This window comes from Papaver somniferum, chromosome 3, assembly GCF_003573695.1.
Source record: "Papaver somniferum cultivar HN1 chromosome 3, ASM357369v1, whole genome shotgun sequence".
In the NCBI taxonomy this organism is placed as follows: domain Eukaryota; kingdom Viridiplantae; phylum Streptophyta; class Magnoliopsida; order Ranunculales; family Papaveraceae; genus Papaver; species Papaver somniferum.
The window spans coordinates 183,707,070-183,779,158 of record NC_039360.1 but is presented as its reverse complement, the minus strand read 5'-3'; the positions used below and the strand labels follow the sequence as shown (position 1 = coordinate 183,779,158).

Below are 72,089 nucleotides of genomic sequence, written 5' to 3'. Positions count from 1 at the left end.
CACATTCTTCTTTTTGGTGTTGAGACGTGCAAATTCCTCAACACCACTATTGTGTTGCTTGGCATGCTTCCTCAGCACATTTTTCCTCTTGGTGTTGAGATGTGCAAATTCCTCAACACCATTATTTTGTTGCTAGGCATGCTTCCTCAACACATTTTCCTCTTGGTGTTGAGACGCGCAAATTCTTCAACACCACTACTGTGTTGCTAGGCATGCTTCCTCAATACATTTTTCCTATTGATGTTGAGACGTGTAAATTCCTCAACACCACTACTGTGTTGCTGGACATGCTTCCTCAACACCACTCTAGGCATGATTCCTCAACACATTTTCCTCTTAGTTTTGAGACGTATAAATTTCTCAATACTCAGTACTGTGTTGCCAGGCATGCTGCCTCAACACACCCTCCTCTTGGTGTTGAGACGTGCAAATTCCTCAACACCACTATTGTGTTGCCAGACATGCTGCTTCAACACATCCTTTCTCTTAGTGTGGAGACATGTAAAATCCTCAACACTCACCACCGTGTTGCCAGGCATGCTGCCTCAACACATCCTTCATCTTAGTGTTGAGACGTGTAAAATCCTCAACACTCACTACTCTGCTGTCAGGCATACTGCCTCAATACACTATAGTGTTGACGGCTCCACCACCTCAACACTCATCTCCGCGGCCAAGCCTCGCCCAAGCCAAGCCAAATAGCTCTGCGCCATCTGCTATGCCAAGCTAGTCGCGCCATCCGCTACTTTGGCTAGCCTCCCATCCGCTACTTCAATTCAACTCCAACCGCATCTTAGTCGATGCCCTAGCCAGCAGCGCCACGAGCCATTCCTTAACCAGTAGCCAAAGATGCCGCACTGGTGCAAACGACCCATAGCCAAGATGAATCTATCCAAAATCCACCTGTACAAGGATCACAGATTTCTCATGCCTTCCACTAAAGGTTAGTTGAGTTTCCTTGGTGATATCTTCACTCTTGCTCTCTCGATTTTACTCTTGTTTGTCATCATCTCATGCTTACCTCGCAAAAATGTCACTGTTACGTGCTAAGCAGGGGACTTAATGTTGATGGTGGTTTTTAGCTTAGGGTTAAAATCGTAAAACCTTGCATCAGATATGACGTCACTCTGCAAGGAAACGGTGCTGCGAGTACTAGCCTCTCCACCGACACATTTATTGAGTCTCTCAATATACTTTTATCCATAACACTCTGTAAATTTTGGCACCTCGCCAATACGAGACTCACTGAGTACTTTCCTGTGCTATGTTCCCCAGCAGAACCCTTAATCGGTATGGCATGACGGATTTATGTTCACTCGCAGCGGAGTAGCATGAACCTCCAAGTACCAAAGTTAAGGCCATTGCACAAAATGCTCAGACAGAAAGCACACTGCATTCTATATATAAAGATTTTGTGTGGCAGCATACAAAATCCAGCTAATTATTGTGATAACTCGCAAAGAACTCATAAACCCAACTAATTTGCAAATTAGGGTTTCGCGCCCCGAAGTATACTGGACCCCGTTGGTCGAAACCATGCTTAAAAAAGCTAGGCAACCAAATCCGCCACAACGCGCTAATAGTGCGCCCGCGCCCTAGCATGTCGGCCCTCTTCCCGTCAACCAATCAGGTCGCTTCAAACCTGCCACGACCTCAAAAAGGTCGCCATGCTAAGTTGGCTTCCCAAAACACGCCAGCTTTTCAAAAACGCGCTAGCTTCCCAAAAAATGCCAGCATGCCACACGCGCATTGCTTACCAGACGTGCATGCCAGACGCGCATGCCAGACGCGCTTACCAGACGGGCATGCTAGACGCTCTTACCAGATGCGCATGCTAGACGCGCTTACCAGACGCATTTACTAAACGCACTTCCCAGACGCCCATGCCAGACGCGCTTCCCAGACGCGCATGCCAGCGCCACTTACAACACCACGACCACTGGCAGACCATCATACCACGGCTACTAGCACGTCGCTATGCCACGGCCACTGGCATGCCACCATGCCACAGCTACTAGCATATCGCTATGCCACGGCCACTGGCATACCACCATGACACGGCTACTAGCACGTCACTATGCCACAACCACTGGCATGCCACCATGCCACATCTATTAGCACATCACTATGCCACGGTCACTGGCATGCCACCATCACATATGTTATTTACCTACGGCAAGCCTCTCAATTTTAACTTGCCACATGTAGCAAAGTGCTACATGTTTTCCATGAAAACTCTCGAGACATCAAAACATGTCACAAACTCGGGGATACTCATCAGGGTATTGGTCTGGCGGTTTACAGCGTGCAATACGCCGGTTACAAGAAAGTGTCATAAAGCGGGGCGGTTAGTAATGTCAAGAAGTAATGGTGAAAACGTATCCTTCATTATGGAAACATCAATTCCAGGCGTTACCCGTTACTTTTTTCTTCCATTACTCAAACGTTCCCGCTTCTACGAGACCAGGGTACGTTTTATTGCGACTTGTATAAATAGGTCTCACCTATTTCCACCAGACAACAAGTTTTTGGTCAGGAGAACAATACACATCCAGAAATCACCTGGTAGCTTTCCATTCAGCTCGCCAGTTCAACTTTCGGATACAAGTCGCAAAACATCCACACTTCCAGAATCAACTATTCTGGCCTCAACACTTTCTTCGCTTCCCTCTCTAAGACCAACCCTTCTCATTCACTTTGTGACCGAAGCAAGCCTGGAACGGCCATTTCTTGGTTTAGGTCAGGATTGTACAGATTTATTTCTCGAATCAAAAGTACTCCCGCGCAGTACATTGTTTTGGGTTTAGATTTGTTTCTCACCCGCACTCACACGAAATTACCGAAATCAGCAGAAACGGTTTTCACCTACAAACACATATCAATATTAAGGGTTCAGCTAGAGAACATAGCATAGTAAAAATACTCGGCAGGCTCGGGCATTAGTGAGTAATGCATCTAGGAGCTTATATACTCATTAGGCTCTATACTAGTGAACAATTCATCTAGGAGCTTGAGTTTCAATATAATATGAAGAGAGACATATGTAGTCATCAGATTTTGATATATTCTCCAAATTCCCTGCGGAATATAGACATATCAATGTCTACTACATCTGATATCGGGTCAGGTAGATAGACTTTTACACTTTTCGCACTATACTAAAAACCACCGTCAACACTAGCGCTTGAATTCTGAATATCTCTTGACATAATCATTTGGATGTTCATTGTTTCTCTGCAACATTCTCCCCAAGTCTGATAAAGTGTTTTTCTCTGACACAAGAAAATATTTCTTGTACAAAGCGGTAACCATTTCACACTAATTGACTATGCTATTTGGTGCAATGTTGTTGTACCAGGTGTAAGCTCTTCCAGTGAGTGATTTTGAGAATTCTTTCAGGAGGAGGACAAGGTTGTATTCATGCTCCCTTAGTGATTCCAAAAAATGAGAGATGTGTTCACGAGCGTTACCAGTACCGTCATAAGGGAGAACTAGGGAGAGGAATATCCTCTTTTGGAAGAGGAATTCTTTGCACGTCGGGAGGATAAGGAGGCTGGTGTTGATGAATGGTAGCTGGATTCTCCCCGCCTCGATTTTGGAGGAATCGTTTCAGGTCCTCACGTGCGATAAAATTGGATTGTTGGTTCCTTTGTGATGGCCGTTCAGGAGCTACTCGAACTTCTTCATCCACAAAGACACGTCATGTTGAAGTACTTGCACTAGGAGTCATGAACGTGTTCCTTGTCTGCTCCATTTAGGGTTGGCGCGGTTCTGGTGGTAATCTTTCTGTTAATGTCTTGAGAAAAGTGAGTACCTCCTTCTGAGTTGTAGCCATGTTCGTCTGAGCTTTGGTAATAACTTCTTGTATCTTTATTAAATCTACAATGGTAATGGGAGGTTGGCTTCCTCTGGCTCCTCCAGTCTACCGACATAACGAAGAAGTGGTAGCATCTCTGGTGACGAGTGGGGGTGTCACGCTTGAAGAAATATTAGGAGTAGCAGCGGCTCTGGTGATAGGAGGTGTCACGCTAGAGGGGATGCTTCCGACACTGCTGGTGTTGGGGCTAGAGGATGTAACACCATGAGATGTATTGACCGTGCTGGCAGGTGGTACATTGGTGTTAGCAGCGGAAACAGCGGCGCCTGGAGTATTATTAGCGCCAGCAGCATCATGATTGGTAACTTACCCAGACCTAAGATCTACCATCTTGAAATTGAGAAACTTGAATGAAAATTGAGAAATTGATTTTGTAACCGAGAAATTAACCTCCCACTGTGGTCGCCAGTTGTTTTAGGGTAAAAACTGACTCTACTGGAAATGATAAATTTGGGTGTGACGCCGAGAAATGAATCTAAGCCCTAAACAAATGCACTGCACGGGAGTACTTTGCATTCGAGAAATCAATCTGCACAATTCTGACCTGAACCAAGAAATGGCCGTTCCAGTCTTGCTTCGGTCACAAAATGAAGGAGAAGGGTTGATCTTAGGGAGGGAAGCGAAGAAGGTGTTGATATCAGAATGGTTAACTCTGAAGGTGTAGTTGTTTTATGACTTGTATCAGAATGTGGAACTTGCTTGTGGAATGTAAGCAATGAGTTCTTGGTGTTTTTTGGATACTTATGTTGATAACACTTGTTTTCGAAAATAGATTAAAAAACCTATTTATACAAGTCATAGTTTGAACGCACCCAGACCTCATCGGAAGTGGAAGTAGTTGAGTGATGGAGAAGTGGGATCGTGCAAAATATTGAAAACCACGTCCCTACTATGAGGGGAAGACTGGTTGGTTTATACCCACTACTTATTTGTTGCCACTAATTGTCCTCCTTTCCTGACACTTTCTTATAATGGACGTGTTACACGCCGTACGTTGTAAACCGTAAGACAAATACCCTGATGAACATCCCCCAATTTGTGACATGTTTAATGTCTCGAGTATTTTATAGAAAATTATGCAGCAAGTTGTTGAGTGGGTCTTGCTTGCAAGACCTAATTATTTTGACCAATCACGCGCAAGCTAGGTGGCGGGCGGTCATTTGTTACAATTCAAGCCATGAGACTTGTGGCCGGCCATCTTGGATCAGCTACCATGAGCTATCCATGTACATAAAAGATGTGGTGGTCGGTCCCTATAGGAGAATGATGGCTGGTAGCCATTTTGACATCCTATTGGTTGGCCCAGATTAAATCTAAACCGGTTAAATTGGCTAGCCAAGTTGGATGGCTGAGATGATTTGCAGCAGTTATTGGTTTCTGCTAGTTTATTTAAGACCCTTGTAGGCAGCGTGACTAGCCTACTTTGACTAACAATTGTGAAAGCTGGCTGCGGGTTAGGAGAATTCTGATTGGTTGAAATAACAGAGGGCCCGTTCCAAAAATGTTGTAGAATTCTCATATAAACTCGGATTTTGATGATCCGCCCTTCCATTCTTATCAGAAAATAATTTCATATCTTCGCAAGAGGGAATATTTAGGTTTGGAGCTCGTTTGGGAGGTGAAAACAGCCCGACGGTAAAACTCAGGAAGAATTCAGGAGGAATTCCGTCAGTTTTCAGCCATGACCTAGCTCGCCTTTTAAGATGTATCTTTTAGCTCGTTAATCCGATTGATGTGATTTTTTAGTATGTTATACTAGAAATCCATACGTAACTTTTGGAATATAGATCATGTCCATATTCTTTAGTAGTTTCTCCCAGATGTTCGGCCAACCTTGGATGACTTTTTGGATGTCGTTCAACCTAGTTAGATCGACCAATAGGGATCAAGCTATTGCGCAACGCAAAAAAAACTTCCAACTTTAATTTAAAAGTGTAGGTTGCGCATTTAGAGTGTTTTGATTGCTCGATGGGAAAGAGGGGCCGACATGTAGTTATAAGGGGCAGGCCAGTCGGCGTTGGACGGCGCCGACTAGGGCACGCCGGACGGTCAAGCAGCGTGGTTGCGCATCCTTGCGCTGCTGCCTTTATTTTCCGTAGCTTCCCTTTATTTCTTGTTTTTTAATTTTGGTAGGGTTTTGCTCCTACTAGTCCATGGCGGATCAATTTCCTAGCTTGCCTAAGTTTAGTTTCGACCAATGGGGTTCAAGATATTGTGCAGGCCGCAAAAGACCTAATTTTTGTATATTAATTAGGTTAGAAAGATTGAATTTTGCGGGCTGACACAAAATCAATCAGTTTCTGGTGAATTTTGTGCATTCATACAAAATCACTAATTATGCTTTAGAGAGCAGCATAACGTGCTTCTGATTGAGTACTTCTATGCACATTTTAATCCTGACACTTCGGAAAATTCATGCTACTCAGTTGCGAGCGAACATTAATTGTCATGTCATGTCAACATCAAGAGTTCGGCTGGGAACATGGCGTAGAATAAATACTCAGTAAGCCATGCGTTAGTAAATAATGCAGGCGGGAGATTAATAAAATTTACAGAATATTTGGGATTGTTGCTGCACGCACCATTCTGGATAAATTTTATATATAAACATACTGAATTTCTCAATACATATGTAATTAAAGAGGCCTAGGAACTCATTACTTTTAAATGGATCAGTTTCTTTGCAGAATGACGGCATATTAAATCAAGGGTCTTACAATTTTATCCCTGAATTAAAAACCACCATCAACAACCATATGCTATTTTAGAGTACTAATCACAGCAAGTCCCATTTAGAAACTACCATATGGGACTTGCTCCACTTTCATTTGTTGTGATGTAGCTTGTTTCATACCATATATATTTTTACTATACAAATAATATGATTATTCAAGTCAAGGTATTATTCTCTGCCAAAATACTCGAGACATCAAACATATCACAAAACTGAGGGATGTTCATCAGGGTATTGGTCTAGCGGTTTATAGCGTGCGGCGTGCAATACGCCCATTATGAGAAAGTGTCAGGAAAGGTGGACATTTGAAAAAAGTAGAGGATTAGTGGATGTAAAACCGACCAGTCTTTCCTTCACAATAGGGACATGGTTCTCACCATTTTTACACGATATTTACCTCTCCACCGCTCAACTACTTTCACTTCTAACGAGATCAGGGTGTTCGATTATTACTTGATATAAATAAATTTGCAATTTATTCAAGCAACAATCAACTAAGTATCCAGAGAACACATAGAATTTGTAGCTTACCATCTTTTGCGGCAAGTTCATTTTTCTGAGATAAGTCATAAACAACCACACCTTACGGAGCCTGTCTCTCTGATCTCAACACCTTCTATGATTTCCTCCCAAAGATCAACCCTTCTCATTCATTTTGTGACCGAAGCAAGACTGGAACCGCCATTTCTTGGTTTAGGCCAGAATTGTACAGACTGATCTCATGAATCAAAAATACTCACGTGCAGTACATTTGTTTAGGGTATAGACTCGTTTCTCATCAACTTACTCACTTTTACTCTTTTCTCCAGAATCAGTTTTTACCCTACTACAAATTGGCGACCACAGTGGGAGATTAATCTCTCGGTTGAAAAATCAATTTCTCAATTTCAAAATGGTGGATATTAGGTCTAGATCGGTAACAAACCCTGATGTTACCGGTGCTGACAATACTCCTGGCGCCACTCTTCCTGTTGCTGACCCCAATGTGTTAGAGCATAGCTCGGTTGAACCCACCAAGCGTTGGTATGTCAAGTTTGGTTGTCATATTTTAGTGAATCAAAACTCATTTTAAGAGTCGCTTGATTATGTACTAGAGTCAACTTCGTATAGGTTAGCTTGAAAGTATTAGGATATGAGACATTACAAGTATTGTGAAGACTTGAAGAAGTGAAGAAGCAAAAAGATACAACGACAACGTCATCCTTGCACTTGAGGTTAGTGATATTTGACTTGAACTGTTTCATTCCCTAACGTATCTTTCAAGTCGTGCATATTGAAAACGAAACTGCGAAGCATGAACACTCTAGATAGACATAGTATTAAGGAATACAATATGAAGTTTATTGCTTAACCATTAAACTTTGTAAATAAGACATCGACTTAATCGTTTAAATGCTATTGTGATTATGTATGGGTATGAGGTGAGGATTTCGTAAGTTCATAAACTTGTTTATGAATCGAAAAGGAAATCATCGGGCGTTATTGGGATTGTTATTCATTGCATATATTGTGAACATCCAATATGTGTGATTTAGTATAGCAGCTCACGACTTGTTTGTGTTCTTGGCAAAACTATTCACAAAGGCCTGACTTATGTATTGTATGACTTTTATTAGTGAAACCGATCTTAAGTAATCACCTGAGATGGTACGATCGAGTTTGTGTTTTGTTGAACCGAATCTGGGTAAAGGGGAACCGATCCTATGAAGAGGTGCAACACATCACAAAGGGGAATCGATCCTTGTATGAGGTGCAACAAGTTTATAGCAGAAAGGGGAACCGATCCTATGGACATGTGCAACACGTTTTTAGGCAAAGGGGAACCGATCCTATGGACATGTGCAACACATACAAGTTAGATACCATATATATGTGGGGAGCCGATCCTAGTACCTAGTCAACCGAATTTTGGAAAGCTAGTGTGACTACGCACAATACTCACATGGAGGTAGAATCGAAACTTGTTTTGGTAGAACCGTTAAACCCATGATTTGTGATTGAGTGTTTCTTAATCAATCGTATAGTTCTTGAAAGTCAGATGAACCAATTCTAAACTTGTTTGGAAGTGTGGCAAATCGGTTTCAAGGTTGTAAGTATGAAAAAGGACTTACAAAGTAAGGATGTCGGCATAATTTGAACACGTACAGTAATGTTTATTTTTTATTGTTCAAAGTTATTCCTTAATAACTAAAGGAAGAAAATCCCAGGATCGAAATATAAATAAGTTAAGAATCTTTTAATTAAGGTTGTTAATTTTATTTTAGGAAAATGAGAATTAGTAATGTGCATTTACTAGTTGAGATTTTCCAAAGAGATTTTCGGTCATTATTTTGGACAGAGCATTTCCAGGAATTATGAAAACCGAATTTAGAATATATTGAATATCTTTGAGAATATTTTCGGTTTTGGAAATTCCTTGGTGTCCAAACTTCGTTATCTATAAATACTCGAACTTTGCATTTCTAGCAAACTAATCCTCCGTGACAGCAAACTTCCTCAGTTGTGTTGTTACTGGTGTAGCTGCCTATTCGGAGAGGAGAGTAACCTAATTAGGCAAAATCTCTTACAGCCGGTCAGTTTAAAGTCTTCTTTGGGATTGAGAAGCTCTACGAGTAATGTTGGTGGGAAACTAGATAATTGCGGTTTATCTTGTGTTTTTGATTGATTTGATTGACCAATGGTGGTTGAACTTTGATTTCACCTAGTTTGTTTATGCTTGAGAATCTTATTTTCTGATATAAGATTCACTCAAACTAGATCGAAGTTTCGACAGGGATCTTTAGACTGTTGTTAGTGCTAAAGACGATCTTGTGATAATTCATTGTTAACAGACTCCGTTCTGTGCGTGATTAATCACAAGAGATTCAAGTTGTTTTGTGGAGGTGTTTATTGAAGATCTAAGAAGATTTGAAGACAAAGAAGATATTGAAGATTTCTGATTTGGGGTTCCTAATCTTTGGTGTGCACAATACTTGTTTCGGTATAAGAGGATCCAACTATAATCGGTTTATCCTTGTGGTAGATTGGATTGATTAGTTGTATAGATCGACATCAATACTATTCTTTGTGATTAAAAGTATCGATTGCAAAATCTTAACAATTAACTTTGGTGATTGAACATAAGATAGATCTAAGAACCCGATGAAGGAGTTTATGTTAAGATAAACAGAAGAGCCTTTGTCCGACTCACATCACTTGGTTGAATAGAGTTGATACCAAACAGATTTGTTGTTCCTTTACTGTTTGGAATACGAACCAAAGAAATTATTCCAAGTACGTGACTTATTCATAAGTTGGCGGTGTGGGAATACAGATGGAACTAGGTGAACTATAGGTTTAGTTACTTGGTCTCAACTATAAGAAGTTAGGTTTAATTTTGTGTAGCGGCTTAATCCTGAGAGTATTCAATTCTGGACAAGGTCCCGGGGTTTTTCTGCATTTGCGGTTTTCTGGTTAACAAAATCTTGCTGTGTCATTTACTTTATATTTACGCATTATAATTGTTTTGTTATAATTATAAGTAAATTACACAAACGTTAATTCCTATTTACTTGATAAGGAATCCGATTGTGTTTGGTTAAGTCCGAACCTTTTTATCAAGTAAACATACTTCGTTGTTGTATTGTCTCGATCTAGTATCCGTAGACGATCACACGAAGTGTGAACCGATTAGTTACATTGTCTCGACTCAGTCCATAGACAATCACTTTCGGAGAAAGGACTTATAGGTAGGAAAATTTTTAGCTTGAGGTATATTTGGGTACCCTCGCCTTTTTCAATTGGTATCAGAGCAGGAAAACACGAAAAGATCTAACAATCTGTGTTTGGTGCGATCCAACCTATAAGAAATTGAATCTATGTTTGATTCAGTTAACGTTATGCAAGAGTTTGAATACTCAAAAGTTGAAGATGTTATACTTCGTTGACTCATGATCCAGGAGTTGCGAAAACATCTGTGTCCATCTCTGATGGAAAGGAAGATGCTGATAAAGAGTTGGTAAAACCCCTTAAGCCTATAAAATCTCTGTCTTCTAAAGTGGTGTTATTAAAGACATAGACAAATCTTCTTAAGTAGGAGATCAGAGATAAATACATTCAACTGAATTGTCTGGCCAAAGAGAATATGGATCTCACTGTCAAACTAGAAGCTCTCGGTAAATCTCTTACTGATAGAGACACATCCTATGACTTTGACAAATGATTCTGTTGTGATTTCTTCTGATACTGAGGAAACTAAAAGTCCTTGCTCGACTTTTACAGACTGTGATAAAACCGGTTTAGTCACATCTGAGACAGATCAAGATAATGGTAGTTTTCCTGACTACATCAAGTCAGAAGAGGATGAAAAACAGCTTCTACACCTACCGATGATCAAACGAAATCTTGTGCAAAGGAAACTTTGAACCGATTCCGTGAAGGTGATCTTAAGGAATACAATTTTAAGTCACTTGAAAGGAAACTTATACTTCTTCAACATACGGTGGTAAAAATATTGAAAGAAGTTTTTTGTCTTAAAAAACTGAAAGACCATTCCTCAGTAGAAAGGCAGATTATACCACTACCCGATAAGACTAACTCAAAAGAATCTGAGGAAAGAGTTGATAATCGCTTTTGGAAGAAGTTTTCTCCTTACCCGTATCGGAACAATCCTTGTTTTGATGAAGAACGACTCCAGAAGAAAGGGAAAGAGAGAATCTCTGCCAAAAGAAACAATCGGGAGTTTCCGATAATTGTTTCAGATAATCACACTGATGTGAATCATAAGGAAGTCCTTAGAATGAGAAAATCTTATGAAAATCTCATTGAAAGAATTAAGAGAGATTTAGACATCTCCGAAAATTCTCACGTCAGTACAGTTTCTCCACATGATCATATCTCTAGAGTTAGAAAAGATCATCATCTTGGGAGAAAATATTTTGGGCAGAAAATCTTTAAGAGAAACATGAACTATGTTTCTGATATTCACTGTAAGCTAGAAAAAGCTTACTCCGATGCAACCTAGTTGTATCAAAATTGTGCATTCTCATCCTCTTTCGTGCTCATGTTCATGGATGGGAAAGGCACAATAAATCTGGAGCACATTTGTTTGTGCAGTTGTTTATCAGAAAAGTTGTGAAACCTTATGGATAGTTGTGAATCCATAGTTGTCTAAAAATGTTCATGTTTATCATGATCTTCCAAAAATTAGGTTATGTTTGGAAGTTTCAAAATTTAATAAAACTTCCAACTTGGGAAGTTCGGACAAAGGAAACAAAATATATTGTTTAATATTTTTGATTTCTCTTGATATCTTTCGGTCCGAAAGTTGTCTCTTTTTAAAGGGAAACTATCTCTTGTCTGTATTCTGATACCCAGATCAATCCTATATATAAAGGGTTAAAGATTGTCAAGGAATCAATACAGAGAGGAAGAAGAAATTCATATCAAAAATCATGTCTGATTATGATTCTGATAGTTCAGTTGGTTCACAAGATGAGTCATGTATGTTGGCTTACAACCTGCAAGATCCAACCAAAACTAAGTGGATTCGTTCTGACAGTATGATTGACCAAGGTTTTGAGGAACTAAGAACCAATCTCATTATAACGGTTCGAAATCAAGATTGGATCAAAGATAATATTGAGGAAACAAAAGCTGATATTGATGATGTGAAGATTCAAGTTGAAAAACTTGAGAAACAGGAAGTGGTTGCAGACAAGTCTCTTGAGACATGCTTTAAAAGTTTGAACACTGAAGAAACCTCAGTGAACAACAAGAGCACCACTAGGGATTAAGTTATATGCTGTAATGCTTAATCCATGAAAATAAACATCAATCTTTGATTTCTTTCAATGATTGTATTAAGTCTATTATGAATAAAACTATTATGAATAAAATTATTTGATTTATAATTTTTCTTGTGATGGTTTTTGATTTACATAGCCTATGCTTGAATGCTTTATTATTGCTACGGATGCTTATGGGATGTTTGATTTCGGTTTTATTACCTTGATATTCGATCTCATAATATTGTGAACCCTTATGGTTTGGGTGACTTTTTGATTTAGCAGGATTAAGTTCTAGCCCATGTTGATAGGCTTTATCAAAGGATCATGAGGGGTTCTGGTAGAAATAATATGTGAAAAAGTCACAATTTGTTGAATTGGTTTGGGTTTAGCATAAAAGCATATGTGTTTCGACGGTTTTTAACTTTTGCTTGCAATTGTTAAAACCGATTTTCAACCTTTCTCTGGTAAAGGTTGGTTGTTGTTATTCTTTTGTTTTGCATAAGGATGACAACATGATGATATTTCGATATCAATTCTCCCTGGAAGAAGATGCAAACATATTGGAGAAGTGGATGCGAAATTTGAGATAACAATCTTGTTAGTTAATTGTTTTCCTGTTTAAGAAAAGCCTGATTTTATTTCATATATATTTTGTTTTTGCTTAACAAAATTTCGGTACAATTGATGTTTTGTTCCATTATGTGTGTATGGATATGTGTGTGATTCAATTGGTTTCGTTAAGAAAAAATATTGTTATCTTGCTTTATTGTGTGATATCAATTGTTTAGGCTTACAAAATTTCGGTGCAATTGCGGTGTTTTAATGCTTATGTTGATTCAATTGCTTCCGGTTGAGGTGAATAATTTTGCAAGTTGATTTATTTGGTTTGCATGAATTATTTATGGCTTAAAGAAAGAAAAGGTTTAAGGGATGGATTGTTTATTCCAATTCGATTCCGGATAAAAGAAGCTAAGTTTATCTTAGTTAAACTTATCAAAGTGGAGGTTTCGCTTATTCAAGTCTAATCGAATGCCTTAACAAGAAATGCTAGTTAACTAACCTAGTACTTGTCTTGTTTAAAATTGAAAGTTCTAAGTTATATGGATAATTAGAACCTGATGAGAAAAATAGAGTTATCTTTATTTTGGTCTTATCGAATGAAGCGGTTGTATTTGTACAATAGGTTTAGCAAAGGGACTAAGTTGCTTAGTTGATTTTTTGTTTTGCTAAACTGATGGGCTGTCATAGGCACAACAAATTAATTAAGATATTTCCCACTAATTAACTGGTAATATAGCGGTAGTAAGAGATCGTTCCCACAGAGAGCTGTGTAATTGATAGATTATTTGATCAGCAAGATAAAGTAAATAACAAAGGGGGTTTTGGTTGTGAGATAATTATAAAGACAATAATAAAAAAAAGATGATTAAGGAATCCTTCGCCGTTACCAAACGATAGCTGGATTAGCATACTTATCTATCGCTCGTAAGAACCATTCATCACCAACCGTAGAATAACAACTAGATCAGTGTTATCCCCAAAACTCCTTCTATCACTGGATACAGAAGTTCTCGCCTACCAGATTCCATCCAACAAACCACCAAGTAGTAGATCACTCAAGGTGTAATCCAATCGAACGCCTTAAGATTTGTGAATTTAGGTTGATCCTAGTAGTTAAACTCTTAGATCAAGGTTTACTTGCTGGTGTTGTCTTCACACACGATTTCTCCACAGAATCCCTTTGTAAGGTCTCGCGATTTCTACTTGTGTAGAGAGTTAATCGACGATTACTTATCTCCTAACTTCCACTAGCAATAGAACAATCAATAGATCAGTATAGCGTGCACTCCAAATAAATCTAAGAATCATTCATAAACCCTAGATATGGTAAAGACAAACGATGATGATAAAACTCTCAATAGATTTGTATTATTAATAAAGCTTCACGCTTAGAACATTGAATTCATCCTTAATCAACAAAGGATTTAGTTTCTCATGATTACACAATTATCCGGTTTCCTCCTAAAGGGGTAAACCCTAAAATATTAATGAAGAACAAAAGTATAATATGAGATTGTGATATGTGAAAGGCCTAATACCTATTTATAGGTTTACATTGCTTGGCCATCAAGTATTTAGTTTGGTTCAAGAACCCGACCCGAGAATACGACATAAAGACTCCCAAACGTGACCTTAGGCTTTCCAAGGTATTAATACACGTTTTCCAATTGCTAAGTTCGCAAACCCAGTCCGTGAACTTCAATTCCAGCAGAAATTGTATGAAACCCATCCGCGAACTTTACTGTCTTCGGTATTCAATAAAAGTTTGTTTTGGCCACAACTTCTTCATCCGAACTCGGAATGACCTCATTCTTTTTGCATTCTTTTTATCTTTCAATTATCTTCAAGATGATGATGAGAAATCCTTAATTTGAATGAGTTAAGATCGGTCTTTGGCCCTTCTCTTGATTTTGAGTGTTTTGCTCCTTTTCGTCGCACTTCTTCCACTTCTCTTGCACTTGGGCGCTTGGATACTTGGGATACTTCTCTTCTTATCTCTTTTCACCACTTTGTAGCTCCTTTTTGGATGATTCACCTATTAGAGGCAAATAAGATAAAACAATAGTAATAATACGAATACATGCAAGAATAATAGCTAAAACAAGTATGGAACGGACACTAAAATCATATGAATTATGCACTTATCATAAACTAAATTGGGAAAATTACTTCGGGCAATTGTTTCCTTGATAACATATCAAAACAAATTACTTTGTAGTTTCGTTTTTGATATTGGTTATCAAAAATGGTGTGTGGAACCCTCGTGCTTAACTCTATAGGTTTGAAAGTCTATTTTGAGATTTGTAAGATTCTTTTCGTGTTGCCCTTTATTTTTTCGTTTCTTTGTCATTTTGTGACAAAAAGGGGGAGAAATATATGGAGTAAACAAGTGATACTGGTATTAATTTTATATTGGTTGGCATCACTAAGGAAAAGAATATTTGTGTTTAAATGTTTATCTAACGAAAGAGTGAAACCACAGACTAAGGGAGAGTAGCATATCATATTAATTGGTATAACAAAGACGCGCGGATTGATGAAATCTACCTATCTCACCTTTAGGGGGAGTATTATCTTTGTTATTATAATGTCAACAAGGACATTTAAGGATTAAATGAATGCAGGTTATTGTGTTGTTGAATTCGGGAATCAAGCGTATGTGTAATGAATTCTTGTAATTTGGTTATCCATATGATTGTAAGAGTTTTGTCACTAAAATTGACAAAGGGGGAGATTGTTAGAGCATAGCTCGGTTAAACCCACCAAGCATTGGTATGTCAAGTTTGGTTGTCATATTTTAGTGAATCAAAACTTATTTTAAGAGTCGCTTGATTATGTACTAGAGTCAACTTCGTATAGGTTAGCTTTAAAGTATTAGGATATGAGACATTACAAGTATTGCGAAGACTTGAAGAAGTGAAGAAGTAAGAAGCTACAACGACAACATCATCATTCCACTTGAGGTTAGTGATATTTGACTTGAACTGTTTCATTCCCTAACGTATCTTTCAAGTCGTGCATATTGAAAACGAAATTGCGAAGCATGAACACTCTAGATAGACATAGTATTAAGGAATACAATATGAAGTTTATTGCTTAACCATTAAACTTTGTAGATAAGACATCGACATAATCGTTTAAATGTTATTGTGATTATGTATGGGTATGAGGTGAGATTGATCACAAGAGATTCAAGTTGTTGTGTGCAGGTGTTTATTGCAGATCTAAGAAGATTTCAAGACAAAGAAGATATTGAAGATTCCTGATTTGGGGTTCATAATCTTTGGTGTGCACAATACTTGTTTCGGTATAAGAGGATCCAACTATAATCGGTTTATCCTTGTGGTAGATTGGATTGATTAGTTGTGTAGATCGGAATCAATATAATTCTTTGTGATTAAAAGTATTAATTGCAAAATCTTAACAATTACCTTTGGTGATTGAACATAAGATAGATCTAAGAACCTGACGAAGAAGTTTATGTTAAGATAAACAGAAGAGCCTTTGTCCGACTCACATCACTTGGTTGAATAGAGTTGATACCAAACGTATTTGTTGTTCCTTTACTGTTTGGAATACGAACCAAAGGAATTATTCCAAGTACGTGACTTATTCATAAGTTGGAGGCGTGGGAATACAGACGGAACTAGGTGAACTATAGGTTTAGTTACTTGGTCTCAACTATACATAGTTAGGTTTAATTTTGTGTAGCGGCTTAATCTTGAGAGTTTTCAATTATGGATAAGGTCCTGGGGTTTTTCTGCATTTGCGGTTTCCTCGTTAACAAAATCTTGTTGTGTCATTTACTTTATATTTCCGCATTATAATTGTTTTGTTATAATTAAAGTAAATTACACAAACGTTAATTCCTATTTACTTGATAAGCAATCTGATTGTGTTTGGTTAAGTCCAAACCTTTTTATCAAGTAAACATACTTTGTTGTTGTATTGTCTCGATCTCGTATCCATAGACGATCACACGAAGTGTGAACCGATTAGTTGCATTGTCTCGACTCAGTCCATAGACAATCACTTTCGGATAAAGGACTTATAGGTAGGAAAAGTTTTAGCTTGAGGTATATTTGGGTACCCTCGCCTTTTCACAATGCATCATCTGTCGCCGTCAACACACCCCATGGTGTTACATCTTCCACCACAAAAACCATTGGCGCTGGTAACACCTCCTATGGTTTAACACCTCCTGCCGCAAGAGCCATAGATGCTTCTGCCATTCATAATGCCTCTTCGAGTATGACACATCCCATTACTAGAGATACTAACATTCCTCCGTCAAGACATGATGCTGGAATAACCCGAGACAACCAGCCTCCTCTTAACATTGCTGATTTGATGGAAAAGCAGGAAGTTCTCGCTAGATTCAGACGGACATGGCTACAACCCAGAAGGAGGTACTCATTTTTCTCAAGACACTGACAAAGCGACTATCACCAGAACAACGTCAACATCAGACGGAGCAGGCAATGAATGCTTTCATGACCCCTGGTGAAAGCACTTCAACAGGGCGTGCCTTCATAGATGAAAAGGCTCTTGTTGTTTCTGAACGTCCGTGGGGAAGGAATCAAAAATCCAGTTTCATCACACGAGAATACCTAGAACGACTCATTCAAAATCGAGGAAAAGAAGGTTCAGCCACCATTCATCAACATCAACCTCCTTATCCTCTTGAAGTGCAAAGAATTCCTCTTCCAAGAGGATATTCCTTTCCTCAATTCTCCATTTATGACGGTACTGGTAATTCTTGTGAACACATCTCTATTTTTTTGGAATCGTTGGGAGAGCATGAATACAACCATGTCCTCTGCCTGAAGGAATTCTTAAAATCACTTACTGGGAGAGCATACACCTGGTACAACAACATTTCACCAAACAGCATAGCCAATTGGTATGAGATGGTTAACGCCTTCGACAAGAAAATTTCTTTGTGTCCGAGCAAATCACTCTATCAGACCTGAGAAGGATGTTTCAACGAAACGATGAACATCCAAATGATTATGTCAAGATATTCAGAATCTAGGCACTAGATTATCATGTTCCAAACGTGAACAACAACTGGTAGAATTATGCATCAATGGGATGGTGCCAGTCTATCGTGCTTTGCTTAAGAACCTGCGCTTTTGTATATTCTCTGAACTCATGAAGCTGATAAGCGCTCAGCTACAAAAACACCTGCCTTGCTAGAAAGAACCAGGCCTTCCAATAATGAAGATGCACGTGAGACTCGAGGAAGTAGACATCTCATTAACAAACAATACAATGTTCAACCCTCTTTAAGTGTGGTGAGCGAAGGAGGAAAGAGGAAAGCTCCGACTACGGAGCAACAACCCAAACGTGCAGCACCAACGCCGGCTCGACAACCTCGAAAGGTTAATCAAGAGGTTGCAGATAAGCCTTCGGCTCGACAACAGGGAGAGGTTGCTTCTCTAGACTTTTCATTTCCAATTGAAGAGGTAATTGAACTCTTAGAAGAACAGATACAAGATGGTGCCATCAAGCTACCTCCTATCAGACGTCCACCAAATGAAAAATAAATGGAAGACCCCAAGTACTGTTGTTTCCATAGGTTCGTCAATCACCCAACCAGTGACTGCAACAGATTAAAGCGCATCTTCAAAGTGAAGGTGGACTTAGGAGAACTTCAACTAAGCACTGAAGGAGTACACAAAGACCCTCTTTCTGTTAAAAGTTGCATGCATTCTGGGGACTCTGTCCACAAAACTGTGCAGTCCATGATGGAGCATGTATGTGAAATTCTCTATTTCTCCAAGGCACAACGTCAAGATATATTCGCAGCCCTCAATCTTGTCGTTTCAGGCAAGCGACTGCTTTCAGTTGGAGAAGCTGCTCCTAAGCACTGCTCACATAAAAGGTGTCGAGTTCGAGAGTGCACTGATTGATGCAACCACCGACTTAACATTGTCACTATATATATAGACTCTGAGAGCTGCAGAAATTTCAAAGCGAGAAGTTGTTCACTACCCAACTGTGATCAAAAACTCAGAAGGAGAGTCCAAGAATGCCTATGGCTACATCAATCTTGAGATAAAGGTAGGAGATGTCCTAACACCACCAAGTTTCATATTGTTAAAGAATACCCAAACTATAATATGGTTGTGGGGCGCTCATGGATACATAATAACAAAGCGAGGATCCTTCCAGCTTGTAAGTATTGTCAATTCACAAAATTCAATTTTTTAACCTACAACGGAGCAAGCACGATATCTTGATCCCTATTAGTCGAGAGTAAAACCTAGGCAAGCTAGGAATATAGCTAGTATGAGCAAAATCCTACCAAAAGTTGGAAAATAGGGAAAACGTGACTAATTGGGGCAGTGGCAAAAGGGGCACGACCGCGCCACTTGGTCTGTCGACTTGCCTTAGTTTGCGCCTCCCGTGGCCGACCGGCCTTGCTCCATATTGATGTCTGCAGTCCCCTCTTTCCTATCGCCTAGTCGCATTGCTTCTATGATACAAGCTCCGCTTTTAATTAAAGATAGAAGTAGGCTGGTCGACGCATTTAATTTCTTAAGAAAATAAATCTTGGCCATCCAAGTCGGTCGCAAATTGATCACGACCACACGACTTGGCCAGCTCCATTAATTAACCTAAACTTATACAAGCTCGTTAAATAGGGTGCTGTTGAGATAACCGAACACCCATCTATTGCCTCGACCAATCACATCGCTCCTAGCCTACCTTCTCTGCTCCAAATCATTGGCCAAAGCAGGCTAGTCGAGCTGCTCGTTTATATAAGAATCAAATCTAGACTGTCCAAGACAGTCGCAGAACGATCACGACCACACGACTTGGCCGGTCGATTTAACAAGCTTGGCTCCCTCCTGGCGTGTCCGAGAAATCTCCATGATGCGCACCTACGGGTCCCCTACTATTCATGCCAATCAGGACGCTCATAGCCTACCTGCTTTGCTCTCAATCATCGCATAAAGTAGGTTAGTCATAAGGATTGTAAGAGTCTTAAATAGATTAAACGATAACCAAAAACTACCGCAAATCATCTCAGCCATCCAACTTGGATAGCTGATTTGACCGTCTTAGATTTAATTTGGGTCAACCAATGATATGCCATGATGGCTACCGATCACCACTCTCTTAATCTTTTGTCGGAAAAGCTTACATGTAAGTTGATAGTGATTGCATGAACCACAAAATATACATGAGGAAACTGATATGGAGGTTATAACACCATGTTACTTCGATAGAATTTGAGTCTAATCAAGTTTCACAAAGCCAAGTCCTCATTTATCTCCTGTTCAACGATAATTTTTAAAACAAGAATCGGGAGATTGACGATTCAGATCCTTTGAGAAATTGGATGCTTCCCTTTTCAGGTTTCAAATTCACAAGAGCTTTTGCTGAGGCATTCTGTGAATCAGCTAGCTTGGCAACAATTTCCTTTTGATTTAATTATCCAATCCTTTTTATGTGGATTTAATCATCTAATCCTTTTTGAAGAATCCTTTCTCTTTCAGATCCTTCTCGGAGATTTGAATTCTTGATATATAAATCGTTATCAAGTCCATCAATTTTCCTTATGATTCGTGGTTTCTCAAGACAAAGATTATTGATAACCTTATTCAAATCGATACATAGATTGTCATTGATGGTTTCTAAAAAACACTCAGAAGCTGTACACGAGTTGCTAATATCAAAGCAACAGATCATCATGTCAGTAGTTATACCAAGGTACACGAACCTGCTCTGATACTAATTGAAAAGGAGAGGGTACCAAATACACCACAAATTTTTTCGTTTGATAGGAGTATGACCCCGTGTAGTACTTTTAAAAATCCAAAGATGAGGAAAATTAAAAAGTACACACACATAAGAATTTTGTCAACGAGGACACTGCAATTGCAGAAAAACCACGGGACAACGTCAATCTTCGAACACCAAGTTGTATTAAGCTGTTAAAGACACTAGACTACTATCAGACTTTAGACTGAAATGTAATAGAAACCGAAATAACCCTCCAATCAATTGAGTTGCAGTCGTGCTCCTTATGTATCTTGAACCTCGCAACGCTCAACATAATTGATTCCGTTAACTGACGTTATTTACAGCCTAAGAATTGCTTCAACCTAAGTGAAAACTTTTGATACCAATCTGCCTCTAACAGATAATACTATTTGATTTCCCTTTAGACCGTTTAGATCAAGGCTTGGAAATATATTTGAAATAGACAAAACTAGCAAACCTCATGAATCTCGAGCACTTATACTCAGTTAGCTGAGAATCCTGGATTACTGACCAACCTCTCAGGAATAATCTTTAACCAATTAATAAAAAAGATTTTTAGATATCTATCTTGTAGAATCACAAAGTCTAGGACGAATAGAACTTTGTGATTTCTATCTATCTCGTTCCTGATCGGAGATTTATGAAAACTATGACGATCAATAAAAATAAGATCAGGATACACGAACTACCAAGGTAAATAAAGTCGGACCTGGTTTCACGATTCCCTAAGTGAAGTCTCTTAGTCGTAAACCTAATTATGTTTCTCAGAGAAAACCTAAGTAACTAGGACACATAAGTGTCAGAGATTGGAATTCCTAGTTCTTCGAGTCTCTTTATTTATAGACTTTCAATACTATAGGTAGCTTTGAATTCAAGTTAAGATAACTTGAGATTTAAGCAAACACTTTTTCAGTTTAGATGAAATTATTATTAAGAATTCATGTAAGCATGTGAGAAGTGTGTCTTAAAATTACACAAAATAATATACATTATGGTCTAGGGTTCTGGAACCATGTACAATTATAGTGCTTAGCAAATATGCCTTATGAAGTTATAAGCATAATCATGTTCATTAACACTCAAGACTTAAATCATGATTCACAAACACAACTTGATGTTGTGATCAAAGTTGTCTTAGAAGTATTTATGAGATTTGTAGCAATGACAAATATATTTGTGAAAATAGTTTATGAGCATCTGCTTAATTCGTACGGGTTAAGTATGTGTAAGGGTACGCATACCCATGGACCACTTCGTGAATTCAAGATATTAGGGTACGCGTACTGGGTTTGCATACCCTTAGCCATTCATGAATTCAGACCCTTAGGGTAAGTGTACTGGGTATGCATACCTCCCCCGATTCATGAATTCATAACTTAGGGTACGTGTACTAGGTATAATTACCTACCCCCATTCCGGAACTCAAATATCTAGGGTACGCGTGATGTGTATGCGTACCTACCCTGTGTCAAGAAGTAGTTCTGAAAACTCTCTTAAAACACTTTGAAATATTCTCAATCACCATAGATATGAATATCACTGCTTGGACAATTTCCAAATTATCAATCTTGAAAAACAAATAGCCGATGAACAACAAATTGTTCTTAACTAACATTACTGAGGATATATGAACATCCGTTGCTTGAATTGTATTTCGATTTGTTTAATAAGACATGATTGACTCGAAATTTCTTCTTAGAAATACGAAATCTACTAAAATTATACGACATAATCTCATAAAGATCGAATGGTAAATGTCGTGAGTATATAAGAATTCACATACCTCTTTGTCGATGAAGTTCTCTAAATGTATTTGTTTGATCTTCAGTCTTCAATGTTCGAGGGTTATTCAGTGATATTGATATTCAACAACCATACTCTAGTCCTAATCCGAGATTTGGCTTTAGAGATTACATATCAAGATATAGTTTTGTGCATCTAACATTGACAAAAATCTTGAGATAGTAAAACTTGCAAGTTCAACCGAGCAGTGCTCTAACAAATATCTATTTTTGCTTGCGGTTTAGCTTAATAGCGAGTTTATGTCTACTTGGGTGCTTATCTTTCTAGCAATTATAAAAAAGTTGGAAGACAACTGTAATGACCCAACCTACATCGATATTGTCTCCATTTAGCCACTGCGGTTATCCGACAACGTAGGGTTTTCAATGGGAAAGGGATAGAGATCAACTCGCATTAGTTTTAGGCCATCATTCAATGGAAACACAAAAAAGTCACTGGGAAAAGGACAAAATGTATATGAATAAGACATTGAGGGTCTTTATGACTAAATCAAAGTGTTAGAACATTGCTCGATTGAACCCTCCAAGCATTGGTATGGTTGGTTGTCATATTTTAGTACCAAAACTCAAAAGTTGCTTGATTAGATTACTGAAAAAGCGGGGGTCTAACAACCACACCCAATATTTCGTTCGGCAATCTGAATAGACAAACTCTAATATACTTTCAAGAGAATCAACTAGATAGTCAGACTCAATCTAGATAAAAGTATATCAAAGAGTTTATATCTCAATTTCTCAATTCAATGTGCAATCAGCAAATAGGAATCTGCGAGCCCGATTGAATAAGAGAAATAACTTGAACAGTACCAAAGACCAATGTTCAAGTGTTAATCAATTTATATCAATAACCAAAGGTTAGATCATCTAATTGATTGATCTTAACGCACAACCTGTGATATTTCTATTATACAACAAAACATAATGCGGAAAAGAAATAACACAGACACCAGAATTTTGTTAATGAGGAAAACTGCAAATGCTAAAAAACCCCGGGACCTAGTCCATCTTTGAACACCACATTGTATTAAGCCGCTACAGACACTAGCCTACTAGCAAGGAACTTCGAACTGGAATGTAGTTGAGCCCTAATCAATCTCACACTGATCAAGGTACAGTTGCGCTCCTTACATCTCTGAACCCCAACAGGATTCTACGCACTTGATTCCCTTAGCGGATCTCACCCACAACCAAGAGTTGCTACGACCCAAATTCGAAGACTTTATAAAAAAATCTGTCTCACACATAAAAGTATATTGGAATAGATAAATCTGTCTTCCACATAAATACCTACGAGTTTTGTTCCGTCTTTTGATAGATCAAGGTGCACAGGAACCAATTGGTAAACCAGACTTATATTCCCGAAGAACAACCTAGTATTATCAATCACCTCAAAATATCTTAATCGTATGGTAGCGAAACAAGATATTGTGGAATCACAAACGATGAGACGAAGATGTTTGTGACTACTTTTTATCTTGCCTATCGGATAATCAGTCTCGAGCAAATCTTAGAGAAGATAGTACTTAATACGATAGAACATGGCAAGATCAGAACACACAACTACAGAGAAAATAGTTGGGTCTGGATTCACAATCCCAATGAAGTCTTCAAGTCGTTAACCTACAGGGTTTCGTGAAAAACCTAAGGTTAAAGGAGAATCGACTTTAGTCGCAACTAGTATCACACAGGAGGTGTGGGGATTAGGTTTCCCAGTTGCTAGAGTTCTCCCTTATATAGTTTTCAAATCAGGGTTTGCAATCTAAGTTACCTTGGTAACAAAGCATTCAATATTCACCGTTAGATGAAAACCTGATTAAACTCGAGCTAATATCTTTCAACCGTTAGATCGAACTTAGCTTGTTATACACAAATGAAATGTACCCTCATTTAGGTTTGAGTAACCGTACCTAAACGTGTACACCATGTTGGCTCAACAGTAGTTAACCGAGGTTAGCTATATGAACACTCTCATATCAACCTTATTCATCTTAACCACAACTAGTTCAAATTACTCAAATGAAACTAGTTACAGAGTTGTTCAATTGATATATTCTCATAGAAGTATACATCAACACAAATGAAGCAAAATCGGTTTGATTCACTCGAATCAATTCATGAATATTATAGCCACAGTTTGCAAAGAATGCATTCCTTAATATGTAAATGTATTAGCTCATGAACAAACCGATTTTAGAACTTTAACCACTCAAGTATGCTTACGGGTACGCATACCTTAGTACACTTCCAAAACCCAGCAGAAATTCTCGGACCTATACTTTACGCAAGTACGCGTATCGGTATGTGTACTTGGTACCCGGAACCGATCATGGATCACATACATGCAAGAATACATACTATGTTCATAATCCAATAGTTCTAAACTCTATTTCAATCATTGAAACTTTCTTAGAGGATGAAAATAGCCGTTTTCAGATACTATTAGCACCAAAGAAATTTTCAAGTTATTGAAATAATCATAACGAAACATTCCAAGTCTACACCAAATGATTGTATCACACAAACCATTTAAGATGTTACTCGGAAATTTTCACATGATCATCTTTTGAATTTCGTCGAGAATATATAATGAACTCGCACTGGTGGAAAATGGGCTATCTGGGACATAATGAAACGACACAAGCTAAATAACGCGATATAACTACATACAGAAAGTGTCGTTGACTAAAGTCAAATTGTCGTTGTGCTAAGACTTTTGTTGACTTAGACAACAATACTTGTTTTGCCCTTGATTAAAGTCAATTTGTCGTTGTGCTAGGTCTTTAGTTGACTTCTAGAACGACGCACGAGTCGAATTGTTTAGCTGGTAGGATCAAATAGCATCTTCCTTATCTATCCCAAAGGAGAGAGAAACCGAATTACATTTTTTTTCTCCGCCTCTCTCTCAGAGACTCTCTTTCTCCTCCCTCACCTTCGCTGGTCTCTCTCTTTTGACTTCTCATTCTCCATCACCTTCACGGATAAAGAAAAATATTTCTCTTCACCACGACTAAACTACCACCACTAGCAGCACCTTATTCTTCTTTCTTTCTCACCGAGAGTTGAATCTCTAACCAATTTCTTTCTCTTCACCTTATTCATCTCACTATCACTGTGAGAAAGAAAAACCTAGCCGTCTCTTACAAACTTAACAACAAATCGAAGAAAACACATCAGTTTGTTGAATCTGTAACGAATTTCTTCGATCTACAAACCTTAATTTGATCCTGTCTAAGATTTAGGTCGGGATTAGGTATTCAGTGTTAGAATTTTTCAAGTTATTTTTTTCAAATATCTATTTTCCCTATTTTCGTCTTTGTTTTTTGATTGAAATTAAAATCCCTTTTGTTTTTTTTTTATTTGCAAAAGAACAGATTGGATGTTTATTGACGGGAGAAGAAGAAGAGGTGGGTTTTAATGGTGGTAGCGATGATTGCATCTTACCATCTATCTCATTTCTTTTGATTTTGCTTAGCTTTTAAAGCCCTGATCTATGTTTACTGGGTTTTGATTTAGGGATGTTTAAGTTTGTAGATCCTCTCTATTCACTGTTGATTTAATCGGGTTTGTATTTTTTTGATCTATACAATACAGAGAAGGCTAATTTGAAGCAACTTAAGGTTTCCCAATGGTGAGAAGAACTAAAATCTTTCATTTGACTGATTTGAATGATTTTTGTCTTTGATACTTATTTGTGTTCTTACTGTTTTTAGTAATTGATAGATGGGTTTGTTTGGTGTACAACAAGCTCTGATGTTTGTGATAATATTTTCTGTTTGCTCACCCAGATAATTATTTTCTGTTTGAGTCAATGGTTTTTGTTGTTGTGTAAAATGATGATATCAGGGAGAAGTGTAAGTGCAGATCTTATTGCCCGTATTGATGTTCATCTGTTTGATAAAATGGCTCATCCACATAAATTATTTTTTCTTAGTTCATATTCATTTGTGTTTAGTAAATTGATTCATCTGTTTAGGTCCGGTATTATAGCAAAGAGTGCTAGGGAGTCTCTAAGTATACGGTTTTATTATTGAGGTATTCTGCTGTAAAGTAATGGTTATTAAATTATTATGTATTGTAATGGCTCTAATAGTTAACTTTAAATGCTCACAGGTGCAAGTTTATATATCGCTTGTTGGTATTGAGATATCCATCTTAATTTGCTTTGAGCAACTTGTTGAAAAAGGGAAAGCACTTCATATTGATACAGAACCCTCTTAATATTTTGGTATAATTTTCATAGAATTATCATTTTTAAGGAATATCTGTATGACTGTTGGTAGTAGGTTATATGCTATCTTGTCTCAGAATGTTTGCCCCGTAAAGTCATGTGTTTTAACTATAAATGATCTCGTTGAAGGTTTCTGGACATATGCCAAACCTGGAGGTGCATGATGTGAGAGTGCCCTTGGTGGAGTCGGTGGTTATTCTAGTAGGGTGTGTAGGAGACTTTGGCGGTTCTATCTATAATGTAGTTATCTGGCAACCATTTCCGCAGAGTACGGGATGTCGATTTGAAGCATGACTTTGCCTTGTCATAAGTACTTTCATAGTATATATGGCTTATGTGCTGCTAGTTGTGCTTCCGATGCTAAGGATCTAGTGCTGCTATTCCTCACAGGTTCTCAGGCAACCTGGAGCTGTGCAATTCCGAATGAAAGTTGCGAACATTAAGGCAAGTAAAAGTTGCAAATCATGTTACCTATTAGTTTCTCGAAGCTTAAGTTTCTCTTTGACGTTGTTCCTTTTTAAACTCCATTTAAGTGCTTAGACATGCAAAAGAACATGCTGGACAGTGCATTTGAACATACATGTCATGTGTCTTCGCCAAAAGGCACAAAATAATTTGAGCATACATTTGTCAAAAGGCGATACTTGTACTTGTTTACTTTGGAGGTCCTGAAGTTGTTTCTGTATCTCTGTTTTTTAAGAACTCCAAATGCTCTATTATCAGATATAGAAGTCGTTAATTTTACTGATTCAATGTTGTTTGATGCAGATGAACATGGATAAGCTCATGAAGATGGCTGGTGCCGTGCTTGCTGGTGGAAAGGGTAGTGTATGAAGGTATATTGTGTTGGCATTTCAGCTCCTTAACCTTTATGCTTAAGTACTAAACATCCGTTAAGCAAACTACATGCTGAAATTATACTTGAACCTAGTATTAGATACTCAACAATTTACTGAAATCAGCACCATACAAAGTTAGAACACTAGATATGATTCATACAAAGTTAGGTTGTAGTACAAGGAAATAAAAACATTCAAGACACTTAAACCTTCATGACTTATCATCAACTTCTATTTCCTCACATTACTTGATGATGGATAAAAACTGATTTGCTTTTAAAGAAAACTTGTGAGGCTAGAAGGGAGTCCTAGTCATGCTTGCCACATGTCAATCCAACCTTTCCATCATGAGTTGGATGACACCTCATGGCTACAAAGGACAGCTCATATGACATGTCGAGCTAAAAGACATGTTATGCTTAGACTCAACCTTATATAGCATTAACCTTAAGCTAGTCTTTAGTGCATGATTAATACCATAAACATGCCTTAATGCGGATTAAGACTAATCCGACTTAACATAGTTTAAACAAGATTAGTTTAACCAAATGGAGATTTGTTGCGCAAAACACATAAATGCTAACATATTGTTCTAATTTTCTTTTTGGTTTTTTCTCTTGTTTTCTATTTTTTCAAAAGTTTTGTCGTTTTTCTTTCAAATTGCTTATGTATGTGTCTTGTGAGAAATTGCGGTTGAAATTATATTTGCTATAGATTCATGCAGACTTGCAAATGGAACTCAACTTCGTGTTTTCTTCACTCTCCTCCGGTTTGCTTGTCTTGTTTTCTTAATACCCATGTGCTCATAAATTCCGTTGTGCTGTTTGTTTTTTTCCCTCTTAATCACAGAAAAAAGAAGGTTGTACTCAAAAATGCTGCCGCAGATGGAAAGAGGCTCTAGAGCACTCTAAAGAGAGTAGGTGTGAATGTGATCCCAGTTATTGAGAAAGTCAACATTTTCAAGGATGATTCATTTATCCAATTTTTGAACCCTAAAGGTAACCATAATGGAAGGTGTCCCAGTGGTATACAGTCAACTTTGTTGCTTTGGTATGATTCCTGGTATTTGCTATAATGTATATCGTTCACTTTTCTGCTCAGTTTAAGGCTCAATCGCTGCAAACACATGGATCATTAATGGATTTCCTCAAACGAAAAGTAATCCTTTGTTATTTTTCTTTACTCATGTATATGCTTTCCTTCTGTTAATTTGGTTGACGTCTATGTCTATTGTTCCCATCTATCTATATTTATGTATATGACAATTCCTTTACTTCACCATGATTGTTGCCATGTTGGCCAATAAGTGCGTCAGTTGTAAGCAAGCCCCACTAACGAATGCGTCATTAGTTATATGATCCTCTGATTTTTCACATTCTTGTTCATCGTTTTATTGGTTATTCAAATGTGAGTTTTTTGTATATATTTTAGTCATTATAGTGCTATTTCGTGCATGAATATTCTGTAATGCCTTTTGAGTAACGAAATATTCGAGCCTCTGATTTGCTGCCAACATTTGATCACCTAATGCTTGTACTTCTTTGTCGCAGAACTGCAAGATATCATCCCTGTTCTATGTTCCTATTTACTTAGGAGTTAAGTTAGGACAGTTTAATGGCATCCTGGGATCTTGTATGAAGAAGTTCGTAATTTGTTTGCAGGGCCTGAGAACTTGGACAACCTAAGAAAGCTTGCAGAGAAATTGAAAAACAAGGTGCAGTAGCGATAACAGTAGCAGCAGCTCAAGAGGATGATGACAACGATGTCCATCCATAGTAATACATCCTTGATTCTTGATGCTTCAACTGATCTGGTAGTAAATGGTGCTTGTATGATAGTGTTTGTCTGATCCATTTAGTATATTCACTTTTTTGTGATTTTTTCACACTTGCTTATACTTCGGTGATGTTAAAGCCTTTTGTTTGTTGTAGGTGCATCATTTTAGAACCGTTGGCACAGTTCATCATCCGGCAGGATCTCGTTTTGTTGGTTTGTAGTTGTCTTTATGAGCCTTAGAACTTAGATATGACTTGTATGAATTCAGGACTTGATTATTTATGATGACTTGTATGACTTCAAGGCCTGATTATTTATTTTCATTTGTGATTTTGAAGTTTAATAAACTAATTGTAAACTGAATTCAGTTATGGATTGTGTAACCTGTACAATGGTATTTATTTAATTGGCCATTTGAGATAAATACAAGTTTTATTTCAGGGTAAATGAGTATAAGTCAATCTCATTTAATCTCAGTCAGAAATACTGCTGTCAGCAAGATCTGATTTGGGATTCAACTGAATTTCTATTTTTTTATAATATAAAATTAAATCAACGTGTCTTACCTAGCGACAACAGGAAAGCATCGTAATTCTGAGGTAATTCTGAGGCAAACTGAAAGTGTCGTTCCAGAAAAAGACACTGAATCTCCGACACTTTCAGCTGCATTTCAATAGTGTCTTATGACCTTCTAATACGACACTTCCGAACTATCTTAAAACAACTTCTTTTCACTAGTGTTGGTTGAAGCGAAAGCTTACCAACACATATTTAGAGAAATATGTAAGCGAGTTAAACTCAGTTCGAAATCTCAAATGTGCATAATCGAATACTATATAGTAATAAGACTTTTGTCTCAATATAAGAGATAGAGTATAAATAGACTTTCCAAGTGATAGATGAGTTTTAGTCTCCACGTACCTTTTGTTGATGAAGTTCCACAAGCTCTCCTTAGTAGTTCTTCGTCTTCAATTGATGAACGTCGTGAAGTCTAATGCTCAACTACACAATATATCCTAGTCCGAGACATTACTATAAGTAGACTAGAAATCAAGACTTGCAGTTTTGATCACTAACATAGACAAACAAGCTTGAGATAGCAACGCTTGCGAGCTCGGCCGAGCAGTGCTCTAACAATTACTAGAGTTAACTTTGTTAGGTTAGACTAGGAAGTCTATAAATGTTGAGACATACAAGTGTTACTTTGAAGACCTGAAGAATCCGAAGACGTGTCGACATCAATGAAGACATCATCCTTCTACTTGAGGTTAGTACTATAAAACTTGACTTGTTTTCATTTCTATATCGTTATTTTCAAATCGTTTAGATTGAAAACATAATATGCGAAGTTATAAACATGAAACTCTAGTATTAGAGGCTTGATCGTCTTGTTATGACCAAAGTTTCAAGGAAGAATATACAAGTTGTTTTACAACCTTGATATATTGAACTACGAAGTATAACGTTTATCTTTTGAACTTCGTAATTGCGACATAGATATAATCTCCGTAACTTGTTACTAGATTGTGTAATGAACTTAATATTGATTTCATGTCTAGAAAACTATGTTTGATTACATGAATTCGAGAAAGTAGAATTATAAACTTGTTTCGTAATTGAAAGAAATCAAATGGATTGGTGGTTCGGTTTTCATTAAGGAATAATTAGATTTTGGTACTCAGGTTTTGTCCAACACTAGGCTTTGGTCTAACATTTGTCCAACGTTAGGGCTGGGTACCTGGACCAGACGTTGACCCGCATTGACTAGGTTAAGTCCTAACTTCTGTTTAGTAATTATTAAGAAATTAATATAAAATTTAACTATTAATGTGTTTACTATAAAACCCTTATGCTTTTTTGATATTCACAAAATTCTCAACTTCTTCTTAGCTTCTCAATATAGAGAATCCATGGTGCAACACCAATCTTACCAATTATTTTTGAACTCCTTCAAAAAAAAATCTTATTCCACTTATTCCATCTCTTATCCAACTGTTGGTTATGTGGATCTTCCCCACTCATAAACATCACAAATATCCTTGATTGCATCCATCTCAGACCACCAATAACATCTCTCGATCCGCAATACTCATATTCAAGCTTAACCCATTCACTGATTTCATTCATAAATCTAACCATCAAACCCTTATCAGACTCCTAATTACAATGAGGGTTCTCTTCCTTCTAAAACCATTATGGAACATCAAAACATCGAGACAAAACCTTTGCAAAAATGACGATTTCTTTGAGTAAAATGATGAAGAAAGCTGCATTTCTTCTAATATCACTAGCAAACAGAAGAACTCCTCATAGAAATTACACCTCTGCCATTTTTAGTACCTCGTTGAAGACCAGTACCCTTGGTGCTCATCATCACTTATCTGCTCTAGACGAGACTAAGAAGAGATTCAACTCTTATTGAGTCTGAAATCGATTTTCATGAGGAGAAATTTTATGATGTTTTCCCTTTTCAATCAAAACGTTGATGCAATTGTTAGATGGATAAATTTAATTTCATGATTTTGATATTTGTGCACATTTGTTTTATGAACTGCAATAATGGGTTAGTCATAATTCTGTCATTAATTACAGTAATTGGATTGCGTAATAGGAGATTGATTAGTTACCCCCTTGTCTTCATCATCAATTAAACACCGACTGTTCTTATGCGTATTTCGGTAGTTTCCTGAAGTACCAAGAGAATTTCCTTTCGAGATTGTGGACTTATCATCACTAGCTTCAAATCTCAGTTAAAGAAACCGTTCGATCTTTTTATTCACTGCTTTACTCAATGACTACAGATCTTGTTTCATCGTTCTCTAATCCACCTTCAGCAAATCAATCAACCATTAAATCAACCACCATCTTCGATTCAACCACAATCTTTCAAATCCCATCTAAATCTTACCCCCGAAATCAACACAGACACATCCCCTATTTGTTCGAGTCTTCATCCTTGATCTCCTCCATCAAAACTCATCTTTAATCTCTGTAAACCCTAATTTATTATTTTCTGCCTGTTCACTGATTCAAACCAGTGCTTATTTCTTCTCGAATTAACAATTCATCTTCATGGCAGTGACACCAACAAAGTTCTTGTAATAGTAAAGCACAATTCTTCCTCAATATCGATTTGCAGCTGCAGCAAAGAGTAGGGAGGAGAAGAGGAGAAGAATTGGGAATGGATAATCTCGATTCTCGACCTATTTTTAGGGAATAAACCTACCCGAAGGGTACACTTATAAACTCGTTATTTTTAAAATATTTTTATTTTACAAATTTATTAAAGTCTGGTTATGAACAGTCAACGTAGGTCAACGTCTGGTCCAGGTACCAAGCCCTAATGTTGGACAAATGTTAGACCAAAGCATAGTATTGGACAAATGTTAGACCAAAGCCTAGAACTAAGACATGACCAATTCCTACTTATATTGGGAATCACGATACAACCAATCCCTACTTATATAGGGAATCACGGTACAACCAATCCCTACTTACGTTGGAAACCATGGCAGAAGCGATCCTTACATATACGGTGAACTAAGGTAGAATCGATCCTTACCTGCATTGGGAACTAAGATATAACAGATCCCTATAAGAAAAACTGATTTCTGTTGTCACGTACACTTTAGGGTTTGTGTGGTTTTGGAAATTGGGTTTGCAAAATAGGAAATTTCAAGATGTTGACATAGTGAGTAATTTGAACATGTGTACAAATTTTATATTTTATTGACATTCCTTGATACTCAAGGTGAGATATCAAACCAAAATGTTTGAGAATCTTTTTATTAAGATTTTTGAGTATATATGTTTTATTTTTCCAGCAAGCAAAACATATCTCTGGAAGATATATTAGTTAAGCGCTAGCTGATATTGAGTTGTCTAAGAGGGATTTCGGTATGACAGTTGGATATTGGTTGGAGTTAGACAAATCGAATTGAGTGCTTATTGCATATTTTGAGAATATTTTCTATTATGGAAATTCCGTGGTGTCCAAACTACCTTGATCTATAAATAATTAAGTTTGTTCTTCTTACAAACTCATCCTGAGGCAGGCACTTCAATTTGTAATCACTGCTGCAGCTGACTAATAGTATTACTCGTAATACTATCTTGGAGAGAAAAGTAACCTAATTAGGTGAATCTCTTACGTCCGCTAGTTTAAATACTTCTCTGGGATCAAAAAGCATTCACTATTACCGTTGGTGGGAAATTATAATTTGCATTGTTATTTTAGTTTTCGACTATTAATTTGATTGACTAATGGTTGTTAAACCTTGATTCTAGTTTGATTATTCCTGAGAGCCTTATCTTCTGACATAAGGTCACTCAAACTAGATCAAGGGATTAACAATAGTTCAGATATGTCTTTAGATCTGACGTTGGCTTGTGATCATCCATTGTTAACATACTTCGTTATGTGCGCGATCGACCATAAGTTGGAATCAAGTTTGGTTATGCATGTACAAAAGAAGACGTTGAAAATTTTAAGACAAAAAGATTTCTTATTGGTTTCGTATCTTTGTGATTTAACTTCATGCACAAACTTGATCCGCTGGGATCCGACTAGATCTTGTTTATCTTTGATAAACAATCGATTGATAGTCGTATTAGATCGACAATCTATCATTTGGCGCTATTCTTTAGTGTTCAAATTTGATAGTTTGTATACCTAGATCTGGTTATTTCGATAATCTAGATCTTAGTAGATCTTACCTAACAAAGGAGTTTATTGGATTAAACGGAAGATCCTTTGTTGAACTCAACTATATAATCTCTGATTTACTTCGTGAGATTATAAGAGTGGTTATCGAACAGATTGGTCCTTTACTGTTTCGGAAGACGATCCAAAGGAGTTAAATGCTAGAAGTATTCACAACGGCTGAAGCAACTTAAGATAGTGGAATTTATCTTAGGATTTGCGAGCGTGGTCCATATTGGTTGTAGGCACCGGGATACTGAGGAAACTAGGTAAGTAGGGGTAGTTTACTTGGTCTCAACTATACGAAGTTAGTTGTGTTCTTTGTATAGCGGCTTAATTCTAAAAGTATTCAAAACTGGACTAGGTCCCGGTTTTTTTCTGCATTTGCGGCTTCCTCGTTAACAATGTCTTAACTTTTACTTTCGCAATTATAATTATTGTCTTAGTTATTATTAAAAGTAAATACATTGTACGAAAATACAACACTTGGGTTGATCCCTAAAATTGAGCTCGGTTTCGAACTAATACTATATACCAATGTATACCTTCTGGTTTGCTATCTTCTTGACATTCTTTGTCTATATTAGATCACACAATGTATCAGACTTATAGGTGGATATCGAAAAGATTGTGGTGTACTTGGTACGCTCGTCATTTTACAAAGAATCATGATTTCTCGTTTAATATTATAGTAAATAAATCCAATGGTGTATACAAGCTTTCTAAACTAATAAATGGTTGTCATAATTATGATGATCCGGAATCTTTTATTGGACACTCTGTTGTTTGTGATTTAAAACCACATGAAAGAAAAACGGTAAATTTAATGAAGGTGAGTACATTAACTAACATCCTTAGGAATATTAAGGAGAATGATGAGAATAAATTGTTCGTTTTGAGGAAATTTACGCCGCAAGAGGAAGACCGTAATGGTAGGGTAGAGCAGTTACAGAATAATCTCAAGATTAGCCGAGCAACACAACTATACAATGAGGAAGACCGTAATGGGTGAGAATGTGACTCCTATTTTCTTGGCGTATTCGGAGATGACCAAATTGGCCCAATGATTCTATCAAGTTTTGTTAATAGATTGTACTTACAATTCAAACAAGTACAACATGTCATTGTTTTGCATTGCATTCCACACTTCGGATAAACAATGTTTCACGTTGGCGTAAGGTTTTCTAGATCGGTTGAATGATAATACTTTTATTTGGATGCTAGAAACTTTGAAGGAGATTTAAAGTGGGGATCAAACTCCAAGGATCATAGTAACAGATAAGGATAAAGCACTAATAAACATCATAGAGGTAGTTGTTGTGGAAACTATCACTTAACCGCACCACTTGTTAGGGAAATCCAACTCGAATTTACCCACATGATACTAAATATTTGGATCAACGTAGAATGAAAGATAGATGATGCAAACAAACATAAGAAGCAATAAGTAAATCACACAGGATTTAACGTGGTTCGGAAATATGCCTACATCCACCAAAATGGCTACGACTTCTTCATTATTATGGAACCACTAACACAGAATCACACTTAATGATTGACGAATCAATCAACAACTATGATCCAACATTGTGTTGATCATGAACCCTAAAATAACTCTCATGAACAAAACACTCCAAAATTACCGAATAATGTCTAACCAAACAAGATAATACTTATCTCACATAACGAGATGATCTCCTTCTAAACGATGTCTCTTCCAACATGTCTTTTTCACCATCAACGAACAAGGTGATCTTCTCTTCACTAAACTATGTCTTCCATATCTTCATAACGAACATTTCTTCAATGAACTATTCTCCCTAAAACCATAACGATGTACTCTCTCAACATCAACAGTGTATCTTACAACACCCGAGAATGGTCTCTCTCTTCTCTAAAGTCCACCCCGAGAGGTGGGATGGAATCCCTCAAAACCTTAAAGAACTACATTGTGTATTCTCTAACTCCCTACTAAATTCCATGTCTAAGAATCACCATATACGCCTCCTTATATAGTATTCATAACTTGATTCCCAAGTATTAGTCTCCTTGGAAAGGAAACCTTAACCAACTAGGAGACCTGATGTAATTTAGGTAACTTATCTCCATATAGAAATTGTCCCAAACTAGGAAACCTTGTATTTCCATAAAATAACAATATCTAGTGGGTTCTGGAACTTTCCAGAATCTTCCCTAAAACAACGAAAATTATCAACAATAGTTTTCCTGGATGCGAAGCATTTTGTTTGCACATGGCTCATACAATGCATTATCAGAAGTATTGCAGGGGTCATATCCAAAATCAATCTAAAGCCTCAAAAGGGTACTACTCGTGAGATGGCTGAAGATGGGCGTCTTAGTAAACTAACTCCGGAACAACGAGAGGAGGAGGATAAGAAAAGCACACAAGAGTATGAAGAGGGTGAGTTAAAGTGGAAGACTTTTTAACATCATTGGGATTTGATAGTACATTCAATGTCCCAGGCGGAATGCAAATCTTAGTTTGAGAGTTTTATTGGGATTTGGAAAAAGGATCACGATAAAGTTGTGGTTTATTGATTGAAGAAATTGTTGGACCCGTATAAAGAAAAAATTGTGTATGCGTACACCTACTAACACAGACAATATAAGAATGAAGCGACAAGTATAGCGGAAGGGTCTCATGGAAGTTTGAAAAAACTACTTAATGGGAATCAAAACAATATGGTTACGGTATAAGAAGTTATCCATCAGTACACCAAGAATGATATCATCAAGATAACAAGATAAATGGCATACTCTGATTACCGTTGGTTGCTTAAGGGTTTCGCTTATACGGTGTCGCACTGGGCAATCAATTTTATGATGAAGGAATTCAAATATTATGAGGATAACGAGATTTAGAGAGAGAAGATTGTATGCTCGTGTATGACGATGACGGCCAAGGGATTCTCGTGTCATCACATGATTGCTAGGTATTGATCCGTTTTGTTTGAGATTATTGATCCATTTTGAAAGTAACTTACTTTCACGCCACCCTCAACTGAAGCTCTAACCGAATCCTTTGTAGACACGGATATAGGAAAATAAATAATCAAGAAATACGAGAAGAAAAATAGTTTTGGACGACAAGTCTTGGTGCACTACTTGATTATCACTGCTAACTCCCATATGGTATCGGTTGAAGAACCACCTAAGAGATTGCCTATGGGTAGACCACCTACCCAAATTGATAGGCCACAAAAAAGGAAAGAATTTAAGGTGGCTTCAAAGTGATAAAACGACTCTCCTCTCTATTTGGTATATATACTGCCTGTGCCGCAAACTTGTCCCCTTTGTGCCTAGCGAGAAACTTGCTGTACTTGTATCACAATTTTTTAACATTAATAGCGCGTTTAGATACAAGAAGCAGAAGTGTTGTTACTTTTCCAGAATTAGAAGTCAAAAGGAAAATGTTTTTCATCATAAAAAAGTTAACTTTTCTACTTCTAGAAGTCATTCTGAAATTGTGTAACCAAACTAACTTTTGACTTTTTTGCTTTCAGAAGTCAAAAAACAATTTCTGGATTGGTATCCAAACATGTTATACTGGTCCTTGAAAAAACATACTCTGGTCCGTAATATGGCGTGGTTTCCTATACTTACCGTCCAACTTGGGAATGAAAAGACCTGTTGCAATTTCATTCCATAATATACTCTCATGTCGATGTTCTTCGAGAAGATCCTTAACGATGTAAATTTTTTTAACCCATTCGATCTCTTCTGCAACTTCCTTTTTTTATTCCTTAGTCTGAATTGGTTTTTAATTTCTTTGTTTCTCTTTTATATCTCTTCTTTTTCTTCCGTAGCAGCACTTGACTTAGTAGTTATTAATGATGTCATTTTTTTTTGGAGTTATTTGTTTGCTTCTTTTACGTAGAACTTCTTACGACAGCAGTATATTTGTTAGGTGATGATGATGGAGTAACTCGTTTGTTTCTCTTGAGTATATCTTATTCCATTGCAGCAATTGACTTACAAAATGATGATGGTGGATTTGACATTGTCGAGGGATATTTTCTCAGTGAAGTAGTGAATGATGAGTAAGAATTTATTTGAATGAAGTAGCAAATTGATACGAGGGTTCCCAAATACACCACAATCGTTTAATTTCAACCTATAAGTCCGATACCAAGTGTGATCGTCTATGGACAATAGTCGAGAAAATACGACAACTTGATATTTGATAGACGCATTTATGTGTCTATTTTCATCTCGATTTTCTATATTGTTAGTACCCATTTTTGTATTTATTTGATTATTTTATATTTTTGTAGGTGTTTTTGGAGAAATAAACTTTTGCGGCGAAATTGGCTCGAGAAACGGTATTTTGACTCCCGGGATAAAATTACTGAAGGCACCCGGAGGACTTTTTGAAGGAACCCCAAGACATATGTTATTTGCACTCCTCAAATGGATAAGGGGTAACACCATGGAATTCACTATCCACACCCCATCAGAGGATAAGGGCACTCCATCTTCAACAGTTTAAAAATATGAATTTGGCGGGAAATTTATCAAGTCACGAAAAAAAATTTGGTTCGAATTTTGAAGCTTCTGTAGAGAGATTCAATCACGGATTTCAGTTGCGTTGGGCCTGTTTGGATTAAACAGGGTTTGTATATCTGTTAGATTCGCAAAACCTGGGCTGGAAAATCAATTCTCGACAAATCAGGGGAATACTTTTCTCGGGTTTGTTGAGACATTCAGGCGAGAACTGGGGAGAGATTTTACCGGAGTTATTCATGGATTTGGATTTTTATTATCCTATTTTATCAAAACAGGACTAGTAGATGCATTAGATTCGAAGAAAAAGGAAGATTGCGATAGACTTTCTATAAAACAGGGTCGTGAGAATATCAGGCTTTTGGTTCAGATTTACTCGGAGATTTTATGCAGTTTGTATGGGAATGAACCTGTTTTGGCAAACCAGGGTTGGTAATAGAATTGTTTACATAAAAAAGGAAAAAAAAATTATAGTTCTCGTGAAAACAGGGAGTAGCTTATCTCGGGTTTGGAAAGATACGTGAAGAAGAGGAAAGAATCTCTTATGTGAGATTTGATTCAGTCACAGAGAGAGTTTGGACAGTCTGGGTTGACTAAGAAGCTGCGTAAGAAAGTAAAGAAGAGAATAAAAATAGAATGAAATCTCGTAACTTGGGGGGAAAGGCAGAGAAAGATTGGGAAGAAATTATCGATATTATTTTCCCTAACAAGTATAAATATAGGTGTTTGCTGTCACACCAGGGTATCGAGAGTTTGGGGAAGTTGCTGTGACGCTGCAGAGCCGAAATTCAAGCTGCAGGAGGAGTTGCAACAGCAGCAGGAAGAAGACGAAGCTGAAGTACATAAAGCTTTGCAGGACAGTCGTTCTTAGAGTCTTAAATTTCAAATCCTGTAGCAGTCCATTAGTAACAATTATCTTCAGTTTGCAACAATTTCTGTAACAATAGGTTCTGTAACAATTATATCTGTTACAGATTCGCTGTAATATTATTTTTCTTCAATAAAATACCTATTCAGCCATGAGTTATTATTTTGAGCGTGTTTTCACTATGAAGAACTAAACCCCATCATTGGGACGACGGAGGAAGCCTAATATTATACGTGGGTAATTATATTTATTTCTTATATGACTTTTGCACTAATTAAAATTGAATTATGATTTTGATTAATTAGTTGTCATCTCGTTTGATGGATCATGCTTGCTCAGATGTTTTGATGTCCCATGCTTAGGATTTACAACTAATATTTTGAGAATCTACCTAGGCAAAAATAAGAGTCCATGTCTTTGTTTATTGAGCTATAATTGTTAAAAGAATTAATATTTGAACCTTATGTTATGAGTTTGGTGGAATCCTGAGTCTCAGTACCTCTTGATATTGTGACATCTTCTGTGTATATTTTCTTTATTATTTCTGAAATCGAATCTTAACAAGTCCGAGAAACGAACCTTATTCTTACCACTTCAAAATCATATCAATTTTTGGCGCAGCCGACACGGATTTGTTTTTATGTTAGGTTTTAGATTTTATTTTTTCGGTTTATTTTATTTATTTTGTTAGATTTTACTTTGGGTATTTTTGTTTTTGGTGTGCAGGTTTTGCTTGAAGCTAAAAGTGGAAAGTTGGACTTGCCTAATATAGTACAGAAAATCCAAGATTTTTTTATTTTATTTTTGGACTTGTATATATTGTTTGTTTATTTTTTTAATATTTTATTTATTTAAAAAATAAATCACACAAAACACGAAAGCGCACGTGCACATCATATTGCATCGTCTGACACCGATTAGTAGGAAAACACGTGGTTTAATAAGGTGAACCCTCTGGGCGTTATCATCCGAAACACCGCAAGTTTTAACCTCGTACCTTTGACCAGTCTCTGACTGTAGGTATATATTTGCTAAAGGTAACCCAAGCCTACCCGAAATAGTCAAGCCAAGCATTTGCATTTGCATTTGTACGTGTACATGATATGTCGAACTGGTATTATAATAGTCAATACAATGAATATCCGACTGAGCAACATGGACATTATTCTTATTATGACCATAGTGTGAATAGTGGTTGGGAACGACAACCTTTTCAAGGTTATGGTTCATAGCATGGTGAGCCCAATTACTATTCGCACCCCCACCATGCATATGAGCAAAACAATCCTTTTATTTCTTTAGAAGAGTCTCTCAGGAGGCATACCTTATTTATGAAGGAAACCTTTAATATTCCAGATGAGCCCCTAGAGCAGTCAAAGATGTCTTTAGAAGAGTCTCTCAAGCAATTTAATGAGAATACAAATAGGATTGTGGAAAAACTGGCTCAAGATAGTCTTAATTTCCAATATAGTGTTTCCAATACTGCCCTGAAAATAAGGATAGTCTTTATTCACATAATCAAGATAACGAGGTTAGAATTGGAAACACTACCTTTTTAGACGAGGTTCGACCATTTTCATGTTATTACAATGATGATTATGATGAGGATAGTGTTGAGGAAGAATCTGAAATATGTAGGCTTAGTGATCAGGAATTTGTTACCCCAATTGAGCTTCAAGAAAATATTATTTCTAGTTCAGATCCTAATAATTCTAATGATTATTCACCTATTCAAGAGGACACGGATCTGACTAGAGATAACACATCTTTAGATGATACAATATTTCCTTTTGATTACAAAGCCAATAATGGTTTAGAGGAACGAGTTTATTCTGAGAATATTGTTTTAAAGTCTAGCGATTTAGAAACATTAGTCTTAGACAAAAAAGATAGACTCGTAGAGCGTTTAAATATGTGTGAGGATACATCACCTACAAGAAGCAATTGACTATTTTCAGGATTCTGACGATCTAGAAATTAGGGAAATTGTAGCTAGTCTATCTAGAGACACCCAAAACTCTAAGTTTGGGGGTGATTATCATTCTCCATGTGCCTTACCTTTAGCTCTTACAGAGATCCCTCACTTGGGACTTGACATATGTACCTCTACCACTTTAAAAGATCATCTTCAGACACGTTTTACTGAACCTAATGATGTCCAGGAAGTTCAGTTGTTAGAAACCCATCCTCTGGTTGATGTGGTTTACCCAGGCTATGATACCCAGATTGACTTTATTTTCCCACCAAATATTATTCTTCTAAATGTGGGAACATATGAGTTCCAAATGTATTTGTTATTAAGTTATGAGACTAAACCTAATTATTTTAGGAAAATAGAAACGACACATTTGCTTAAGAATGACCACCACTTTCATTGCGGTCAACTGTTTGAGTCAAATATGATTGACTATGAGAATCCTCAATTATTCAGGTTATTATTATGTGCTTTTAAATTTTTCCAGACCTTAGAACCTGATATTTTGGATCTTACTTATGAGGAGGTGCAACATATGAAAATATTTTATTTAGACCCCTTTATTGAACCTGAACCTGAACCACAACTAGATGTAGTTGTCTTAAACATGAAACTAGGCAAGGGTGTGCTATGTTTATTCTTGGTTTTGCAGCTTCCTTTTGTCCGTGATAATACTTTTTAATGCAAATGACCCACAGTTGTTCCGGATATTGCTATATGATTTGAGGTGATTAATTCTTTCACATGTATGGTTGAAGACGTTAAACTTAGCACTTCTTTGGAGGTAACCCATGCTCATGCAACACGATAATATCTTTCCTTAACTCTTTTGCTTCAAATGGTAACAATTTCTCCTTGTTCATGTTTTTAATTTTATCTTTAGAACATTGAGGACAATGTTAGATTTAAGTTTGGGGGTATGAGAGAAGCTTTTTAGTTGTAATAAATAAACTCCAGAGCCTAGAAATTTATGCTTATTAAGGATGACACTAACCAATCTGAGTGGATGGAAGCATATTGGTTGTAGGAGTTGCGGAACCAATCTGAATGGATGGAAACATCTATACAGAGTCTATTCATAAAAGCACAGAGTTCAGGTTTTATAAATAACATGATAGTTTCACTATATCTCAGAATCATCTTATTACTTCTGTTTTTATTTTTTGCTTTTATGTTGATGTCTGCTGGGTTGAAATAGACTGATTGAGTTACTTTAAAAAAAATATTGAAAAAAAAATTGAGACCAGAACATCAGACCAACCGGAATAATTCAATAAAGTCGATCATTGGTTCCCTTGTATATGCCAGCTGAGTTGATCTAGAAGTAGGATTATCGACCATTGGTTCCCTTGTATATGCCAGCTGTGTTGATATTAGTCCAGACCAGTATCTCAATCCATTAGGTCATAGGATTCATCTTGGCATTGATGTCCATTCACAACCATCTATTTCCATTTTCATCTTCTTAATCTATTCACATGATTTGTTTGATTCCGGATATTAATGTCCATAGTGCGGCTATCTGAGTAGAGCTTTGTCACTTATATATGAATTTTAGTATGCTTGAGTGCAAACTCGTGTACAACAATTGGAATTTCGCATCAGGGTACTTCCTCCTGTAGTCAATGAGAGTATGCCAACCAAGGAGGTTGTTTAGTGCTATTCCAAGGTTCTGCCTAGATAGTTAGGGTCTGGAGTAAAGGTTTTGTGGGTATATCTCTAGTAAACCCTCCAGAGACTATAACTCGGCCACTAGGGCCACCTAGGGGTTTAAAGGCTTGCTGCACATGCTAAGTGCAATCGCGATGCCTGCGATAATGAGTTAGGATTTTATTTTCAAGATTTGATTTGCTCGGGACTAGAAAATAATAAGTTTGGGGGTATTTGATAGACGCATTTATGTGTCTATTTTCATCTCGATTTTCTACATTGTTAGTACCCATTTTTGTATTTATTTGATTATTTTATATTTTTGTAGGTGTTTTTAGAGAAATAAACTTTTGCCGAAATTGGCTCGAGAAGCGGTATTTGGGCTCCCGGGATAAAATTACTGAAGATACCCGGAGGAGTTGTTGAAGGCACCCAAAGACATGTCTTATTTGCACTCCTCAAATGGATAAGGGGTAACCCCATGGAATTCACTATCCGCACCCCATCATAGGATAAGGGCACCCTGTCTTCAACAGTTTAAAAATATGAATTTGGAGGGAAATTTATAAAGTCACGTACAAAATTTTGGTTCGAATTTTGAAGCTTCTGTAGAGAGATTCAATCACATATTTCAGTTGCGTTGGGCCTGTTTGGATTAAACAGGGTTTGTATGTCTGTTAGATTCGCAAAAACTTGGCTGGAAAATCAATTCTCGACAAAACAGGGGAATACTTTTCTCGGGTTTGTTGAGACATTCAGGCGAGAACTGTGGAGAGATTTAACCGGATTTATGCATGGATTTGGATTTTTTTATTATCCTGTTTTATCGAAACAGGACTAGTATATGCATTAAATTCAAAGAAAAAGGAAGATTGCGATAGACTTTCTATAAAACAGGGCAGTGAATATCGGGCTTTTGGTTCAGATTTACTCGGAGATTTTATGCAATTTGTATAGGAATGAATCTGTTTCGGCAAACCAGAGTTGGTAATAGAATTGTTTACGTAAAAAAGGAAAGAAAGTTATAGTTCTGGTGAAAACAGGGAGTAGCTTATCTCGGGTTTGGAAAGATACGTGAAGAAGAGGAAAGAATCTCTTTTGTGAGATTTGATTCAGTCACAGAGAGAGTTTGGACAGCCTGGGTTGACTAAGAAGTCGCGTAAGAAAGCAAAGAAGAGAATAAAAATAGAATGAAATCGCGTAACTTGGGTGGAAAGGCAGAGAAATATTGGGAAGAAATTATCGATATTATTTTCCCTAACAAGTATAAATATAGGTGTTTGCTGTCACACCAGGGTATCGAGAGTTTGGGGAAGTTGCTGTGACGCTGCAGAGCCGAAATTCAAGCTGCAGGAGGAGTTGCAACAGCAGCAGGAAGAAGACGAAGCTGAAGTACATAAAGCTTTGCAGGACAGTCGTTCTTAGAGTCTTAAATTTCAAATCCTGTAACAGTCCATTAGTAACAATTATCTTCAGTTTGCAACAATTTCTGTAACAATAGGTTCTGTAACAATTATATCTGTTACAGATTCGCTGTAATATAATTTTTCTTCAATAAAACACTTATTCAGCCATGAGTTATTATTTTGAGCGTGTTTTCACTAAACCCCATCACTGGGACGACGCAGGAAGCCTAATATCATACGTGGGTAATTATATTTAATTTTTATATGACTTTTGCACTAATTAAAATTGAATTATGATTTTGATTAATTAGTTGTCATCTCATTTGTGGGTCATGCCTGCTTAGATGTTTTGATGTCCCATGCTTAGGATTTATAACTAATATTTTGAGAATCTACCTTGGAAAAAATAAGAGTCCATGTCTTTGTTTATTGAGCTATAATTGTTAAAAGAATTAATATTTGAACCTTATGTTATGAGTTTGGTGGAATCCCGAGTCTCAGTGCCTCTCGATATTGTGACATCTTCTGTATATATTTTCTTTATTATTTCTGAATTCGAATCTTAACAAGTCCGAAAAACGAACCTTATTCTTACCACTTCAAAATTATATCAATATTCACTTGACAATAGTTATGGTACAAGACTGATTGATCTGGATTAACGTACAAGTGTAATTTACTTTATTATAATAATACAATTATAATGTGGAAGTAAAGTAAATGACACAACAAGATTTTTTTAACGAGGAAACCGCAAATGCAGAAAAACCCTGGGACCTAGTCCAGTTCTGAGTACTCTCAGAATTAAGTTGTTATACAAAGAACAAAATCCAACTTCGTATAGTTGAGACCAAGTAAACTACCCCTAATTACTTAGTTCCCTCAGTATTCATACGTCTTCGACCTTTTGGTCATTGATGCGTGTCGTAACCTCAACAAATTAGTGAATATATTTCCACTTAATTAACAAGTAATATAGTGTACTCAAGTTCGTTCCCACGAGGAGCAAGAGAGTGTCGCAAAAAAAGGGGGGGGGGGAGGTTTGGTTTTAGTTTTTATAAAGCAAAATAAATAAACAAAGCAATTGAAAGATAAAGGGCAATCAATAAGAGAAATACAATCAAGGAATCGTTATTCGTTGCAAAACAATGATTCAAGTTATGTTTCATCTACTTGTTATTAGTTACAAATTATTACCAACCATAGGTTAACATGTTCGCTTAGCTAACCCCAAAATTCCTTGCTTCACTGAATAACAGGCTCGCTTAGTTATCAGATTCCATTCTGAAGAACCACCTTGAGGTTCGATTACAAGATGTAATTCAATTGAACGCATTAAAATTTATGAATTTAGGTTTGATACTAGTAGTTAAACACGGTTCGCTTGGTCCACTTTCTAGCATTGTTTTCACACACAATTGCTCTACAGAATCCCTCTGCAAGGTATCATGTGTTTATACTTGTGTAAAGAGTCAAGAAACGATTATTTATCCCCTAATGTTTACTAGCTTTATATTGAATTAACAAACTGATTTAGCGTGCACTCTAAACAACCTATTAAATAATCATAAACATTATTATTAGTGAAAATATCGATAATCATGTGAAAACTTCAAAGTATAACTAAAAAAATAACTTAAATCATGTCAAGAACTAGGAATTCATCCTCAATCATAAGTAAATTAACCACATATAATTTGGAGTTCTCACAAATACTTAAAAGAAGAAAAGATGTGAAAGAAAGCAAAAACCAAAGTGTTGTGTGTGTAGAGGTGTCGAGAAAGGTTGTATAGAACTTTTCTATTTATAGGCTTCAATTTGCTTGCAATATTCTTAGGAATAAGATCCATTTCCCATAATAATTCAATTTCCAAGTCCAAGTCTTTATCAAATCCTTCCATCGTCTCTTTCCAAAATCAAGCCCAATTCTTCATCCAATTCCAATTCTACGCCTTTGAGATACTCGTTACAAAATTCTGTGTAAAATTTGGGTCACCGGAAAAATCCTGGGATCATCGGAATCCGACCATAAAGGTACCTAAAATCACTGTCGGTCTCTGAGATTCTTCTCCGTCAATAGAATGTTCCGTTATGATACCGTCATAGTTAACAGTCAAACTGGTAGTCAAAGGGTCAAGAGATAGGAAGTCGGCCGAGTCAGTCAAATATCTGACTGGTCTGAATTTCCTTACTCAACTGAGTCACATGGATGGATCGGTCATCGGTTGGTCACCTGAATCGTGATTTCGACATCGGGAACAGAACGTCCGCGGAGGGTTGTCTGTATTATGGCTAGTTCTCGGCCAAGTTCCGACCTTCAAAGTTCTGGGTTTGATTTCCCAGGGTTATCACGCCTGGATCATAATGCAAATATCGTTCCTAGCTAGCCGCCTCCGGAAGGTCCATGCTTTATGACTTACCCCGCCACGGGTGCAAGTTTTCGTCATGTTCGTTAAATATGCCAGAAATCTGTTGGGAGATGCCAAGTATTACTTCACAAGGTGAGCCAACCACGATCTCCATTGTTTCCCAAGCTATGGAACGTGATTATCCGTACTACAATGTGGCTGCCAGTACCGGAGAGTTGAAGAGACAACTTAAAGATAGGTATTGGATGAACCGACAAATGGAGGATATACACTTGGGTGTGTGTCGTAAATGGCAGGCGAACACAATGTTTGGATTGAGTCCAACTGTAAATGCTGATTCACGGTCTTCCGATTCTACCATGAGCAACATATCGTGGCACGAGAGTGATACAGTGGTGGGAGAAACACAAGTACGACACAATAATTCACCACAAGTATGGCACAGTACTTCACCACTGTGCCTGTATCTCAACCTCAAGTAATTCAGCCAGATCCTAGGCACATTTCATCATCATTCTCGCCCTTCAACCCAAATGATGCTTGCTACACTGTTACACCACCACCACAACAACAAACATCTTATATGTTTGGAGGACCGAGTGCTTTCCAATCGCCTAGAGTTTTTCAACCAGTTTTTTCCCCTTATGGAAATTTTGGCAAATGGGGACATCCCAGCCTCGGAGAATGGCCGACTCCAGGCCCCGAAGATAACGATGAGCGAGTTAACGATGAGCGATGTTAGGGAGACTATAATTTTTAATTTTGCTACATTTGTAATTCTAGTTTTAATCAATTAAAAATACGACAGTTTGTTTAAATAAATTATATACTTTTAAAATTAAGCGTTTTACATTAGCTTCACTGAATTACATATGTTTAAAATTAAGCGTTTTATATTAGCTTCACTGATGAGAAGTACTGGGTGGAACAACAACTACGAGGAATGGGTTGAAATTGTTCAACACCTTAAGGATTTCGAAACATTTTTCGAAATGAAAATCCATATAGTTCCATCTTCTCCATTCAGCCAAAGATCTTGTTACCATCTCAGCATCAGTTTCACCTCTCAGTCTATGTCGACTGACTTGCATAGTTAAAGTTACAAACTCACTTACTTATTTCTTAATTGTACGAAAACGACTTTCTATGTCACTACAGAACCCGCCGTGAATAACCGCCCATAAATTCACTCATGCGTAGTTTGCTGAAGCAATCTGAGTAAATAAAAAAACATAGTTTTTGCAGATAGATTCATCTTCTTCTTCAGTATATGGAGCTCGCCGAACTAATAAGGGCTGAGATATCTTCTTTCGACAAATTTGTTGAATTTAAGAATTGAAGAATTTTTTAAGCTCAGAGAAGAAGAGTAAAAAAGATTAAAGGTGTAGAATGTGTGAATTTGGAGTTGAAATGAGGAGTATTTATAGAACTCAAAATTCTAGCCGTTGGATGACAAGATTTTTTCAGTCGTTACCAGTTTTGGAGCACACGCTAGAGGATTCGCTACAGACGCTGGTGTGTGAAGGAAAAACTGGCGGTTTTAGATCAGACGCCAGCGTGTTTAGTGCAGCCGCGCGGTTTTTCGTCAAACGCGTGTTTGTCTACTGCCGTAATGAACAAATCTTCAAATTTGTTGGTTTGCCCATCCATTTTTCATGTGTGTTGAGTCCATAGTGGGAGAAAAATGAACGAACTTCATGTTTGTTAAGTCCATAGGAACTGCTCTAACTCTAGCGTGTATTCTTCTGGTGCTTTCCATCTGGGCCCAAGTCTTTTCTTAATTTTTTTTTTTTTAAAAAAAGACCCAAAATTAACCAGGTTCCGAATTAGCATAAACATTCAGGGGTAAAAATAGAAATTGTGACTTGAAAAGCGACCTTGTATGTAAATGTCTGTAAAGACGAAAAGGGCATAATTGGTAAATTTCATTGCTGTTGCATTTGTAGAATTAGAAACTTTTCGTGCATATCCCCGACGCCACGGCGGGAGTGAGAAGAAATTTTTCCAAAATAACCTGAAATTTTGTACAAGGAGGAGAGGAGGAAGAAGAAGAGGGAATTGGAAGAAAAAAAGAGGGTAAATTCTTCTTCTTTTTTCTTTACTACCCCTCTCTCTCTCTTCACCACCAACTTTACATACATTTAATAAAAAAGATATGCTCGAAAACCCTAACGATTCTACTATCCCTGTTTCTGCTTCTGTGAAGCGATATGCTCCTCCTAATCAAAGGTAATTTCAAATCACTTCTTACATTATCACTATTTTTTTTTTTTTTTAAAGTTCTTGATTGGATCCAGTTGGGCTGAGTGGCTGAATTTCGATTTGAATGCAGGAATCATGGACTCAGTAGGCGAAAATCTGGAGGTGAGAATCTCAGTTTCTTAATCTGGTATTAGTAGATATTCTTATCAATTTGTCTTCATTTGTACAAGTAAGAAAAGAGAAAGTTTATTGAGACAAAGAGATGGAAATGGAGTATATATTTTAGTAGAAATGGGTTGTTGAGGTATTTTAGATAAATGTGTTAGTGGTTATTAATTGCTAATTTAAGAGTATGCGAGTAAAATTTGTTCAGACATGAAATTTGGAATTTTGTTTATGCAATAACTACTGGAATTCAAAGCCCGGCCTATAGGCATTGAAATCGGACGTTAGAATTACTTGCGCATCAATACAGTGGACATCTCTGTGATATACCTACTTACTTTTTTCTTTTTTATTGTTTGTCTGCCACTACATTATTCATCTTCTGCTTATTTCACATTGCTTATGTGGAGAGACTATTGTGTTTCCCAATTCAGTAGGAAAATGGTAGTGTTAGGTATTTTCTTCACATCCTTAAGAAAGGTTGATTCAACGCCAATGCTTGGATGTGTTATTTCTCTTCTGTTTTTATAGACAAGATAGTAGCATTTTTAATGATCTGTCAGTCGAAGTAAGTCTGAATATTTAATTGAAGATAGCGTCTTATGTTGTAATCATAGAACTCCAAAACCCTTATTGAACTGCTGCCGCTGCTGTCCACCTAGTTGAGTTCGGCATAACTCTCTCTCTCTCTCTCTCTCTCACACACACACACACACACACATACACACACATATGACATGTTCAGGTCCATTTTCTCCATACTCTTTCTGATGATTGAATCCAGTTTTTTTGGATGAAATTATTGCAAATACTTGGCACTCTATATTCTCATTTAGTAACATGGAATAGAGAGCCTCAAGGCAATGTCTAACTTTGGATTCTGGTGTACATCAAACTTGATTCGCTTTTTATTGTTGTATGATTCTTCGAGTCCTTGGAGTTGCATTCTGGTAGGTTTGCATAAATAATATGGAAATCTTGATTTTCAAATCAATCGGAAGTAATTAGTATGTAACTTTAAGTTCCAAATAGGTGACTTTGGCACATTAGCTGGTAGGAAAATTTGATAAGAGTGATTTCTTTTTGAGTACAAATAGTAATAAAATTAAATTATTGGGTGTATTACGTTGTAGAGTTACAAGTACACTGTAAACGTGGACTCATAAGGTCATTCAGGCCACCTCTTAATGGCTCTTGAATCTTGGTAGTATAGTAGTTGAAATGTATACTATCAGTTTGTTTTTCCTATTGCTTTGCTTTTTCTTCTTGTATTGAAGGATTGCATGAAGAAGAAAAGGAAATGAGGTACACAATGGGTTCATTCCCATTGCCCATTTTGCTCTATAGACAGCTGAACCTCATTAAATTTGCATATTGTATCTTTGGGTATGCTAATGCAGCGATTTGAGAAAGCAGCTTGATGGTCACACTCTCGTCCACAATTAAGCACTAAGGTTAGTTTTATAGGTTCAGCGTATCGGAACCGTTATGTTCATCAGATGTTCGATACACCCCATTATGTTGATACTTCTTCCTTACAAAAAGTCAGGCTTCAAAATCTATCTTGCACTATGAGATGGAAGTTGAAGTGATTCATGATGTCCTTAGAAATCTCAAAATGATTCCCTCGGTTCATGAAGAAGCTTACTAAATGTTACGCAGCTTTGTGGGCAAGTGATGTGTGTGATGGGTGGGTGGGGTGGTAAATTGCTAATTTAAAGAGTCCGGCAGTAAATTAAGTTGAAAGATGAGATTTGTAATCTGTTCATGTGATAATCACTAAAATTTAAAGCTCTGCTTTTACACATTCAAATTGCAGATTAGGTTTACTTGTGCGTTAATATTGAAAACATCTCCAGGATAACCTTGCTTGCCATTTTATTGTTGCTTTTCCAACTACATAATGTATTCGTATTCACTTTCCACTTAGATTTCTGAATTCTAGGAGAAAGTTCCCAAGTCAAAAGAAAGAATGGTAGTAATAAGTATGTAGTTCACATCTTTAGTAAGGTTGATGCAATGCCGAGATACATGGTTGGCGGTATGTAGTTTTCTTTCTCAGTGCTGTTATCTGCTGTATCTGTAGACAAAATAGTAAATTTCTATGCAAGGGTGCGTCTTATGCTATATTCATAGTTTTATTTAAGTGCTGTCCACTGAGTTGAGTTCTGCATATGCCATCTCTCATGTTTATGTAGGTGCATTTTCGCAACATTTTCTGTGACAATTGAATCCAGTCATATACTACAGTCAATCACAGCTATGTAGAGAGGCTCAAATGCAATGTCTAGCTTTGGATTCTGTTAGATTCATATCAAACTTAATTGTCTTTCTACTCTTCAATGCTTTCTGAGTCCATGGAGACTCAGAAAAGCATTCAGGTGGAGTTAATTACATAATATACAAGTCTTGCCTTATAATTCTCATTCATTCTCACTCAAGAGGTAAGCATTATGTATCTTTAAGTACCGAATAGGTGACTTCAGCACATTAGCTGATAGAAAGACTTGGTTAGAGTGATTTCGTGTATAATACAAATAAATAAAAATATGTATGGTATGCTACACTGTAGTCAAGAATTACAAGTAGCCGCTGGCTCAAAAGGTCATTCGAGGGTATTAGTGAAGTGAACTGGCTTAACCTAATTGTGTTAGGCCCCCTTTTAATTGCTCTAGGTAGTATGATAGCTAAAACGTCTATCATCCAATTTTCTTTTTTGGATGAAGCATTGTATGAAAAGAAAAAGGAAATGAGGAACACAAGGGGCTCATTTCCAAGGCATGTTTTGCTCTAAATCAGACAGCTGAATTTTGTTAAATGTGCATATTTTAATATTTTGATATGCTAACGCAGTGATATAACAACATAAATTGATGGATACACGATCATCCATATTAAGCATCAAACTTAGTTTTAAAGGTTTAACAGATGCCAACTGTTATGGCAATATGTTAGCCACACCTCAGTATGTTGATACTCATCCTTACAAACGGTCCAGCTTCAAATTAATATCTGGCTCTAGGAGATAGAAGTTGAAGTGGTTTATGATGTCCTTAGAAATCTTTAATTGATTCCTACAGTTTGAGAGTAGGCTTACCAAATGCCACACATCTTTGTCGGAAAGTGGTGTGTGTCCATGACCTGTGGAGAGATATAACTTAGATAATTTTCTGAATGGGCATTATCGTAATGGTTGATTTGATAAAACAAATACAGCCAATGGATATGACTGGGATGCTTTTTGTTTGTTTGTTTAATGTGTGGTTTAATTTTGAAGGAATTGATGGGGATAAGAATCAAGCTGCTTCAAAGAACATTACGATCACTGATCAGGGGGACGCAGGTAGTAGCAAGTTTTACCCACAAGGAGTACTCATACCTTTAGATGGCTGTTCTAACAGTGAGGCCGCCCAACTTTTAAATACTCGTAAGTGCTTCTTCACCTTATTATGCCCTTTCTATTCATCTTAAATAGACTTTACTTCTTCCGTTGTTGGAAATAATATTTAATAATCTGCATCGCATAAATTTAAGAGGTCGCTTTTGCGAGAAAAGAACTCGGTACTCTCCGTTATACATACATTTTTTTCCTCCTTATTGTCTTGTGCAACGGCTCTGGTAATACAATGTCAAGTTGAAGTTTCCTATGAGGTATTGTGTTATTGATGTTCTTAATGTTGTTTTATGGACATTACTTACTTTGCGTGTGCTCTTTAATGTAGGATGGGAAGCTGCTATGCACGCCTTCAATGATCCGCCACTTGATTTAACTGGTTAGTAACTAAAAATCAAGTTTTCAGTATTTGATCTTTGGATTTGCCTGATTATGACCGTATCTTGTTTAGTTATACTACCACATGTAGATGGCAAGTTTTGTATCTCCTCCACTTTCATTTTATACCTAGGCTTTGTGCAACAAGCAGCTTTTTATTTATTGCTAGGATGTTGTTATCTAGGATGTATGATTTTGGTCCGAGGGAATTGAAAAGGTACCTTTCACTTTTCAGGATCCTTCGAAATACCCTCAAGGTGGGTAAAATAAAATAAGTTTTGGGATCTTGTTCTTGGTTCACACTTCACATATATCATTAGATTAAGTCAAATCAAGAAAACATACCCTTGGGCTGACGTTTTCACTTTTCGCGTGTCAAGAAAGAATTAGGTTAGTTTCATTAAATTTATTTTTTACCTTCAGGGGTATTTTTACAAAGAAGGGATTAATGAAGGGTAAAACAATAGTGCTCTCAATTTTGTTGCATTGTGTTTTTTCAGCTATAACCTATGGTTTCTATAACAACTCCTTTTGTTTTGTGGGTGCTAGAAAGACCGGTGATGTATTCAGGAACTGGTGCATCGACTTGGGGACAGGGACAGGCGAGACCTCCTCAGCAGGTGAAAATGGCACATGAGATTTTCCCTTCATTATTTCATTTCCATGGGTTTCTGTGATTTCTCAACGTTTACTTTCGTCAGCAGATGGACTTCTTGGCAGAGCTTAGACGAGCAATACGTGCAAACGCGAGCGCTTAGGCAGGTGCTCAAGAACTCGGTCGGGACACTCCAAACTATTTGAAGGAGTTTTTAACTTTAAATTTGTCTACCATGATGACCATTTGGGATAGTTTTGAAACTAATGTTGTGTATCAAGATCAGTTCAGATTTTGTATTTTATGTAATCTAATATTCTACATATAGGAGTATGTTCATCTTATGCATGAGTTCTTTTACAAGATATCGGGGTGTAATATTTTGGATGATTGATTGCAGGTCTGGTATGTCTTGCGAACGACATCCTATCGATTAGATCGACATATAAAAATGTAGATCATTTCTTAAGTCGTATCACTAAATTGTGAACTATTGGTCAGATAAATCCTTCATTTTCTTTTGTTTTATAAGCGGGCTGAACAACTTTAGCGATAACTTTTGTTTGCCACGGCAAGTTATCTTCGTTGAGGAGGGATCCGCGAACTGGCTCAGTTTGAACTTTGAAGCTTAATGGTCTAGTTGTTGTTTTTGAAGTTTATACTCAACAGATCAGAAAATAAAATTTTGTAATTAATAAAGATCAGAAAAGATTCTGGAACTTCAAATTTATGTTTCAGTGGAGATGGAAAAACAGTTTGAAGAGCTTAAATATCGAAGCTATCCCATGGGAGTTGGGATCTGGATTGTACCAAGAGATGATGACTTTAATATTTCAAGAATGGGGTTTAAGGTTTCATGTCTTCAATGCCTAAATCATATAGAGATAGTCATCACAAGCTTTCAAAATTGAGTTGTTTTACACGATTATTTGGGGGTTCACAGGTATATGATATATTGATATGATAGCATGCCCAGTGAGGACGATACCCTCACCTATGGGGGTCTGACTGTATAAAAATTCAGATTCTTCTAAAAGGTTTTTCTACCAATTACCATTGCATTGATGTAAATAGTCGAAACAAACCATTCGGATCCGGAGCCAGCCAGTTGGTATCCAGAATGCTGCTGTAACTAACAAGTTTTTGCCAAATACTTTCCATGAGTTCATGATAGGGATGGCCATTTTCCCCACCCAAACCCATTCCCGTGGGTACCCGTCTCTATTGGGTAGGGTTTTACACGTACAAACGGGGTTGGGATTGGGTATGGGTAATACTCGAAATTAGTGAAGCGGGGAGGGGATGGGATTCTAGGTCCCCGCTCCATACCGGCCCCTTACGTTCCCATTTTAGAATTTTATATTTTTATTAATTATTTATATTATATTTAAACTAAGATATTATATTATATTATAAAAGAAAAGGTAAAAATATAAGATATCATTAATTATTTATATTATATTTAAACTAAGAAATTATATTATATTATATTATAAAAGAAAAGGTAAAAGTATAAGATATCATTAATTATTTATATTATATTTAAATTAAGAAATTATATTATATTATATTATAAAAAAAACGTAAAAGTATAAGATATCATTAATTATTTATATTATATTTAAACTAAGAAAATATATTATATTATATTATTTAATTATTGTATTGATTATATTATATTATTTAAGCTTTCTTTATTATATATTATATTACTTTATGTGTATATTACACAGTGCTCCCAAAATGACAACTATATCCACACGAGGTGAATCCGAACAGTCTGAACATCATGTCGAGACAATTCCAAGTTCTCCAATGGATGATGACCATGGTGAAACTGCCGAGACAAACATTACAGGTGATTGTGATAATGCCGAAGGTGAAATTGCTATAGTTTCAGGGAAGAAAAGATCCATAGTGTGGAACCACTTTGAAAAGAAAAAGATAAAAGGGGAAGACAAAGCAGTTTTCAAATATTGTCATAAACCATTAGGAGGAAAAAGCACAAATGGGACTAAGCATCTACACGCACACATGAAAAGATGTCCTCGACGTAAACAGCAAGACATAAGACAGTCAATAATCACTCCGAGTAAAAAAAGTGACGGAAGAAGTCAGCTTAACACGTACAGTTTTGATCAATCGTTCGCTAGGAAGGAACTTGCTTATATGATAATCATACACGAGTATCCGCTTTCCATCGTTGAACATGCCGGATTTAGACGATATTCAAATGCGCTTCAACCGTTGTTTAAGGTGGTATCTCGGAGCACAATTAAAAGGGATATCCTTAAAATCTATGATGAAGAAAAAACTAAAACAATGGAGGTGCTACAAAAACATCAAGGTAAAATTGCGTTGACTACTGATATGTGGACTAGTAAGCAAAAGAAAGGATACATGGTTATTACGGCTCATTTCATCGATGAATCGTGGATCTTGCAAAGCCGAATTATCAGGTACGCGTATTCATTTAATGATTTCAGGCATTGGATATGCACGTCATAAATGAAAAATCACTACCATTAATTTTGTTACTGATTAATTACTAGTTGCTACGTAGTACGGTCTAATCAACCATCTGAATTTTATTTTATATTAGGTTTATGTATGTGCCATGTCCGCACACGGCTGAAGTCCTGTCAGCCGCATTGATGGAGTGTCTGCTAGACTGGAATATCGATGGTAAAGTATCCACTCTTACTGTAGATAATTGTTCCACTAATGATCTTATGATCCAACTTCTCCTAGAAAAATTATCAAGTAACTTACTGTCGGGTGGAGATATTTTTCATATGCGTTGTTGTGCACACATATTAGCTCTTATAGTCAAGAAAGGATTAGAGGGGATCAAAGGAGCAATCGAATTGATTCGTAATAGTGTTGCTTACTGGAAAGCAACACCAAAACGAGTTGAGAAATTTGAAGAGGTCGCCCGTCAACTAAATATTTCGAGTATAAATAAGTTAGTTCTTGATTGTGAGACAAGATGGAACTCAACATACCTGATGCTTAAAACTGCTATTAAGTATCAGAAGGTTTTTGCTCGACTAAAGCAACGTGTGCCACAGTATGATTGTTTGCCAGATGATGAAGATTGGTTGTTGGCAAAGGAAATGTGCGACAAACTTAAGATATTTTATACCTTCACAGAGAAGTTTTCCGGAGTAAAATATCCTACCACCAACCTTTTCTTTCCAAGTTTTTGTGATATTAGATTGTCATTAAATGAGTGGAAAAAATCTAAAGTTGGTGTGATTAAGGAAATGGCATATGAAATGATAGAGAAGTTTGAAGAGTATTGGTTTGTGATCAATGGAGTAATGGCCGTAGCAATTATGTTAGATCCAAGGTTTAAGATGAAATTGATTGAGTTTTATTTTCCACAAATTTATGGTCAAGCTTTTTCAAAAATCGAAATTGATCGAGTACGCGATTTATGCGTTGATTTGGCGACGGAGTATGAACTGAAAGTAAAATTTGCTGAAACATCTGTTAGCCAAAATGATTTGTCTTTCACTTCAGAGATGCATGGTTTTAACGATGATTTGTCTCTAATACTGCTCCTACTAGTACTGTTAAGTCAGAATTAACCAATTACTTAGAAGAATCTTTTACCTAGGATTGGTAATTTTGACATACTAGCATGGTGGAAGACAAATGGGATTAAATATCCAGTCTTGCAGTGTATGGCTAGAGATATTTTAGCGATTCCAGTTTCAACAGTAGCTTCCGGAATCAGCTTTTAGTACCGGAGGTTGATTTGTGAGTGTCCAATGTAATAGACTTCATCCAAAAACGTTGGAAGCTTTGATGTGCGCTCAAGACTGGCTATGGGATATGCTGAATGGTAATGAAATTCTCTTTTTATTGAAATGTTTTTTTTTTTACATTTAATACATCATTATGGTTATATGATACACTTTCTTATTTTGGCTAGGTGGATCAAAATTCGATGGTGAAACATTTTGGGAAGAAACTGAAGCAGACGATGAGGTGATCAACATGGAGGAAGATACTTGATAAGAAATAATTAAGAACTAAAATGAGTGATGCTCGTTTATAAACCAATTTGTTTTTCTTTGCTTGTTTTACGATGAATTTTTATGAGTTTGAAATTTTAAATTATTATTATTATTGGTTGAACTTAGGTATTGATTATTAAATTAACTCATCATATTTGAGCTTAATGTTATGAGTAACCCGTAAAAACCCCGCCCCGTACGGATATTTCCCATACCCGTTCCATCCCAGATCAAGCGGGTAATGGGGAGGGTGTGGATTTTTTTTTTTTTTGAACGGGGCAATGACTGGGATACAAGATCCCCGCCCCATACCCGCCCCATGACCATCCCTAGTTCAAGACTTGTTGATCCTCTTCTTTGTATACAAACTGTTATGTGCTAGCAAGACTACTACAATATGTTGTTGATAAAATTACTAATAAAGTAACTGAGAAGAAGATACTTAGCTCAAAATAATGTTGTTGATGTTGCTGCACAGAGAATGTAGAGGCACGTAGACTACGCTGTCCTAAAGGCAATATCGCCTGCCACTCCTCTGAGATGCTACAGCAGTTGGCGAGTCACCTCCAGGATACAACTACAGTTAGTACCCCTCAATGTAGCATACAATGAGGGTACCCTTAGAGCTTGGCAGAACTTAAAACAGTAGAAGAGATGTTTATAGAAAAACTGAGGGAGAGTAGAAGAGATATTTCTCTGTGGTGTGTATTCTGAGATTACAACTACTCTCTTATATAGTGTTTGTGTAGTTACAAACAAGAAAGAAAACCCATGCGTATGACAGGAAAAACTGGTTATGTTGGGTTAAAGATAGTGCAAGAAAAGTTGTTTTGACAGGCATGGAGCAGTGTGTTGCTGCCAAGCCAAATACGTACATACAAGAGAGCCAGGACAAAACACGTACAGACAAAGAAGCAAAGACAAGCACGTTCAGACAAAGAAGTCAGGAGAAAACTCGTGCAGACAAAGAAGCCAAGACAAGCACGTTCAGACAAAGAAGTCAGGAGAAAACTCGTGCAGACAAAGAAGCCAAGACAAGCACGTTCAGACAAAGAAAAGATTCTTCTACTTGTGTGGAAAACACGTACCAAAAACTTCAGCAAAAAGATAGGATCTAATGAACCCACACCCACACCCACACCCGAACCCGAGCCCGACCGACCGACCGACCGGACGGACGGACGGCGGCGGCGGCGTGCGTGCTTCTGTGCGAAGCACCGCGCGTACGGGAAAGGCAACCTTGCCCTAGTCTAAGCCTCCCCCCCAAGCACAAAAGTCTAATGACCCAAGGGCCATGCCCTTATAGCCAACTCTATGGTATTTATGTCTAAAACTCTTTAGATTTTAGTCAATGTGGGACTATTGTTTTATCTATTCAAAAGAAAAAACAACTAATGGGCAACAGGTCTAGGGATCAAAACATAGTCCATGGAAAAATTGGTAATTTTAAAGCGTTTTTTCTAACAATCCCCCACATGAATGATAAAACATATCGACGAAATACGAGAAAACATAATACATCAATATTAGGCTAAGGTGTCCCAGAGATTGAACCTTAACATAGTGAGAGGTTACCGGAACTGCTTGTTGTTTCGGTGAACACAATGTCTTGAACCGTCAACAGTGAGTGCAATTCAGAAATAACAACCACACTTTGATGTCTCAAAGAAAAAGAAAGCTGCCAAGCTCTTGCCGTTGTGCCCGTTTTGGCCGTGGGCTAAATCCCGGACTTAATGAATGTCTCTAGAGAAAAAGCTCAAATTCTCATAGGAAGCGGCCCCACTTCCAACATCCATATAGGTGAGTCCATTAAGAGTGTCCTGCCACACTCCGCTTTAAGCAAATCCATGGAACTCATTAAGATCCTGACAGATCATCCTAAAACATGCAGGCAGCACTTATCATACGGTTACACCATAGGGAGGGACAAAGATAGTGCTTTCTCTCGACATCACCAAAAATTAGTTATCTCATTGAACCTTGATCTTGGAGCTCCATTCACAAGGTTGAGTGTCCTTCATGGCGATTTATTCTATGAGCTTGAGTCCCATCCCCTTCGATGTGGATCTAACTACCTCTCTAGATAACCCTTTCGTCAAAGGATCTGCAATATTCTCTTTAGACCTTACAAAGTCTATAGAGATGATGCCAGTAGAGAGTAGTTGTTTCACTGTCTTGTGTCTTCTTCGAAGATGTATAGACTTTCCGTTGTATACACTATTCTTTGCGCATCCAATAGCAGCTTGACTGTCACAGTGGATTGCGATCGAAGACACTGGCTTGGGCCAGAGTGGAATTCCACCCAGGAAACCTCGTATCCATTCAGCTTCCTCTCCAGCTTTCTCCAAGGCTATAAACTCAGACTCCATGGTGGATCGAGCTATACATGTCTGTTTGGTAGACTTCCATGACACAGACGCACCACCAAGTGTGAAGATGTACCCGCTAGTGGATTTGCACTCATCTGAGTCTGATATCCAGTTAGCATCACAATACCCTTCTAGCACAGCAGGATACTTCCCAAAACTTAGGCAATAGTTTGAAGTTCCTCTCAGGTACCGTAGAACTATGTAGAGAGCATTCCAGTGATCCTGCCCAGGGTTGCAAGTGTACCTGCTTAATCTACTCACAGTATAAGCAATATCAGGTCTTGTACAGTTCATTAAATACATAAGACTGCCAATAACACGAGAATACTCAAGTTGATAAATACCCTCACCCTTGTTCTTTTTCAATTTGCAATTGGGATCATAAGGAGTAGTTGCAGGTTTAGCATTTTCATGATTAAATCTCTTAAGCACAGTTTCAACATAATGAGATTGACTAAGACTATATCCATCAGACATCTTTCTGATTTTCATCCCTAAGATTACATCAGCAGGGCCTAAGTCTTTCATGTCAAAGTTTTCGTTAAGCATGCTTTTAGTGGTATTGATACTATCAAGGTTACTTCCTAATATGAGCATATCATCAACATATAGGCACACAATAACATGAGAATCATCCACAGATTTAATGTAAACACATTTATCAGATTCATTAACCTTGAAGCCATTAGATATCATTACATGATTAAATTTTTCATGCCACTGTTTAGGTGCTTGTTTTAAACCATACAAAGATTTTTTCAGTTTGCATACTTTATCTTCAAAACCTTTCACAACAAAACCTTCCGGTTGATCCATATAAATTTCTTCATTCAATTCACCATATAAAAAAGCAGTTTTAACATCCATCTGATGTATATGCAAATCATAAATAGAAGCAATAGCAATCAGCATCCGGATAGAAGTGATTCTAGTGACCGGTGAATAGGTATCAAAGAAATCTAATCCTTCCTGTTGTCTGTACCCCTTAGCTACCAACCTAGCTTTGTGTTTTTCTATAGTTCCATCTGTTCTAAGTTTCCTTTTGAAGACCCACTTGCAACCTATGGTTTTACTACCAGGAGGTAAGTCTACAAGCTCCCAAGTTTCATTTTGTTGAATGGAATCCCACTCATTATTTGAAGCTTCTTCCCAGAAGGGAGCTTCCGGAGAAGTCATAGCTTCCTTATAGGTTTGGGGTTCAGACTCTACCGTAAGAGTCACAAAATCTGGACCGAAACCTTTCTCGGTTCTGACCCTCTTACTTCTTCTAGGTTCGATTTCAGCATCTAGAGATGGGGGTTGACTAGTCGAAGGAACATCTGAGAGATCATCGCGGACCCTTTTATGAGGTCCAGACCCTAAAGGGAAAATGTGTTCGAAAAAAACTGCATCTCTGGATTCCATTATGGTGTTCTCACCAATTACCATGAACCTATAAGCACTAGTGTGCTCAGGATATCCTAGGAAAACACAATCTACAGTTTTAGGTCCTATTTTGGTTTTCTTGGAACGAGGAGTGGCCACCTTGGCCAAACACCCCCACACTTTAAAGTATGCATAGGACGGTTGTCTTCCTTTCCATAACTCATATGGAGTTTTGTCGGATTTCTTAAATGGAACTCGGTTCAAGATATAGCAAGCAGAGAGAATTGCTTCCCCCCACAGGTTCGAAGGTAGCCCTGAACTAGCTAACATAGCGTTCACCATATCTATGAGTGTTCGGTTTTTCCTTTCAGCTACTCCATTCGACTCAGGTGAATAAGGTGCAGTAGTTTCATGAATGATGCCATTAAGTTTGCAGAATTCTCCTATAGGTATCACATACTCACCGCCTCGGTCCGACCTAAGAGTTTTAATAGTAACACCTCTTTGGTTTTCTACTTCAAGTTTATATAATTTGAAAGCGTCTAGGGCTTCATATTTACTTCTAAGAAGATAAACCTGACAGTATCTTGAGTGATCATCTATAAAAGTGATGTACCATTTTTTCCCACCTCTAATTGGTGTTGATTTCAAATCTCCCAAATCGGAGTGGATTAGTTCTAGGGGAGTTGTACTACGTTCAACCTTTTTGTTAAAGGGTTTTCTAGCATATTTAGATTCAACACAAATTTCACATTTATGACCTCTGTCAAAGTTTATTTTAGGAATGCAGCCTAGTTTAGCAAGTCTTTCAATAGATTTGAAATTAACATGTCCTGGTCTATCATGCCAAACATGTGAGGAGTCACAAACATAAGCAGAAGAAGATGCATTATCATTCAAGTTCAAAGAAAGTACACTAAGCTTAATCATGTTATCAGTGACATATCCTTTTCCTACGAAGTCACCACCTTTAGAGATTACAACTTTGTTAGACTCAGCTACAAATTTAAAACATTTTCCAAGTAAGATGGTTTCTGAGATAAGATTCTTGCATATGTCCGGGACGTGATACACGTCATTCAATGCGAGAGTTTTTCCTGAAGTGAGCTTCAATTCAACCTTGCCTTTTCCTACCACTTTAGAGGTAGAAGAGTTTCCCATAAACAATTTCTCATCGTCTCCTACTTTGTTATAGGAGGAGAAAGCATTTCTGAACTTACAGACATGCCTAGTGGCTCCAGAATCAAGCCACCAGTCTCTCACATTGGTCACATTAGAGACAAGGTTGACTTCAGACACCATGCCAGTAAAATATCCAGAATCATCTACTACGTTTGCCTTATTTTTCTGTTTAGGATCATTTTTGGTCTTTTTAGGTGCCCTACAGTCTTTGGCCATATGACCAGTTTTCCCACAGTTATAGCAGTCGCCTTTGATGGTGTTTTTGGAGACACCACCCTTTGGCTTAAGATGGTTACCTTTGGAGTTACGCTGTTTGTTACGTTTACCATTTTTGCTGGATTCTCCGTGCCTTTTCTTTGATGAAGCATTATCGTCCAGGACATGAGCTTTGTTTGACATGTCTTTGCTCAGCATCAGGCTCTTGTCTTTGCAGCACAGAAGTTCCTCCACCTGGATCTTTTTCCACAGCTCCACCATGGTGATTTCACGATTCTTGTGTCGCAGCCTCCTCTTGTACTCGTTCCATGAGGGTGGTAGCTTTTCAATCACTGCGGATACTTGTAGAGATTCATCAATATGCATTCCTTCAGCAAGAATTTCGTTGATGAGTAGCTGGAGTTCGACGAATTGTTCTACAACAGGCTTTTCATCAGTCATCTTATATTCCAGAAACCTAGCCACCAAGAACTTCTTGCTTCCAGCAGCTTCAGCAAGATATTTTTCTTCTAGGGCTTCCCATAAATCAAAAGCAGTAAAATTCTCTTTTGCATTATAAAAGTCGTACAGGGAGTCATCCAGACAGTTAAGAATATGGTTTTTGCACATGTAATTTTTCCTAGTCCACCTATCCAGTCTATCTTCATAACCACGGTCATGAAGCCTTCTTGAGGGTCTTTCTAAGGCAACTTCATCTAGCCTTTGGTCTTTTAAGAAGAATAACATTTTGGACTGCCATCGTTTAAAGTCTTTGCCACTAAACTTTGGGGGTTTGTCTACAGTACTCTTTCCCATGTTGTTACAAAATATAGTAAAGAGAGTATTGCCTTTAGAGTGTTGATAAAATTACTAATAAAGTAACTGAGAAGAAGATACTTAGCTCAAAATAATGTTGTTGATGTTGCTGCACAGAGAATGTAGAGGCACGTAGACTACGCTGTCCTAAAGGCAATATCGCCTGCCACTCCTCTGAGATGCTACAGCAGTTGGCGAGTCACCTCCAGGATACAACTACAGTTAGTACCCCTCAATGTAGCATACAATGAGGGTACCCTTAGAGCTTGGCAGAACTTAAAACAGTAGAAGAGATGTTTATAGAAAAACTGAGGGAGAGTAGAAGAGATATTTCTCTGTGGTTTTTATTCTGAGATTACAACTACTCTCTTATATAGTGTTTGTGTATTTACAAACAAGAAAGAAAACCCATGCGTATGACAGGAAAAACTGGTTATGTTGGGTTAAAGATAGTGCAAGAAAAGTTGTTTTGACAGGCATGGAGCAGTGTGTTGCTGCCAAGCCAAATACGTACATACAAGAGAGCCAGGACAAAACACGTACAGACAAAGAAGCCAAGACAAGCACGTTCAGACAAAGAAGTCAGGAGAAAACTCGTGCAGACAAAGAAGCCAAGACAAGCACGTTCAGACAAAGAAGTCAGGAGAAAACTCGTGCAGACAAAGAAGCCAAGACAAGCACGTTCAGACAAAGAAAAGATTCTTCTACTTGTGTGGAAAACACGTACCAAAAATTTCAGCAAAAAGATAGGATCTAATGAACCCACACCCACACCCGAACCCGAGCCCGAGCCCGACCCGACCGACCGACCGACCGGACGGACGGCGGCGGCGTGCGTGCTTCTGTGCGAAGCACCGCGCGTACGGGAAAGGCAACCTTGCCCTAGTCTAAGCCTCCCCCCCAAGCACAAAAGTCTAATGACCCAAGGGCCATGCCCTTATAGCCAACTCTATGGTATTTATGTCTAAAACTCTTTAGATTTTAGTCAATGTGGGACTATTGTTTTATCTATTCAAAAGAAAAAACAACTAATGGGCAATAGGTCTAGGGATCAAAACACAGTCCATGGAAAAATTAGTAATTTTAAAGCGTTTTTTCTAACAATCCCCCACATGAATGATAAAACATATCGACGAAATACGAGAAAACATAATACATCAATATTAGGCTAAGGTGTCCCAGAGATTGAACCTTAACATAGTGAGAGGTTACCGGAACTGCTTGTTGTTTCGGTGAACACAATGTCTTGAACCGTCAACAGTGAGTGCAATTCAGAAATAACAACCACACTTTGATGTCTCAAAGAAAAAGAAAGCTGCCAAGCTCTTGCCGTTGTGCCCGTTTTGGCCGTGGGCTAAATCCCGGACTTAATGAATGTCTCTAGAAAAAAAGCTCAAATTCTCATAGGAAGCGGCCCCACTTCCAACATCCACATAGGTGAGTCCATTAAGAGTGTCCTGCCACACTCCGCTGTAAGCAAAGCCATGGAACTCATTAAGATCCTGACAGATCATCCTAAAACATGCAGGCAGCACTATCATACGGTTACACCATAGGGAGGGACAAAGATAGTGCTTTCTCTCGACATCACCAAAAATTAGTTATCTCATTGAACCTTGATCTTGGAGCTCCATTCACAAGGTTGAGTGTCCTTCATGGCGATTTATTCTATGAGCTTGAGTCCCATCCCCTTCGATGTGGATCTAACTACCTCTCTAGATAACCCTTTCGTCAAAGGATCTGCAATATTCTCTTTAGACCTTACAAAGTCTATAGAGATGATGCCAGTAGAGAGTAGTTGTTTCACTGTCTTGTGTCTTCTTCGAAGATGTATAGACTTTCCGTTGTATACACTATTCTTTGCGCATCCAATAGCAGCTTGACTGTCACAGTGGATTGCGATCGAAGACACTGGCTTGGGCCAGAGTGGAATTCCACCCAGGAAACCTCGTATCCATTCAGCTTCCTCTCCAGCTTTCTCCAAGGCTATAAACTCAGACTCCATGGTGGATCGAGCTATACATGTCTGTTTGGTAGACTTCCATGACACAGACGCACCACCAAGTGTGAAGGTGTACCCGCTAGTGGATTTGCACTCATCTGAGTCTGATATCCAGTTAGCATCACAATACCCTTCTAGCACAGCAGGATACTTCCCAAAACTTAGGCAATAGTTTGAAGTTCCTCTCAGGTACCGTAGAACTCTGTAGAGAGCATTCCAGTGATCCTGCCCAGGGTTGCAAGTGTACCTGCTTAATCTACTCACAGTATAAGCAATATCAGGTCTTGTACAGTTCATTAAATACATAAGACTGCCAATAACACGAGAATACTCAAGTTGATAAATACCCTCACCCTTGTTCTTTTTCAATTTGCAATTGGGATCATAAGGAGTAGTTGCAGGTTTAGCATTTTCATGATTAAATCTCTTAAGCACAGTTTCAACATAATGAGATTGACTAAGACTATATCCATCAGACATCTTTCTGATTTTCATCCCTAAGATTACATCAGCAGGGCCTAAGTCTTTCATGTCAAAGTTTTCGTTAAGCATGCTTTTAGTGGTATTGATACTATCAAGGTTACTTCCTAATATGAGCATATCATCAACATATAGGCACACAATAACATGAGAATCGTCCACAGATTTAATGTAAACACATTTATCAGATTCATCAACTTTGAAGCCATTAGATATCATTACATGATTAAATTTTTCATGCCACTGTTTAGGTGCTTGTTTTAAACCATACAAAGATTTTTTCAGTTTGCATACTTTATCTTCAAAACCTTTCACAACAAAACCTTCCGGTTGATCCATATAAATTTCTTCATTCAATTCACCATATAAAAAAGCAGTTTTAACATCCATCTGATGTATATGCAAATCATAAATAGAAGCAATAGCAATCAGCATCCGGATAGAAGTGATTCTAGTGACCGGTGAATAGGTATCAAAGAAATCTAATCCTTCCTGTTGTCTGTACCCCTTAGCTACCAACCTAGCTTTGTGTTTTTCTATAGTTCCATCTGTTCTAAGTTTCCTTTTGAAGACCCACTTGCAACCTATGGTTTTACTACCAGGAGGTAAGTCTACAAGCTCCCAAGTTTCATTTTGTTGAATGGAATCCCACTCATTATTTGAAGCTTCTTCCCAGAAGGGAGCTTCCGGAGAAGTCATAGCTTCCTTATAGGTTTGGGGTTCAGACTCTACCGTAAGAGTCACAAAATCTGGACCGAAACCTTTCTCGGTTCTGACCCTCTTACTTCTTCTAGGTTCGGTTTCAGCATCTAGATACGGGGGTTGACTAGTCGAAGGAACATCTGAGAGATCATCGCGGACCCTTTTATGAGGTCCAGACCCTAAAGGGAAAATGTGTTCGAAAAACACTGCATCTCTGGATTCCATTATGGTGTTCTCACCAATTACCATGAACCTATAAGTACTAGTGTGCTCAGGATATCCTAGGAAAACACAATCTACAGTTTTTGGTCCTATTTTGGTTTTCTTGGTACGAGGAGTGGCCACCTTGGCCAAACACCCCCACACTTTAAAGTATGCATATGACGGTTGTCTTCCTTTCCACAACTCATATGGAGTTTTGTCGGATTTCTTAAATGGAACTCGGTTCAAGATATAGCAAGCAGAGAGAATTGCTTCCCCCCACAGGTTCGAAGGTAGCCCTGAACTAGCTAACATAGCGTTCACCATATCTATGAGTGTTCGGTTTTTCCTTTCAGCTACTCCATTCGACTCAGGTGAATAAGGTGCAGTAGTTTCATGAATGATGCCATTAAGTTTGCAGAATTCTCCTATAGGTATCACATACTCACCGCCTCGGTCCGACCTAAGAGTTTTAATAGTAACACCTCTTTGGTTTTCTACTTCAAGTTTATATAATTTGAAAGCGTCTAGGGCTTCATCTTTACTTCTAAGAAGATAAACCTGACAGTATCTTGAGTGATCATCTATAAAAGTGATGTACCATTTTTTCCCACCTCTAGTTGGTGTTGATTTCAAATCTCCCAAATCGGAGTGGATTAGTTCTAGGGGAGTTGTACTACGTTCAACCTTTTTGTTAAAGGGTTTTCTAGCATATTTAGATTCAACACAAATTTCACATTTATGACCTCTGTCAAATTTCACATTTATGACCTCTGTCAAATGTCCGGGACGTGATAAGATTCTGAGATAGGATCTAATACACCCACACCCACACCCACACCCACACCCACACCCGAGCCCGACCGACCGACCGACCGGACGGACGGCGGCGGCGGCGTGCGTGCTTCTGTGCAAAGCACCGCGCGTACGGGAAAGGCAACCTTGCCCTAGTCTAAGCCTCCCCCCCAAGCACAAAAGTCTAATGACCCAAGGGCCATGCCCTTATAGCCAACTCTATGGTATTTATGTCTAGAACTCTTTAGATTTTAGTCAATGTGGGACTATTGTTTTATCTATTCAAAAGAAAAAACAATTAATGGGCAATAGGTCTAGGGATCAAAACATAGTCCATGGAAAAATTGGTAATTTTAAAGCGTTTTTTCTAACAATCCCCCACATGAATGATAAAACATATCGACGAAATACGAGAAAACATAATACATCAATATTAGGCTAAGGTGTCCCAGAGATTGAACCTTAACATAGTGAGAGGTTACCGGAACTGCTTGTTGTTTCGGTGAACACAATGTCTTGAACCGTCAACAGTGAGTGCAATTCAGAAATAACAACCACACTTTGATGTCTCAAAGAAAAAGAAATCTGCCAAGCTCTTGCCGTTGTGCCCGTTTTGGCCGTGGGCTAAATCCCGGACTTAATGAATGTCTCTAGAGAAAAAGCTCAAATTCTCATAGGAAGCGGCCCCACTTCCAACATCCATATAGGTGAGTCCATTAAGAGTGTCCTGCCACACTCCACTTTAAGCAAAGCCATGGAACTCATTAAGATCCTGACAGATCATCCTAAAACATGCAGGCAGCACTTATCATACGGTTACACCATAGGGAGGGACAAAGATAGTGCTTTCTCTCGACATCACCAAAAATTAGTTATCTCATTGAACCTTGATCTTGGAGCTCCATTCACAAGGTTGAGTGTCCTTCATGGCGATTTATTCTATGAGCTTGAGTCCCATCCCCTTCGATGTGGATCTAACTACCTCTCTAGATAACCCTTTCGTCAAAGGATCTGCAATATTCTCTTTAAACCTTACAAAGTCTATAGAGATGATGCCAGTAGAGAGTAGTTGTTTCACTGTCTTGTGTCTTCTTCGAAGATGTATAGACTTTCCGTTGTATACACTATTCTTTGCGCATCCAATAGCAGCTTGACTGTCACAGTGGATTGCGATCGAAGACACTGGCTTGGGCCAGAGTGGAATTCCACCCAGGAAACCTCGTATCCATTCAGCTTCCTCTCCAGCTTTCTCCAAGGCTATAAACTCAGACTCCATGGTGGATCGAGCTATACATGTCTGTTTGGTAGACTTCCATGACACAGACGCACCACCAAGTGTGAAGATGTACCCGCTAGTGGATTTGCACTCATCTGAGTCTGATATCCAGTTAGCATCACAATACCCTTCTAGCACGGCAGGATACTTCCCAAAACTTAGGCAATAGTTTGAAGTTCCTCTCAGGTACCGTAGAACTCTGTAGAGAGCATTCCAGTGATCCTGCCCAGGGTTGCAAGTGTACCTGCTTAATCTACTCACAGTATAAGCAATATCAGGTCTTGTACAGTTCATTAAATACATAAGACTGCCAATAACACGAGAATACTCAAGTTGATAAATACCCTCACCCTTGTTCTTTTTCAATTTGCAATTGGGATCATAAGGAGTAGTTGCAGGTTTAGCATTTTCATGATTAAATCTCTTAAGCACAGTTTCAACATAATGAGATTGACTAAGACTATATCCATCAGACATCTTTCTGATTTTCATCCCTAAGATTACATCAGCAGGGCCTAAGTCTTTCATGTCAAAGTTTTCGTTAAGCATGCTTTTAGTGGTATTGATACTATCAAGGTTACTTCCTAATATGAGCATATCATCAACATATAAGCACACAATAACATGAGAATCGTCCACAGATTTAATGTAAACACATTTATCAGATTCATTAACCTTGAAGCCATTAGATATCATTACATGATTAAATTTTTCATGCCACTGTTTAGGTGCTTGTTTTAAACCATACAAAGATTTTTTCAGTTTGCATACTTTATCTTCAAAACCTTTCACAACAAAACCTTCCGGTTGATCCATATAAATTTCTTCATTCAATTCACCATATAAAAAAGCAGTTTTAACATCCATCTGATGTATATGCAAATCATAAATAGAAGCAATAGCAATCAGCATCCGGATAGAAGTGATTCTAGTGACCGGTGAATAGGTATCAAAGAAATCTAATCCTTCCTGTTGTCTGTACCCCTTAGCTACCAACCTAGCTTTGTGTTTTTCTATAGTTCCATCTGTTCTAAGTTTCCTTTTGAAGACCCACTTGCAACCTATGGTTTTACTACCAGGAGGTAAGTCTACAAGCTCCCAAGTTTCATTTTGTTGAATGGAATCCCACTCATTATTTGAAGCTTCTTCCCAGAAGGGAGCTTCCGGAGAAGTCATAGCTTCCTTATAGGTTTGGGGTTCAGACTCTACCGTAAGAGTCACAAAATCTGGACTGAAACCTTTCTCGGTTCTGACCCTCTTACTTCTTCTAGGTTCGGTTTCAGCATCTAGAGACGGGGGTTGACTAGTCGAAGAAACATCTGAGAGATCATCGCGGACCCTTTTATGAGGTCCAGACCCTAAAGGGAAAATGTGTTCGAAAAACACTGCATCTCTGGATTCCATTATGGTGTTCTCACCAATTACCATGAACCTATAAGCACTAGTGTGCTCAGGATATCCTAGGAAAACACAATCTACAGTTTTAGGTCCTATTTTGGTTTTCTTGGAACGAGGAGTGGCCACCTTGGCCAAACACCCCCACACTTTAAAGTATGCATAGGACGGTTGTCTTCCTTTCCATAACTCATATGGAGTTTTGTCGGATTTCTTAAATGGAACTCGGTTCAAGATATAGCAAGCAGAGAGAATTGCTTCCCCCCACAGGTTCGAAGGTAGCCCTGAACTAGCTAACATGGCGTTCACCATATCTATGAGTGTTCGGTTTTTCCTTTCAGCTACTCCATTCGACTCAGGTGAATAAGGTGCAGTAGTTTCATGAATGATGCCATTAAGTTTGCAGAATTCTCCTATAGGTATCACATACTCACCGCCTCGGTCCGACCTAAGAGTTTTAATAGTAACACCTCTTTGGTTTTCTACTTCAAGTTTATATAATTTGAAAGCGTCTAGGGCTTCATCTTTACTTCTAAGAAGATAAACCTGACAGTATCTTGAGTGATCATCTATAAAAGTGATGTACCATTTTTTCCCACCTCTAGTTGGTGTTGATTTCAAATCTCCCAAATCGGAGTGGATTAGTTCTAGGGGAGTTGTACTACGTTCAACCTTTTTGTTAAAGGGTTTTCTAGCATATTTAGATTCAACACAAATTTCACATTTATGACCTCTGTCAAAGTTTATTTTAGGAATGCAGCCTAATTTAGCAAGTCTTTCAATAGATTTGAAATTAACATGTCCTAGTCTATCATGTCAAACATGTGAGGAGTCACAAACATAAGCAGAAGAAGATGCATTATCATTCAAGTTCAAAGAAAGTACACTAAGCTTAATCATGTTATCAGTGACATATCCTTTTCCTACGAAGTCACCACCTTTAGAGATTACAACTTTGTTAGACTCAGCTACAAATTTAAAACCTTTTCCAAGTAAGATGGTTTCTGAGATAAGATTCTTGCATATGTCCGGGACGTGATACACGTCATTCAATGCGAGAGTTTTTCCTGAAGTGAGCTTCAATTCAACCTTGCCTTTTCCTACCACTTTAGAGGTAGAAGAGTTTCCCATAAACAATTTCTCATCGTCTCCTACTTTGTTATAGGAGGAGAAAGCATTTCTGAACTTACAGACATGCCTAGTGGCTCCAGAATCAAGCCACCAGTCTCTCACATTGGTCACATTAGAGACAAGGTTGACTTCAGACACCATGCCAGTAAAATATCCAGAATCATCTACTACGTTTGCCTTATTTTTCTATTTAGGATCATTTTTGGTCTTTTTAGGTGCCCTACAGTCTTTGGCCATATGACCAGTTTTCCCACAGTTATAGCAGTCGCCTTTGATGGTGTTTTTGGAGACACCACCCTTTGGCTTAAGATGGTTACCTTTGGAGTTACGCTGTTTGTTACGTTTACCATTTTTGCTGGATTCTCCGTGCCTTTTCTTTGATGAATCATTATCGTCCAGGACATGAGCTTTGTTTGACATGTCTTTGCTCAGCATCAGGCTCTTGTCTTTGCAGCACAGAAGTTCCTCCACCTGGATCTTTTTCCCCAGCTCCACCATGGTGATTTCACGATTCTTGTGTCGCAGCCTCCTCTTGTACTCGTTCCATGAGGGTGGTAGCTTTTCAA

The 72,089-nt window shown here is 37.7% G+C and overlaps 1 protein-coding gene and 1 pseudogene across 1 annotated transcript; both read left to right on the top strand.

Moving 5' to 3' along the window:
• The first annotated feature begins 25,420 nt into the window (after window positions 1-25,420).
• LOC113358237 lies at window positions 25,421-29,785 on the top strand (annotated as a pseudogene).
• A 19,001-nt stretch (window positions 29,786-48,786) lies between these two features.
• LOC113358236 lies at window positions 48,787-54,064 on the top strand. Its single transcript, XM_026601772.1, has 6 exons — window positions 48,787-49,084; window positions 49,188-49,219; window positions 52,500-52,649; window positions 52,945-52,995; window positions 53,544-53,614; window positions 53,699-54,064. The coding sequence occupies exons 1-6, from the start codon at window positions 49,011-49,013 to the stop codon at window positions 53,750-53,752; spliced, it is 432 nt and encodes a 143-aa protein (XP_026457557.1). The 5' UTR covers window positions 48,787-49,010; the 3' UTR covers window positions 53,753-54,064.
• The last annotated feature ends 18,025 nt before the right edge of the window (window positions 54,065-72,089 follow it).

Bases quoted from the DNA above. Each gene is read 5' to 3' on its own strand.
- LOC113358236 (XM_026601772.1), top strand. From the start codon at position 49,011: ATGCTCGAAAACCCTAACGATTCTACTATCCCTGTTTCTGCTTCTGTG. The intron at 52,650-52,944 runs GTAAGTGCTTCT...TCTTTAATGTAG, and splicing joins CGCCCAACTTTTAAATACTC to GATGGGAAGCTGCTATGCAC. The intron at 53,615-53,698 runs GTGAAAATGGCA...TTTCGTCAGCAG, and splicing joins AGGCGAGACCTCCTCAGCAG to ATGGACTTCTTGGCAGAGCT.